Genomic DNA, 72,089 nt, shown 5'->3' with positions numbered 1-72,089 from the left:
ATCTCATTATATGAAATATCTTTGCCTAATCCACCTCTCCTTTCTCTTACTACCATGACATTTCCCTTTTATCCATTGACTCCATTTTTACAATATATTATATCTTCAAATTCAGCTTTCTCCTGTACTTCATCTAAACAACCTCCTTCCACCTGTTCTATTAAAGGAGAAGTTTCTTATGAGTATTACAAGTATCATTTTTCTATGCAGGAATACAAGCAGTTCATCAAAATTAAGTCCCTCATATTTTACCCTTCTCCTCTACTTTCTATGCTTCACCTGAGTCCTATACTTGAAGATAAAACTTTCTGTTTAGCTCTGGCCATTTTAACAGGAATATTTGAAATTCCCCTGGTTCATGGAAAGTACATCCTTTTCCCTGGAAAAGGAAATTCAGTTTTGCTTAGTAGTTGATTCTCTGTTGCATTGTGAGCTCTTTTACATTCCAGAATATTATATTCCAAGCCCTATGAACCCTTAATGTAGTTGCTGCTAAGTACTGTATGTTCTTGATTGCAGACCCACGATATTTGAATTGTGTCCTTCTGGCTGCTTCCACATGGGAGTTATGGTACTTGGCTATAATATTACTGGGAGTTATTTTTGGATCTCTTTCTGGGAGAGATCAGTGGATTCTCTCAATTTCTATTTTGTCCTTTGCTTCTAGGCTATCTGGGCAGTTTTCATGTAGGAATTCTTTTAAAATGAGGTCAAGGATCTTTTACTGATCATGACTTTCAGGTACCCTAATAATTTTTAAATTATCTTTCCTGAATTTGTTTTCCAGATCAGCTGTGTGTACAATGACATGTTTCACATTTTCTTCTAATTTTTCATTCTTTTTGTGTTGAAGTATTGTGTCTTGACTTCTCATAAAGTCAATAGCTTCCTTTAGCTCCATTCTAGATCTGAAGGATTTGTTTTCCTCAGAGACCTCTTTTATCTCTTTTTCCATACCACCAATTCTTCTTTTTAAAGCAGTCTTCCTGAATAACTTTTTGAATCTTGATTTATTCTAGTGTTTAGCATGTCATTTTCTTCAGCATTTTTTTTGGATCTCTTTGAGTAAGTTGCTGACTTCTTTTTCATATTTTTCCTGCATGGCTCTCACTACTTTCCCAATTTTTCTTCTATCTCCCTTATTTGATTTTCAAAATCTTTTTTGAGCTCTGTCATAGCCTGAATTCAATTTCCATTTTTCTTGCAGTCTTTAGATGTATGAGCCTGTACTTCCTTATTTTCTGATTGAGTATTTTGATCTTTCTTGGAATCATAGACAATGTATTTCTTAATGATATTCCTCTTTTTTTCTCTCTTTACTCATTTTTCCATTCTGTGCCTGGTTTTGGGGTGCTTCCTGAGCTTTAGAGTATTATTGGGATATCCCCCCCCCCAATAAGGATCGTAGTGTGTGAATCTCTGTCTTCTCTCCAGGTCTGTCAATGACCACAAGTGCACACCTCTGCCATGGGGCTGAGGTGGGGGGAGGGGACCCTGCTGTTCTATTGGAGGCCTAGACCTTGATCAGGATCTGAATGTGGTCAGAGCCTCAGAACCCTGCTCCAGGTACAGGGGACAGACCTCATTCTCTCTCCACTCCCCTACCTTTGGTAGATTGCTCACTCAAAGTGCCTGGGGGTTCCTGCTTACCAGCTCCACCTGCTTCCATTTCCTGGATCTGCTGTCACCACCACTGCTTGCTGAGTGACCTGAGGGCTGGGCTTCAGGCTCTCACTTTGGCAAAGGTTCACCCCCTCACTGATCTTCAAAGCTGTTCCCAGTGCTCCCTGGGGTGTAGGTCAAGAAACTGTCCCCACTGCCTGGGCCTTGGCTCCCAGGTACCCTGGGGCTGCCTCCAGGAGACTGAAGTCCCTTCACTCTGGTGGGCGGCCCCTCTATCGCCGTGGAGTGGAGCTTTTCCATTATTTTCCAGGTTACATTGGTCTGGAAAACTACCTCACTGGATGGCTCTGTGGGTTCTGTCTCTCAAAAATTTAGTTAGAGTCAATATTTTATTAGTTTTGAAATATTACAGAGAGAGAACCCCTAAGAGAGGCTGTTCTCCTGTCACCATCCTGACTCCACCCTCATTTCTAAAATATACAGAGAACTGAGTCAAATTTTTAAAAAGACAAGACATTCCCTAATAGACAAATGGTCAAAGGATATGCAAAGACAATTTACAGATGAATAAATCAAAGTGAGCCATAGGTATGTGAAAACTTGCTCTCAATCTCTACTGGTTAGAGAAATGCAAATTAAAACATCTCTGAGGTACCTCTTATCACCTTTCAGACTGGCCAATATGATCAGAAAGAGCAATAATCAATGTTGGAATGGATGTAGGAAATCTGGGACAGTAATACATTTTTGGTGGAGCTGTGAACTCATCCAGCCTTTCTGGAGAGCAATTTGGAAACATGCCTAAAGGGCAACAAAAATGTGAATACACTTTGATTCAGCAATAGTAATACTACTGCGTATATACTCTGAAGAGATTGTGAAAAAGAGTAAAAATATCACTTGTACAAAAATATTAATGGCAGCTCTGTTTGCGGTGGCAAAGACTTGGAGATTAAGTGAATGTGCTTCAAATGCAGAATGCATTAATAAACTTTGGTTTATGTATGTGATGGAACACTATTGTTCTATTAGAAACCAGGAAGGATGGGAATTCAGGGAAGTCTAGAAGGATTTGCATGAACTGATACTAAGTGAGATGACCAGAACCTGAAGAATATTGTCCAGCCACCCTAACACTAACATTTGGACTTGCTCATTTCATCAGTGCAACAATCAGGCACAATTTTGGGGTATCTGTGATGGAGAATACCATTTGAATCCAAAGAAAGAATTGTGGAGTTTGAACAAAGACGAAAGACCATTACCATTAATAAAAAAACCTTTATCTTATTTTGTAATTTTGGTATCTCATATACTTTATGTCTTTTCCTTAAGGATATTATTTCTCTCTCATCACATTCAACTTAGATCTATGTATACCATGGAAACAATGTAAAGACTAACAGACTGCCTTCTGTGGGGGTGGGGAGATGGAAGCAAGATCAGGGGGAAAATTGTAAAATTCAAAATATATAAAATCTTTCTTAAGATAAAAAAGTAACATCAAAAGAGATTCTGAGATCAAAAACTTAGAGAACCCTAGGGAACAAGAATCCAGTTAGAAAAGCATATATGGGGTGGCTAGGTGGCATAGTGGATAAAGCACCAGACTTGGAGTCAGGAGTATCTGGCTTGAAATCCGGTGTCAGACACTTAATAATTACCTAGTTGTGTGACCTTGGGCAAGCCACTTAACCCCATTTCCCTTGCAAAAAAAATAAAAAAAAATAAGAGCATGTATAGCAAGAAATGAAAACTAATAAAGATTAACATAAGTTCTATAAAAATAATACTACTACCTTCAACTATTTTTCATTTTTTTAAAATCACTTTCATGTTTTCACTCACTGATTTATTTTTTTTTCATTAGATTCGTATCTGCATGAATATGACAGGGGAGGATCCTTGAAACAGGTAAACCAATTAGTAGGCTATGCAACAGTCCAGGTAAGAGGTAATGAGGGTATGAGCAAATGGGATGATCATGAATAAATGAAAATGGACTGTCCATGGAATGAATATTGAAGTAGAAATGAACAATGTGCACTGAATGAGATTCCTTTGTCTTTCATAAGAAAGTAAAACAAAACAAAACAAAACAAAAGAATAAAAAAAAAAAAACATTGCCCCAGTTGAAGGTCATCCTTCAATAGTTGGTCATGTTCAAACATGATGTTCATACAGAAAAATTTTGTTCGTCCTGCAAGACAAATTTTGTGAAAAATTTCTCCTCCTCCAATGAAGCATGCATAAACCAGGTTACTTGAAAATCAGGGGAAATGTTTATTGGTTGATGCATTCTTGTATAGCAAGAATGAATTTATATGATCATTAGCATAGAAATTAAAGGTAACTAAGAGCTCATTTTGTTTAATCTTCTTGGTTTTATATGAGAAAAGCCAAACATGATGTAAATGATTTTCTCAATAATCCCTAAACTAAAATTCTATTTCAATGAATCAGTGTGTTCATGAGGTAATGTATACTTCTCAATGGCCATATTTATAGAGCACAAAATAAAAACTTAGATTATTTAGCAATATAAATGTGAATTGTTTCTCTCTGCTGAGAAATTAATGTACCAAAGAAAAATTAATGAATTCATTTTGTCAGAAATGTTACTAGTAGTCAATGTGCTTCTTTAAATTTTTATAAGGCTATATACATATATATAATTATATATGTTCATATAATTTATATGAATACAGATACATATGCATATAATATATAGATATAGTCATAGATATAAATCTCTTTATATCAAGAAATCACATATCACAGCCACAACTATACAACTTATAAAATTTTATGTGTATATATACATAAATATATATGTATATATGCATAAATCCCACATATATTTCAATGTTTTCTGCATGTATATGTATACATATGAAGTCCAGGTATGTATACATGCACATATTACAAGAGCACACACGTGATATTCATATACAGTGTATTTACACAAGTGTAAGCACATACCCAATACATGTACACAATACACACATACACATCTGGGTTTATATACACACATATGCCCGTAACACAAAGATGCACATACACATATACATGCAAACATATGTACAATCCAATTCATGTATGCTCCTATATTTACATGTAAATGTCTGTCTGTATGTGCAGTTAACATGTGTGTTCATGTGTGTATAGGTTTCTTTAATAGAAGTCTGCCTATATTAATGCATGCATGAAAGCATGCAAGTGTGTATAAAATACACTCTAGTTTCAGAGACAAATGAACCAGCAAATTTTATCAGCTTATAACTGTATATATTTTCTGGGTTCTACATATTATTTAAGTTATAATTTGCTAATTCTTAAGAGAGGTATCTGGCTCTGAAACTATCAACTTCTTTGTTTCTATCATAATTTCTTTTATCCTCCAAGAAGATATCCAACAAAAGTTTCTATTATCCCAAATTTAAATTAGTCAAAATATCTTTATAAATGACTAAGCAAACTAGGTTTTTTAAAGAACCTTGACAAATTGCTAAACAGATGGTTTCATTTTCTATATTATTTTTCTTCAAAATCCTCCACCCTTTTAAATCTGTGCTATAATTAAACATTAATTTCTTAACTTTAAACATTTCTTTTATTATTCTAAGAAAATGACTCTCTGCATTTTGAAATATGAAATAATTCTTCCCTACCACAGAGGACAGTGCTTAAAATTAAATAGGAATTTGAATAAATTGCTTACAATTTAAAAAACAATATATCCTAGTGATGCTTTACTACTAAAGTGTTTAATTAAAAGAAACCCAGGACTTATCTTCTAAATGGAGTATGCAATTTTCTTTCAACCCCCATTTATAAAATGAATATTACCAATCAGGAAGTATTTACTCTATTAATCTTTGTGATGGGCAGGGGGAAATAGAAGTCATAAATGAAACATTGATTTCCTTCAAGGTACTTATATTCTTTTATTGTTATTCAGTCATTTCAGTTATGTCTGATTCTTTCTGACCCTATTTGGTGCTTTCTTAGCAAAGATACTGGAGAGGTTTCCTATTTACTTTTTCAGCTCATTTTCATATAAGGTACTAAGGTAAAGATGATTAAGTGACTTGTTCAGGCTCATATCCCTAATAAGTGTCTGACTTTACACTCAGTAAGATGACTCTTCCTGACTTCAGACCTAGCACTCTATCCATTGAAGTTTTTCTTACATTTTTATGTATGTATACCTATTTCAATAACTGAAGGGATAATAATTTCATTTGGATGGCTACTGTCTCTACTCATAATAATAAATTAAAATAAAAAGTTAAAAAAATCTGAAACAGGAGTCAATTCACCAATCAACACACATTTATTAAGTGCCTACTCTTTGCCAGGAACTGTCACAGGTTATAGACATATAGAACAAAATCTTTTTTAAAATCTTCTTCTCAAAAAGCTTTTACCTTATTAGATGAGATATTAAATATAAAGTAGTTAAATAATATATAGTTATGAAGGAAGTTTCTGGTAGTTGAGAATATATAGAAACACTTCATAGACAAGATGGTTCTTGAACTCAGTTTTGAAAGATATGAGATATTCTAAGAGGCAAAGATAAAACAAAACAAGAGTAACACACAAACACACACACACACACACACACACACACACACAACAAACACAAATAAAAGCGGAACACCAACATTTTCTGGACCAGGGAGTATAGAAAAGAAGGTAATATAAATTGGACCAGAAAAGTATATTGGGAAAAGATTTGGAGAGGTTTTAAATGCTAAACTGATGAATTTATATTTAATCCTAGAGATAAAAGAAAACTAGGGTATTTTGAGTAGAGGAATAACATAGATTTGCTCTTAATCAAAAAAAACTTTGGAAGCTGTGGAAATGATGTATTAGAATCAAAAGATTTTAGTCTTAGAGTTTACTTTTATCATAAAATACCCACATGATGTTGAAAAAAATACTTTCAAGATTGGCAAAATCTATCTATACTCTATTCTCACACATATGAATGAATTAATTAATGAAACATATGCTAAGTATTTACCATGTGCAAAAGAGTTTGGACTAAAGGTTGGGGATAAAATTATTTTTTAAAAAAGTAAGGCAATATTTGTTCTTTTAAAGCTCATATTCTAGTGGGAGAAATAAAAAAAAGTTTCAGATGTAAGTCAAATATCAAGACTCTTTGATGCTTAGGGATCAGTGAAAAATAAGATGCTGATTCTTTAAATCCTCTTATTTAATGTCATTTCTCCTGATAAGATTATATCAGTTCCTGATGTTGAATCATATAACAATGCTAAATATTTTGATAGTATTTTCTATTTATTTAGTAACTTTGTCTTCAAAAGTAATAGTTTCCAGGTTGTATTTCCATAGGGTTTCCTGAGGGAACTGAATATTTGCTATTAGATTTAGGATTCTGGGGTAGCTCCATCAGACTCTGGGGATGGAGAAAATGTTGCTTCTTGTCTCTTTTAAAGATTTGAATATACCCACATGCAAACATACATTCATATTTACATACATATTTACAAAAAATGAAAAAATGAATTACATACTGAAGTGAGTCAGTGACATTTTCTTAGATTTCCTCTCTTGCTTCCTGGAGGACTTGGTAAAGTCAAGGATTGGAAAGTCTCAAGTATACACAGGAATTCCAATAATTTCTTTTGGAATTTCCTCATTGTTAGAACAGCTTGAGTAGGAGCTAGGAGATAGGATAGAGTGTGTCCTAATGAAACTGAGAATATTGAATGGATGAAGTAAATTCTTATAGGTATAAATTCCTTCAAATCTGGTAGGATGCTTCACCTTTAGTGCACAAGGGAATAAGCTCATATCAATTTTGTGTCAGTTCCTGTTATTTCCAACAAACTGTACTTCTCAAACCTTCCTTGTCTTGTCTCTGCTATTGTTATATAAATTGCCAGTCACTAGCTCTTTTTTTAAAAAATTTGATATCACCCACAGTGCTAGAATTTGAAAAACTAGAGGTTGCATTAAAAACAGAAGAAATATCTAGAGACACAAGTCAAATAATAATGGTAATAATAATACTGATATTAATAATTTTATAATAATTATTTTTTCTTGGAGATCACAAGACTAGGAATGCTACCCGGCCATTGTATTCCTAGATAGTTCAGTATCAGTCAAAGAAATAGTAAGTAGGGAAAGTTTATGAACCTGACCAGAATCAAATATACTTCCTTTATAATAGAAACATAATTATTTTTACTATTATTTTTATGTCCACTGTGAAAAAAAGTGATAGGTAATGCTATTTATGGGATTCATTTGTTCCCACAGATGCCATATGTTTTGAAATTATAAAACCACGTGTACTTTTTATTGACTATTGAATTCAACAAATATTTGAACATCATCTTTCTTTGCATGCTTTAAAAAACTTTTAGAAATAGTAATTCATTACTTTTTTTCCCTGAAGCTATCACCTACACAATATCTTAAAATGTAATAGTATTGCATCACATTCATATGAAATAACTTCAGCCATTCCCCAATTGATTGACATCCATTCAGGTAATAATTCTTTGCCATCATGAAAACAATATATATATATATATATATATATATATATATATATATATATATATATATATATATAAAGATAAAAGGAAATGTTTTTCTCCTTTTTAAAAATCACTTTAGAATGTGGGTCTAATATTGATAATGATGGTTCAAGTTGAGCAGTGTATAACTCTAACAAAACTGCATTAAAAGATTTTTTTCATAGAATGTCTACAGTATTCATAACAACATTAAAAATTTTTTATCACATTTATTGATTGGTGGGAAGTGTTGTCTCAGAATTGTTTTACTTCTCCTTTCTATAATTTGTACTGATTTACAGAATTTTCTTTTTTTTAGGTTTGTTTTTTAGGTTTTTTGGTAAGGCAAATGGGGTTAAGTAGCTTGCCCAAGGCCACACAGCTAGGTAATTAGTAAGTGTCTGAAAGTGGATTTGAACCCAGATACTCCTTACTCCAGGGCCGGTGCTTTATCCACTGAGCCACCTAGCTGCCCCATTTACAAAATTTTCAAATGCATATTTATAGTTTTATTTTTTGCTCTAAAAATAATTTCATCCATTTATTGCCTACTATTCTTATAAGTACACAAATACCCTATGAATAAGTAACCAATGGGGGCAGAGTCAAGCTCTCCTCCAGAACACTCCAAATAGCTTAAAAATAAAATTCTAGAATGGTGGAAACCAGAGAAAGACTGAATGAAGCAATTTGCCAACCCAAGACAACTTGGAAGATAAATCCAAAGGGACTGTTCCACCTGGGTTCAAAAGGCCTCTCTGGAGTGAACCAGTTCCAACTTTCCACAAACAGTCCACGGGGCACCTAGATCCATAGAAGCAGGAGCCATTTGCAGACCACTCAACCCAGAGACTGTCAAGGACAACTTAAAAGGTCAGTGAGAAAACTCTGTCACATTAGAGAGAACACAGTGGGAACCAGAAGCAGGCCTGCAAAGCCACCTAACAGCTGATTCCAGAGTACAAAGGTTAAGGGAGTCAGAGGATATTGTCCAGGTCTCTTAGCTATCACTGGGACAGGACTGTACTGCTCTGCCCAAAGTTAAATCGAATCTCAGATGTAAGTCTGAGGCCCAGTACTGATATAATGGAGCAGGGATGCTCCTCACAGCTCCAGGGCAGGGTGGGGGGGGGGGAGGGTTGTGGTCATCCACAGACCAGAACACAGGCCAGGAGCTTCTCATAAGATCTTGAAGAAATTAAGGTCCCTGCAGAGGTGTCCCAAAACCCCTAAAAAATTGGGAAGTGCATTAAAATCAGATCATGGCCTGTTGAAATAAGCAAACAACAGAAGAAAAAAAATATGATCATAGAAAATTACTTTGGTCCCATGAAGAATCAAAATACAAACTCAGAGGATGACAAAGTCAAAGCTTCTGAATGCAAAATCTCCAAGAAAAATAGGAATTGGCCTCAGGTTATGGTAGAACTCATAAAAGATTTTGAAATTCAAGTAAGGGAGGTAAAGGACAAATTGGAAAGAGAAATAAGAGTGATGAAGCAAAAGCATGAAAACCAAGTTATCAGCTTGTTGAAGGAGATTAAAAAATACTGAAGAATATAATATGCTAAAATAAGTTTAGGTCAACTAGAAAAGACAATGCAAAAGGTCAATGTAGAGAAGAATACCTTAAGAAACACAACTGATCAGATAAAAAATCCCTCTGAAGAAAAAAAAACCCTTCAAATGTAGAATGGAGCTATGGGAAGCTGATGATTTTGTCATCAAACAAATAAAACAAAACCAAAAGAATGAAAAATTAGAAGAAATTGTGAAAAATCACATTGCAAAAACCAATTGACCTGGAAAACAAATTTAAGAGAGACAATTTTTAATTGAAATTTTATTTTTCTAGTTACATGTTATGAAAATTTATCGATTCATTCACATGTATATACATATTATTAAGTTGCATGATTTCCTTCCACCCTTCCTTCTGCCCATAGCAGTGAACAATCAGGTGAATATTATTCATACACATTACTGTGTAAAATTTTATAGATTAGTCATTTTTCGTTTGAAGATAGGATTAAGGAAAAAGAAATCTATGAAAAAGGGTATGACTTGAAACTTTATAAATTTGATGCAATTCTCTATATATTTTACAAATGAGACTTATTTTTGAGCATTGGTTTTATTGTTGCAAAAACTGTGTAATTTAATATGGTCAGAATCAATCATTTTGTAATTTATAATTTCTTCTTTGGTTATAAATTTCTCATCTTTCCATAAATCTGACAGATTATTTCTTAATCTGTTCATTGGTCTATGGTATCACACTGTATTATCTATATCCTATACTCATTTTATCCTTATTCTGGTATAGAGTGTGAAATGTGGGTCTATGCCTAGTTTTTAACATACAATTTTCCAGTATTCCCAACAATTTTTTTTTATCAAATAATGAATTCTTATCCCATAAGTCAATGTCTGAATTTGTCAAACAGGAGACTACTGTACTCATTTACTATTGTTTCTTGTGAGCCTATCCTAATTCGTTGATCCATTACTCTATTACTTAACCAGTAGCAGGAAGTTTTGATAATAGACACTTTATAGATCTGGTAGAGCTAGGCCACCTTCTTTTACATTTTTTTTAATCAGTGTCCTTGCTATTATTGACCTTTTGTTGCTCCAGATGAATTTTGTTACTATTTTTTCTAGTTCAGTAAAGTAGTCATTTTGTAGTTTTATTGCTATGACCCTGAATGAGAAATTTAATTTGGGTAGAATTGTCATTTTTATTATTTTAGTTTGATCTATTTTTATATGAGCAATTGACATTTTTTCCAATTACTTAGAACTGACTTTATTTGGGTGAGAAATGTTTTGTAACTGTATTCATATAGTTTCTGGGTTTGCCTTGGCTGGTAGATTCTCAAGTATTTAATGTTATCTACAGTTATTTTAAATGGAATTTCTCTTTCTATCTGTTGCTCTTGGGCTTTGTTGTTCATATATAAAAATGCTGATGATTTATGCTGATTTATTTTATATTATACTATTTTGCTGAATTTGGTAATTGTTTCAATAGTTTTTTTAGATGTTTTTCTTGAGTTTTCTAAATATACCCTCATATCATCTGTAAAGAATGAAAGCTTTGCTTCTTCATTGCCAATTTTGTTTGCTTCAATTCTTTTTTCTACTATTATTGCTGAAGTTAATATTTCTAATACTTTATTGAACAGTACTTTTGATAATGGGAATCCTGGTTTTTACCCCTGATCTTATTGGCAATGACATTGACACTGGATCACACAGCAGAAGATGTCCTTATCAGAGAAAGTGCTAAACCTAATGGGTAAGACAGGATTAAATTAGATCAAAAGAAACTGAGGTACCTAAGAGTAAATAAGACAATTGTTCATCTGGACTTTTTGTCTCAAACATAGTGTTGTCATCTTTTTCACAAGAAATATAAGAATATACCAAACCCATAGACTCTAAATTCAGTCTCTTAAAATATATTCTATCCTTGGGGCAGTTAGGTTGTACAATGGATAGAGCACTGGCCCTGGAATCAGGAGGACCTGAGCTCAGATTTGACCTCAGACACTTAATAATTGCCTAGCTATGTGACTTTGGGCAAGTCAACTCCATTGCCTTAAATAAATAAAATTTAAAATATGTATATTCAAACTTTAACTATCCTAAGACAAATACAGTTCTCAAGAATTACAAATGTTGTATCTTCTCTAATAGGACTGTATACAATTTGATGTACTTGAATAGCTTTTGGGTTTTGTTTTTCCCCAATAACAATTATTTTTTTATGCATCTTTTGAAGCTTGTATTCTCTGTTCATTTCTGGTTTTTGTTATCAGGAAATTTTAGAAGTCCTCTATTTTGTTAAACATCCATCTTTTTTCCCTGACAGAATATGCTGAATTATTCAGTATAGTAAATTCTTGGTTACAATCCAAATCCTTAGCCCTCAAATACATGGTATTCTAGGTACTCTAGAACTTCAGTGTTGAAGCTAATGAGTGCTGTGTGAGCCTTATTGTGTTTCCTTTGTATTTAAACTTCTTTTTTTTGCTGCTTGCAGTATTTTCTCCTTTATTTGAGAATTTTGGAATTTGTCTATAATAGCTCTTGGAGTTTTTATTCTGATGTCTGTTTCTGGAGGAGTTCTATGCATTCTTTCAATGGCTATTTTGTCTTCTTGCTCTAGTAGATTTGGAAAGTTTTACCTGACAATTACCTGAAAGATGTTTTCCAGGTTTTTATTTTGATGTAGGCTTTTTGGTAGTCCACTAATTCATAAATCATCTTTTCTGGATTTATTTCCAGGTGATTTGTTTTCCTAAAAAAAAGTATTTTATATTTTATTCTATCTTTTCAGTCTTTTTACTTTGTTTGATGGAAATGTAAAGTCTCGTAGGTTCATTGGTTTCTATATGTCCAGTTCTAATTTTTGATGGTTTTATTTTCTGTCATTAGCTTTTGCAGCTCCTTTTCTAATCAGCTAATTTTACTCTTTGCTAATTTATCTTCCTTTTCCAGTTGATTATTTTTACTTCTAAAGAAGTTGATGTCTTTGATCAATTTTTCATAATTTTCCAGCATGACTCATTTCTATTTTCCATTTTTCTTCTTCCTCTCTTCTTTGGTTTTTAAAATTCTTTTTAAGCTCTACTATGAGTTTTAGGATTTGAGCCCAATTCATAGACTCTTTTGAGACTTGCCTTGTAGGTAATTTTTCACTGTTTTCTTCTTCTGAGATGGCATTGTTAACATCTTACTTGCACAGCAGTTTTCTTTAGTGAATACTCTGCTATATATCTTCTTCATCTTTATTGTTTGAGCTCTGCTGCTGAGGAATAGAAAGGATAGATCCAAGTGTTTTAGGCTAGATCTGGGGTCTGATCTTTGTCTTGTCATTGGGCAAGCTATTTCCTACACAGTCCAAGCCTTGCCTTTGCAGAGGATTATTTCCTCCTTTAGGTCCACTGCGCCACCTGGTCATCCCCTCAATTTTTTCTGATCAAATATTAGAGAATGAGTAATAAATTTTATCCTAAATAGATTCTCATTATCCATGAATGGATAATTCTCTTTAAATAATTCTTTAGGTTTGCAAAATACTTCCCTCACAACATCCCTGTGGATAACTCCATTTTCCCCATAAAGAAAATAAATTTTTTAGCAGTTAGGTAACTTTTCCAAGCTGACACCTAAAATGATTCAGAATAGGAACATGTACAGTGCTATGCTGCTTCTTCTCATTTTTTTTCTTTTGTAGCCATGAAGCTAAATTAGCTTTAGCCAAAGGTCTAAGGGATGGAGAGTATCTTTATTCAATTTTGAAGCCACAAAACTGCATAATAGGTCATTTATGTGTCTGATATAATTATTTTCTCCTGTTGTTAATGCCAACAGCACCAGACATGATCAAGTTCTTAACTTCTCTGGGATTTAGTGTCTTCATCTCTAACTCAAGGGGAGTGGAAGAGGTGACCTTTAACATCCTTCTCAGTTGTAAATATATAAATCAATTATAGTGGTAAAGGAGATGATGTTTATACATCAAAACATGGAATTAAATTATCCTGAATTATGTATAAAGAAAATAGGAGAGCTACATACATTTTCAGATATATTTCTGCAAATTTAGGCATAAAACTTTACCCAAATCTTTAAAATGTGGATTATGCTAAATTAACTGTCAATTTAATTCAATTCAGCAAGCATCTATTTTGTGCTTACTAAGTTTAAGATGTGAGAAACAATTCCAAAAACAAGCATGAAACAGTCCCAATCCTCAGGAACCTAAGTTCTATTGGAAAATTGACATGACTGTAAATGGTAAATGAGAAAGAGTGTTAAATGGATCAAAGAGAAATCAGATAAAATTGTTTTAGGAATGTTTTAGATGGAAACAAGTTTCTAAGAAATGGGAAAGGAGAGGCATGTCTAGAAGACCTGAAGAAAGTGAAAGGCTGAATCTTTGATAACGAAAGTCAGAAATGAATAGGCATTTCAGGTATATGATAATGTCTGGAATAATTCATAGAAATAGGAAATGACAGACATATTTCAGGAAACATCCAATAATTCTACCTGGCTAGATCATAAGGAAAGTCATATAAATCAAGTTGTAAAGACAATGAAGTTCCAAGAACTGTTGAAGATACACTTTATTAAAGATGCAATTAGGGCAGCTAGAGGATGCAGTGGATAGAGCACTGGCCCTGGAGTCAGGAGAACTTGAGTTAAAATTTGACTTCAGATACTTAATAATTGCCTAGCTGTGTGATCTTGGGCAAACCGCTTAACCCCACTGCCTTGTCAAAAAAAAAAAAAAAAAACTAAAAAAAAAACGATGCAATTGGGAGAGACTAAAGTACTTTTATCAGAAAACTAGCAAGGTCAAACCTGAACTATATGAAGATGATGAGCATCAGAGGGAGTGACTCTATTTTACCCTTATAATTGCTTGTGAAGGCTGTGGGAAGTGACTTAACATACCTTCCGAGGTGTCTAAACTTTGTTCCTTCTATATTTAATTTTCTTTTGCTAGGCAATGGGGTTAAGTGGCTTCTCCAAGGTCACATAGCTAGGTAATTATTAAGTGTTTGAGGCCGGATTTGAACTCAGGTACTCCTACTCTATGCACTGAGCCACCTAGCTGCCCCTACTTTGTTCCTTCTTTGTGGATTTGCTGAAGCAATAACTAAAATAACTCAAGCAAAGTTATAAGGGAAATGATCAAGGCAAAGAGCATCATTAGAATCTAAAATCAAATTTTTCCTTTGTTTTTTCAAAAAGAAACCAATAATAAGCTTAAATTCAGGTGATAAGTTAAAAAATAATTAAAAAATTCAAAGCAATGAAAGAATTATAAAATTAAGTAAGAGATACTATTCATTAACTTTATGTGTTGGGATTTTGTCAATTAAATTTGTCAGAGTATGTTTGGTTATGATTCTTGTGCTTCATTATTGAAAAAGCTGAAAATGATATCACTGTATCTGGTGCAAATTACAGTGTGTTTGACTGTGGCTGATCAGTCCAATATAAGTTCAGAATTCTCTACCACAGGTCAGGCACAAATGGTCCATGTGAACACTAGGGGTGGGTATTCTAAACTTAAGAATGTCCCATTTCCTTTGAACTGCTTCAATTCTGCCCTTCTGATGTACGGCATGCTGGGTGTTCCTGTGCTAGTGGCTCCCATGCTGCAAATCAATTCCAAAGTTCTTAAAAGAGACCTTCATGGTGACCCAGTATCATATCTTCTGATCCCCTTGTGAGTGCTTGCCCTGTGTGAGTAGCCCATAGAATAGAGTGCAAGGTAATTTAGCTTGAGAAAGGAATTCAGTAAGGTAACTTCTCCTGCCAGATGATCTTCAGAATCTTCCTAAGAAAATTTAAATGAAAGCAATTCAATTTACTGACATGGCACTAGTAGACTCTCCATGTTTTACAGGCACAAAGAAATGAGGTCAGCCTGCAAGTTCTGTAGACCTTCAATTTATTACTTAGTCTAATGCTTGTTCTCCACCCCACATTTTCTTTTGGAGACTCAGAAATACTGAACTAGCTCTGACAATTCATGTGTCAACCTCATTGTCCATGAAAAGAACATTGCCAAGGTAAGAGAACTTGTCCATAATACTCAAAATTTCTCCATTTGCTGTAAACAATGGTTACATATATGGTTGGTATAGTGCTGATTGATGGAGCACCTGTATTTTCTTGGATGCCCTGCCCCCACCTTGTAGATCTCAGCTGGAATATAATCAGCACCATGTTCTTTGCCACTTGAAAGGAGTCTAATAGTATTCAAAACCTCTTCTTCATCTAGAATATCTGCTAGAAACTGATTGACATTAACTTTACTTAAACGGTAAATGACTTTTGCATTGATTAATGAAGGTCTGTTAAGAATGCTTTGTGTTTTATTTTTGATGGAATTAAATGCTACCTTCTTAGAAATGGTTGAACTTTACTGATGGTAAACCCTGGGGAATTCTCATTTTTCATTTAGCTGCTTCAGTATTTTGCCATCATTTTCATCAAAGCAGTCTTGATATTTGCAAGCATTCTGACCCAGATGAGAAAATGTGGTCCTCTAAGATCCCTGAAAGTTGTCCACTGTTTTTCTACTCCACTACTGACAAGTGTAGTTTTTTTTCAGTTTACCCTCCAAGTAAGCATAAAAACTGTTCCCACTCAGAAGATACTCAAATCTCTTGAAGTTAATTCTTCTAATAGGTGAACTTCTAGGGAGGAGCCAAGATGGTCATGAAGCCAATATGTTCCCAGAGCTTTTCCTACCAAAGGTAAATGAAGCCTCTGCCTTGACATTAAAGTTACAGACCACATCAAGAAAAAGAGAAGATCCAAAGAAATTTTCAGTTGTCCACATCATGGAAGATCTTCAGTGAAGGTCTGTCTCTTTGTAGGAAAAGGGGAAGTAAAGCTAAACCAGGTTGGAGAGGGATAATGCAGTCCAGGTCCCAGGTCCCAACAGCTTCACAACAACATAGGTACCAGTAGCTAGCTAGCAGATCATCAAGGAGGGTCCCAACCCCCCAACAAAGTCTGAATTCTGGGAATACTGAGCTAAAGACAGGACTGGGTTTGGAACAAACCACTGCATAGGTAGAATTTGGACATAAAGGAGGAAATAAGTCTCTGTGAAGGCAAAGCCTAGATGGCATAAGCAACATATTGGTCAATGACAAGGCAAGGATCAGATCTCAGCCCCAGGATAAAAAGCTTGGATCTATATTCCTAATATTCCAAGAGTAGAGCTAATACAAAAAAAAGATGAGCAAAAAAAGTTCAAATAGTGCTTGCTATAGAAAATTACATTGTAGGTACAAATGGCATGTCAGAAGAAGAAATAAATGAAAAATTACTCACAGGGGAAATCTCATATGAGTCTATGATTCTTTCAAATCTGAAAGAAGAGCTTAAAAAAAGAATTTAAAAACCAAAGAAGAGAGGAAGAAAAAAATAGAAAATAGAAATGAGTCATGCAGGAAAATTCTGAAACATGGACCAAAGGCATCAAATTCTTTAAAAGTAAAAATAACTAGAGGCAGCTTGGAGGAGGAATGTATAGAGCACCAGCCCTGAAGTCAGGATTGCCAGGGGCCAAGAAGCCCCCATAAAAAGAGCAAATAAATTCCAGACATACCAGGAGCCAAGAAGCCCCCTGTCAGATAAGATAAAAGGAGCAAACAAAATTCCAGGCATACCAAGGGCCAAGATAAAGGAAAGTCACCCTCCATTATCAAGAACAAACTGACCACAGACTATCCCTTCTCTCAGGCCAAGGCATACCAACTCCACCCCTAAGCTAATCCCCTTGTTCCTTCTCTACAAAATATAAGCAGGTATTTTTCTCAAATAAACTCAGACCTTATCCACCATCCTTGGGTCTCACTCTCCTTATTCTCACCCATTCCATTTCAGGCTGGGTCCTCTTCGACACCCCACTTTTCTGCCCCGCGGGTCGGGGCACGTGGCGCCCATCGTGCGGCTCAAGGCACGGACTCTTGCCAGGCAGACCCCGTAAAGAAGAATCGTCGCGACCCCCTCTGATCGCAACCCCCTCTGATCGCTCCGGAGAACCCCACGAACAGGTAAGTGATGTCTGCCTCATTCTTTTCTCATGGGTTCCAAGCTGTCTAAAGAACAGGTCTTTATACGGGACCTTAAACTGGCACTTAAAGACAGGGGAGTTAAAGTAAAGAAAAAGGATCTTGTTAGATTCTTCCTTTTTATAGATGAAGTATGCCCGTGGTTTCTGGTAACAGGACCTGAGATCCACCCAGGCAAATGGCAGAAAGTAGGAAGAGATCTTAATCAGAAATTGAAAATAGAAGGACCCTATGCCATCCCTGTTTCAGCCCTTTCTTACTGGGGTCTTATAAGAGACATAGTGGAAAGCGCAACCAGGGACCCCACAAAAAAACAGCTTCTTTCAGTTGCAGAGTCCTGCCTTCGCCCTCTTTCGCGTACAGCCTCTATAAAGTCTTTGAAAGAAGAGGAAGCGAAACCCCTAAAACTCCAGCTAGATCTCCCTCAGCAGCTATTGAAATCCCCCCAAGCAAATCCCTCTATCCTCCTCTCCCTTCTGAGATAACACCAGCAGAGGAGCCCATAACCTGCCCAGTGTTTACAAGAAATAAGAATCTCCAGCCCAGTCCAGAGATGGACCCAGATTCAGAGCCTCTAGACCCAGGCAATGAGGCAGAACTTGAGGAAGAAGCTGCTAGATATAATAACCCAGACTGGCCCCTAGCCTCCGCTCCCCCTCCATACCTAACTGCCCCTGCCTTCCTGCCCCTGGGACCTAATATGATCACACTCAATAAGGCACAGGAGCAACTATCCGTGCAAGTAAAAGAACTCCGTGAGGTTTTAGATCTCCAAACGCAATATGCGTAGCTCTCCGGTGAGTTGTCTGCCCTACAGGATTCATTACAAAGGTCCCTTAAAATCGCCCTCTTAAAAAACCAGTTTAATTCAAAAACCAGAAGCGAAAGCAAAACAAAACAGAGACACTCTAAGGCAGGAGCTGCCATGAAATATAAAAAACAGATGGCATTCCCTGTCATGACAAGATCCCGCCGAGATGATAGTGACCCCGATGCAGGAGAGGCTGAGCCCCCCGAGTCTTCCCATAGCGAAGGAGAAGAGGAAGAGGAAAATAAGAACAGGGAAGATGAAAGGGAAGTGGCAGATAGTCTAGGGGAACAAAAATCACTAAATTATAGAAAAATCCACTTCAAAAGTTTGAAAGACTTACATACAGCTGTTAAGACCTATGGGCCTAATGCCCCCTTTACTCTCTCTGCACTAGAAGCCACCCCCCGTGGGGGACATCTTCTCCCCTCTGAGTGGCTCAGGGTCGTCCAGGCAGTACTTACACGAGGACAGTTCCTCACCTGGAAGGCTGATTTTTTTGATCGTTGTCAAACCATTGCTTCAACTACCTATAAAACTTCTAAGAGAGCTTATGAAAAACTCACAGGGCAGGGCAAGTACGCTAGTGAAACCCGGCAGTCCTGTCTCCCGATTGGATTGCTTGCTCAGGCAGCTAGTGCTGCCATTTCTGCCTGGCGGGCCCTTCACAACACTGGCTCCCCTTTTGCACCCCTCAATAAAATCGTCCAAGGAAACCAGGAGGAATTCTCAGAATATGTAAGCAGGCTCCTGGAAGCCACAGAGAGGACCCTAGGGCAGGAAGCAGCTGATGACCAGCTTGTTAGACGCTTAGCCTACGAGAATGCCAATGCCACTTGCCGCTCCATTTTACGGGGAAAATGGAGAGACAAAACCTTAGATGAAATGATAAGGCTCTGTAGAGACATAGACCCCCTTACGCAGGCAGTTCATTTAGCTGTTGGGGCAGCCTTTCAGCACTCTGACCAATCTAAGACCTGTTTTAGGTGTGGCCAGGAAGGCCACTTTGCCCGCCAATACCCAATTACCAACACCAACACAGGAGGTTCTTACCAAAGACCTAATCAACCACAGACCCTCTGCCCCAGATGTAGGAAAGGAAAGCACTGGGCTAACACCTGTCGATCCACCACCAACGCTGAAGGCCAACCCATTGTCCCGTTTCCGGAACGGCAAGAGGGGCCAGCCCCGGGCCCCTCAAACAACCCCCAACCCGCAAGCCTCGGGGAACAGCTTGCCCACCTACCATTACGCAGAGCCACCACAGGGAGCGCAGGGGTGGACTTGTGTTCCTCCTCCTGTACAATATTAAACCCTGAGGATGGTCCCAGTATGATCCCCACTGGTGTCTATGCCCCCCCCCCCCTCAGGGATTCCTTTGTCTTATAATTGGCCATGCCTCCTCCACCTTGGGTGACCTTATTGTCCACCCCTCCCTTATAGACAATGATTATACGGGAGAAATTAGAATAATGGCGTCCGCTCTTAATAACTCCATCACTATTCAGAAAGGACAACGCCTTACCCAAGCACTCCCGCTCCCCCTGCAAACCCAATATTCAACAGTAAGACAAAGGAGGGGAGCTTCCAACCCAGGGTCTTCAGATGTTTTTTGGGCTCAAACCATTTCACAGGAACGCCCTACACTTAAACTGGCCATTCAGGACCGGATCTTTTCTGGCATACTAGATTCTGGGGCAGACTCCACAGTCCTCTCCAAAGAAAGTTGGCCGCCCTCCTGGCCTCTTCAGCCCTCTATGACCCACCTACAAGGAATAGGACAATTTCAAAATGCCCTACAAAGTTCTCAATGGCTCCCCTGGAAAGATGAGGAAGGAAATGTAGGTACTGTTCGACCCTATGTAATCCCTGGCCTCCCTGTTAACCTCTGGGGAAGAGACATTCTCTCCCAAATGGGGGTCATTATGTTCAGCCCTAATTTTACAGTAACCAGCCAGATGCTTGCTCAAGGATTTCTCCCTGGACAAGGCCTTGGAAAAGAAAAGCAAGGTCAACAGCTCCCTTTGCAAATTACAGGAAAAACAGGGCGCTCGGGATTAGGGTTTGAAAACCATTTTTTATAAGGGCCACTGGTCCCCCTGCACTACAGGCGGAAAAAATATCATGGAAAGATGACCATCCCATCTGGATTGACCAGTGGCCCCTTCCTAAGGCTAAATTGGATGCAGCCTTTAGATTAGTGCAGGAACAATTAGATGCAGGACACATCGAACCTTCTGTGTCCCCCTGGAACACCCCCATTTTTGTCATCCGAAAACGCTCAGGTAAATGGCGACTTTTACATGACCTCAGAGCGGTTAATAAAACTATGATCCCCATGGGGGCAATGCAACCTGGTCTTCCCTCGCCTGTAGCCATCCCTGAAGGTTTTACCAAGGTAGTTATTGATCTCAAAGATTGTTTTTTCTCAATCCCTCTCCATCCTGCTGACTGTAAACGCTTTGCCTTTAGCCTGCCCATCACCAATTGCCATGGCCCATTCCCACGCTTTCAATGGAAAGTCTTACCCCAGGGCATGACCAATAGCCCTACACTCTGCCAAAAGTACGTAGCCCAGACTATTGACCCCTTTAGGATACAATATCCCTCACTCTATATCATCCATTATATGGATGATATCCTCCTTGCGGGACCTACGGAAAAAGAATTGGTAACTATCTCTCAGAAACTTATAGAGGCACTAGAAAAAAGAGGACTCCGGATCTCCCCGGAAAAAGTTCAGACCCGACACCCCCAGTTATTTCTTGGATTTGAACTTTTTACTAACAAAATCTTGACCCAGAAAGCCCATATTCGTATTGATCATTAGAATTCCCTCAATGATTTTCAGAAATTACTAGGAGACATCAATTTGCTCGGTCCCTATTTAAAACTAACAACAGGGGAATTAAAGCCATTATTTGACATCTTAAAGGGAGACCCAGAGCCCACCTCCCCACGCTCCTTGACACCAGAAGCCCGCTCAGCCCTGATGCTAGTCGAGCAAGCCATAAAAAACCAACACATAGGATATTATAGCCCTGAAAAGCCTCTCTGGCTTTTGCTCTTTCCCACAAATCTCTCTCCCACTGGCCTGCTTTGGCAAAATCATCCACTTTTCTGGATACACATGCCAGCCACCCCCACCAAAATTCTCCCATCATACCCACACCTCACCGCTGACCTCCTTAAAGGAGGAAGAGAAGCTGCAGTAAGACTCTTTGGCAAAGAACCTGACCGCATCATTTGCCCATACACAGCATCACAAATAAATTGGCTCCTATTGAACGATGATGACTGGGCTGTGAGCTGTATTTCATTCCCAGGAGTCATAGACAATCACTAACCCCCTGACAAACTTATTCAGTTCCTGCAAATAACACCTGTAGTCTTCCCCAAAATAACTAAAAGGACACCCCTCAAGGAGGCCCATCTCATCTTCACAGATGGCTCAGCATCTGGGAAAGCCGCAGTGAGTGTAAATGGGAAGATCACCTCCCTCACCTTCCCATACACCTCAGCACAACTTGTAGAGCTTGCTGTGATCATCTGGGCTTTTGAGGCAGTCCCTGATCCTTTAAATCTGTACACAGATAGTGCCTACATTGCCCACTCGGTACCCCTTTTAGAAACTGTCCCTTATATACGACCATCTACCAATGCCTCCCCTCTCTTTGCCAAGTTACAGTCGCTCATACTTTCCAGAAGTCAACCCTTTTTCATTGGTCATATTCGTGCCCATTCTGACCTCCCAGGTCCCCTGACAGAAGGGAATGCACAAGTGGACCAGGCAACTCAAGATCCATTTTTAGGAAAAGGAACAGGTTTCTGTGGGGTAGCTTATGAGCCTGTGTTGCTGTGTCCCCTAGAGGCTGCCATGCGGGCCCACAAGCTGCACCACCTAAACTCACAGACACTCAGGCTTAAATTTGGCATAACCAGGGAACAAGCAAGACAAATTGTCAAACAGTGCCCAGGGTGTCTTGTCCTGCTCCCAGAGCCACACCTCGGCGTCAATCCCCGGGGGTTGGTTCCTGGTGAAGTCTGGCAGATGGATGTCACCCACTATGCACCTTTTGGAAAGCTTAAGTACATCCATGTTTCTATCGACACCTTCAGTGGGTTTATTTTTGCCACCCCCCCAGAGCGGTGAAGCTACCCGCCATGTTATTAACCATGTTCTGGCCACCTTGGCTACACTCCCCAACCCTAAGATCATTAAAACAGACAATGGTCCCGGATATACAAGCGCCTCCTTCCGTAACTTCTGTCAGAGTTTAGGTATCAAACGTATTACAGGAATTCCTTATAACCCTCAAGGACAGGGCATTGTAGAAAGAGCCCACCAAACGCTCAAAAACATGATTACTAAATTACAGAAAGGGTCAGAGACACTCTACCCCAAGATTAATAATGCTAAAACCATTCTTAACCATGCCCTCTTTGTCCTCAATTTCCTCTCCCTTGATGCTAATGCCAAATCTGCAGCAGATCGCCTTTGGCATGCCACTACTGAACACAACTATGCACAGGCCATGTGGAGAGATCCCATCTCCAACAAATGGCAAGGACCTGACCCAGTACTTATCTGGGGTAAAGGACATGCCTGTATTTACGATTCATCAGCTCAAAATGCTAGATGGCTGCCCGAGCGTCTAGTAAAACTACATAATCCACCCAGGGAACCCCCTGAGAAATCTCCCTCTGTGCTCTCTTGTAGATAAGGGATCCAGCATGAAGGCCCTCGTCTTATGCCTGCTCTTACCGCTATCCTGCTCATACAGACTACTCAACTATACCTGGTCCGTTGAAGACTCCCGAGGCTCCCGTGTTTGGAGCACATCTAAAGTAGATTCAACCACCCCATGGCCCCCTCTATACCCCGACCTTTGTCAACTCTCGCAATACGATTCAGGATGGAGTGTGATGTGGGGCCCATATGCGGGACCCACTGGATGCCTCACTAAAGACCGAAGAGGAAAGCTTGCCAGCCTATCTTTCTATGTATGCCCCGGATATGCACGGACCCACCCACATTGCGGCCGACCGGAAGATTATTCCTGCAAACAGTGGGGTTGTGAAACAACAGGTACTGGGTACTGGATAAAACACTCAGAAACAGACTTTATAACAGTCGCCGCCAACTATAGCCTCACTCAGAATTCTTGCCAGACTAACAACCAATGGTGCAACCCCCTGGAAATTTAGTTTACTGCGAAAGGGAAAGAGGCGCACGGATGGGAAAAAGGATATACCTGGGGACTCCGATTATATAAGTCTAAATATAACCCTGGAACTATATTCACCATCAAACTCACCCAAACCATCCCCACACCCTCCCAACCGGTGGCCATTGGGCCTAATGCTAACATCTATAATACCAGACCCTTGGACCAACCTACTCCCAGCACCCCTGTCTCCCTTGACACCGTCCCTTATAGACCCACTCTCCAGGCTAGCAGTCCCTCTACTGCCCATATCATACTTACCCTCATTAATGCCTCTGTACAAGCTTTGACCCAGATACAGAATTCGTCATTGGAAGAATGCTGGATCTGCTATTCCTCTTCCCCTCCCTTCTATGAAGGTATTGCTCAATTCAGGAACATCACACACTCCAACAGAACAGATGATCTCAGATGGGGCACTGGGGAATCCCAAGGCCTCACTCTTGCAAAAATCTCCGGTCAGGGAAATTGTCTCCTTGGCCTGCAAATGCTCCCCCCTCTTCAGCTAGACACAGTATGTAACCAAAGTACCCTTATTAATACTTCCTATAGATATGCTGTAGCCCCTCCTAATACCTATCTTGCTTGCTCCTCAGGACTAACCACCTTTGTGGACACCAAACAATTCCTTGAGAAAAAGGACTATTGTGTCCTTGTCTCCCTTTTTCCTCACCTAACTGTCCACTACCCGGAGGAATTCCTCCAATTTTGAGAACATGGAAGGGGTACCCTTATCAGAGACAAAAAAGAACCCCTGACAGCAGTTACACTCGCAGTCCTGATTGGACTTGGGTTTGTTGGCTCTGGTACAGGTATTGCCTCCTTAGTTTCCTCCAATGCACAGTACACCCAGCTTAGCTCTGCTATTGATAAGGATCTCTCAGAACTTCAAGCAGGGTTAGAACACCTAAAAGATTCTGTTGCCTCTCTTGCTGAAGTAGCATTACAAAATAGATGCGGTCTTGATTTGTTATTTTTACAACAGGGGGGACTCTGCGCAGCACTAAAGGAAGAATGCTGTTTTTTTAAGGATAAACTTGGCCTGGTAGAAGACAGTCTGCAAAGGGTTAAGGATAGCCTGGAAAAAAGAAAAAGGGAGAGAGAGAAAGGTGAGGCATGGTATAAAAATTGGTTTTCCACATCCCCCTGGCTCTCTACTCTGCTCCCAAGCCTTCTAGGCCCATTAATTGGCTTCCTAATTCTAATTTCTTTTGGACCATGGGCCTTCAGGAGACTGACCAACTTTATCAAATCCCAAATTGACTCAGCCCTTGGAAAACCAGTTTCGGTCTTATATCACCAATTGAAAAGCCAAGGGTCCTGTGAGGACCCCCAAATGGAACCCATGAGGTTCGCTGCTCTTACACCTCGCCCACCTTGGTATGCGCGCATCTGCTCAAGGAAAGGCACCCCCTAAGGGCTGCAGTGATACCCAATGACGGGATTTAGTGCAACTCCATGACTTGGGAACATCAGATCCTACAGGAGATAACAAGGACCTTGCTAAGGCCCCCTCCTGGTCACGGATACCAAGCATGAAAACCAAGTTGCACAGCCTAAGACAGGGATCCTGCCCATAAATTTAAAATAAAAAGGGGGACATGCCAGGGGCCAAGAAGCCCCCATAAAAAGAGCAAATAAATTCCAGACATACCAGGAGCCAAGAAGCCCCCTGTCAGATAAGATAAAAGGAGCAAACAAAATTCCAGGCATACCAAGGGCCAAGATAAAGGAAAGTCACCCTCCATTATCAAGAACAAACTGACCACAGACTATCCCTTCTCTCAGGCCAAGGCATACCAACTCCACCCCTAAGCTAATCCCCTTGTTCCTTCTCTACAAAATATAAGCAGGTATTTTTCTCAAGTAAACTCAGATCTTATCCACCATCCTTGGGTCTCACTCTCCTTATTCTCACCCATTCCATTTCAGGCTGGGTCCTCCTCAACACCCCACTTTTCTGCCCCGCGGGTCGGGGCACAGGATGACCTGATTTCAAATCCAGCCTCAAACACTTAATAATTACCTAGCTGTGTGACCTTGGACAAGTCACTGAACCCCATTGCCTTGCAAAAACAGAAACAAAAAAAAGTAAAAATAACAAAATGGCAACAGAAATACAAAAGATAATTGAAGAAAATAAAACCCCAAGAATTAGAATTGAACAAATTGAAATCAATGAATCTATGAGACTACAAGATTCCATCAAACAAAATAAAAAGACTGAAAAAACTGAAGAAAATGCGAAGTACCTTTTTAGGAAAAACAAACAACCTGAAATATTGATCCAGGAGAGGTAATTCATGAATCATTGGACTACTAGAAAGTCTAGATCAAAAAAGTACCCAGGAAATATCACATGGGAAATTATCAGGAAAAACTGGCCGAATCTGCTAGAACAAGGAGATAACATGGCCATTGAAAGAATACACAGAACTGCTCCAGAAAGAGAACCCAGGATAAAAACTCCAAGAGCTGTTATAGACAAATTCCAGATCACTCAAATAGAGGAGAGAATTCTGCAAGCACCAAAAAAAGAAGTAATTTAAATACAAAGGAAACACAATTACATTCACATAGGACTTAGTCTCAACATTGAAGGACCAGAGGACATGGAATACCATATATTGGAGGGCAAAGGACCCAGGATTACAACCAAGAATTTACTACTCTACAAAATTCAGTATATACTGTTAGGGGGAAAGATAGATGTTAAGATAGAGGACTTACAAAATTTCCTGACAAAAAGTCCAGAATTGAACAGAGAATTCAATTGTCAAATACAAAACTCAAGAAGATGTATTTTTTTAGCAAGGCAATGGTGTTAAGTAACTTGCCCAATGCCACACAGCTAGGTGATTATTAAGTGTCTGAGGGCAGATTTGAACTCAGGTCCTCCTGACATCAGACCTGGTGCTCTCTCTATTCACTGTGCCACCTAGCCGCCCCAAGAAGATGTATTGTTAGAAAGATAAATGAAAAAAGGAATGATAAACAAAACCAACAAAACAAATGTTAATATAGACCGGCAAATTGTATACACCCTAAAAGGGAAGGTATAACACTTATAATTCTTGAGAATTTTACTTCTCATAGGATAACTTAATGGTCATTTATAATAGAAGAGACAGGACCTAGAGTATTTGGGTAAGGTTGGATTTTGTCTCTCCATTGAAGAGGTCCAAGTTGTTTGACACAAAAATTCCTGATGAAAAGTTTACTCTAAATTTAAGTGCCTCAGTGGGCTCACAAAACTTAGTACTTTCTCTGATGAAGCCATCATAAACTGGGTGGTCCTGTGTTCGTGGCTCCCATAAGTAGACATTAAGAGCATTCCAGTACTTAGAGCTCTTTGAGATCATTATAGATATTTAAATCATGGTTGGATTTAAGCCATACTTTACTAAAAAAGGGAGTTTAGTACCCTGGATGGAGGGGGCGGTATGTGAAAGAAATATACTTGGGAGGATGGGTACATATTGTTAATGAAATGATTTGGCTTTGGATGATATTTTGGCTAATGGGGATTGCGTGTCCTTGGAGGGTACTTAGCAAAGGTGTCAAGGTAAAAACTGCTTATAATTTAATGTAATTCAAGACTCTTCAAAAGTTTACTTCTAATGAGACAGAGGAGGGGAGGGTACTTAGTGACTGTGAGGTAATGCTGTTTATCAAATAATCAATCAGTAAATCTGTGATGGTATTTTGATAACACTGAGATTTTCAAGCAATTAATCAAACTGTGATTGATGATACCCAATTAAATAGTACTTGACAGACAAATAATACCAAGTGAAGAGGCAAAAAGATTTACAATACTAGAGAGAAAGAAGGGAAGATGGGAGCACTGCACAAATTCTATTCAATAGATTTCTCACAGAGAGGGAATAAAATCATTCACATTTGGGTTTAGCAATCTATCTTACTCAACAGAGAAAGAGGGATGTGAGAAGGTAAAGACAAGGGAAGAAGGGATTGAGAAAAGGGAAAACAAAAGCATAAGTGAAAAATAAACTGAAAGTTAAATTTTAAAAGAAAAGTTAATGGGGAAAGGGTGTAAAGATTTGATAAGGAGGAAGAGGAGGTAAGGCAAGAGAAAAATTTAAATGGGGAAAGATAGCACGAAGGGAAATACAGAATTAGTAATCTTAACTGTAATTGTGAATGGGATGAACTGTCCCATAAAAAGGAAGTGGATAGCAAAATAGATTAAAAATCATAATACTACAATATTCTGCCTACTAGAAACACATTTGAAGAAGAGAGATACACATAGGTAAAGGTTAAGGGTTGGAGCAAAATATATTATGATTTAGCTGAAGCAAAAAAAAAAATCAGGGATAGCAAGACTGATCTCAGACGAAGCAAAACAAAAATAGATCTCATTAAAAGGGATAAGGAAGGAAACTACATGATCTTAAAAGGCAGCATGGATAATGATGCTATATCATTAGTAAATATGTATGCACCTAGTCATATAGCATCCAAATTCATAGAGGAAAAAACTGATTGAATTACAAGGAGACATAGACAGCAAAACTTTAATAATGTGAGACCCCAACCTCCCTCTCTCAGAACTAGATAAATCAAAGTACAGAATAAACAAGACAGAAATTAAGAAAGTGAATGAAATCTTAGAAAACTTAGATAAGATAGACCATTGTAAAAAACTTAATGGAGATAGAAAATAATATACTTTTTTCTCTGCAGTACACAGCACATACACGAAAATTGACCATGTACTAGGGTATAAAACCTTATAATCAAATGCAGAAAGGCAGAAATAATAAATGCATACTTCTCCAACCATGATGCAAAAAAATTACAGGTAATAAAGGGTTCATGAAAGATAAACCAAAAGCTAATTGGGAACTAAATAATAATTTTAAATCATGAGTGGATAAAACAGCAAATCATAGAAGCAATCAATAATTATATTCAAGAAAATTAAAATAATGAGACAACATATCAAAATTTATTGAATACAGTGAAGGGAGTTTTGAGGGGAAGCTTTGCATCTCTAAATGCTTATAGGAATAAAAGAAACAAAGAAAGTATCAATGAATTGGGAATGCAATTAAAAATGCTAGAAAAAGACCAAATTACAAACCCCCAATTAATTAGCCCAATTAAATAGAAATTCTGAAAATCAAAGAAAAGATTAATAAAACTGAAAGCAAGAAAACCATTGATATATTTTATAAAACTAATAATTGGTTTTATGAAAAAACAAAATAGATAAATCTTTGGTTAATCTGACTAAAAATAAGATAATCAAATTACCAATATCAAAAATGAAAGAAGTGAACTAACCATCAATGAGGAGAAAATTAAAGCTGAACTCTATGCCAGTTAATTGGATAACCTTAATGAAATGGACGAATATTTTAAAAAATTCAAACTTCCCAGGTTAACAGAAGAGGAAGTAACATACTTAAATAATCCCATTTCAGAAAAAGAATTTGAGGAAACCATCAATAAATTCCTTAAGAAAAAGTCTTCATATCCAGATGGCTTTACAAATGAATTCTAGCAAACGTTTAAGGAACAATTAATTCCTATTATACATAAACTATTTAAAAATAGGAGAAGAAGGTGTTCTGCCAAATTCCTTTTATGACACCAACATGTTACTAATATCTAAATCTGGAAGAACCAAAATAGTAAAAGAAAATTCTAGATCAATCTCGCTAATGAACTTTGATGCAAATATCTTAAATAAAATTTAAGTAATGAGACTATAGCAAATTATTACTAGGTTAATACACCATGAGCATATAAGATTTATACCAGGGAGCAGGGATGGTTCAATATTATATCAGTAGCAAAATCAATGGAAAACATGTTTATCTCAATAGATGCTGAAAAACCTTTGATAAAATACAGTATCCATTCCTATTAAAAGCACTAGAAAGCTTATGAATAAATGGAATTTTCCTTAAAAATAATTAGAAGTATTTGTCTAAAACCATCAAACCCTGTATGATCAGACTCTAGAGAAACATGGAGTGAATTACAGGATTGATGCTGACCAAAGTAAGTAGAACCAAGAAAACAATGTACTCATTCACAACATCATGAGATGATCAATGCTGATGCATGTAGCTGCTCTCAGCTGTTCAGAGAGCTAGGAAAACTACATTAGATCAGAGGAAGAAAAAGAAAACAAAACACAACAAAATTTAAAAAAATTCTTCAGAATCTGATGAACACCACATGCACTTTTTAAAAAATATCTCATATTTGTTTCTTTCCCTTAATCCTACTTCCTCATACCCCAAATTACTAATATGTGAACATGTTTAACACAAATGTATACATATCATATTAACCTGATTGTTCACTGCTGAGGGGTGGGGAGAGGGTGATAGGACATTTTGTAACTTAAAAATATACATAGGTATATGGATGAATGTTGAAAACTTTCATAACATGTCTTTGGAACAATAAAATATCAATTAAAAAATTCTTGTCATACTCTGCATCACACATTGCCTTTGTCACTCACATCCTGACTGTCTCTTCTTAAGATCACATAGTCAATTAGATGCCAATGTTTCCTACAAGTTTTCATCCAAGATTTATTTAGGTAATGTAAGGTATTGTTGTGGGTCACAGAGAGGCCATTGCATGACTGGGAATGGCCTAGTGGTCCTCATGTCCAGGTACATCTTTGGCCTAATTTTCTGCGTCAGCTCTCTGACCCTTGAGCTGGGTCCGTTCCTCCTGTTTGGCAACTCCTGGAACATTGTGTGAGAGCACTAAGACTGAGAAAGTATACTTTCTGAGTTTCCTGATCATCTACTGTCCATGTGCATGGAAGTATTGTTTGATTGACTGTTTGGAGAATGTCATGTGTATGGGAGGAAACCAAGAATTAAAAAGTGTATTTAAACTCTTGTTTGCTGCTAAATAAATGGAGAACTTGCCAACTTTGTCTCCTGCTTCTTCAATGCTTGTCTGAGAACTTGATTTCAGCTGGACTGAATCAAAGGATAGGTTACAATAGTTGTGAGTAGCAGATCAGCTTGCTGGCACACAACAAATGGTGCTCAAGTGTGGGGATCGAAGGCTGAAACAAGCTGATTTTGGGACCATCTGATCAGAGTCCAGGAGAAGGACCAAGCAGAGCCATGAATCAAAGGACCAAGACTTTGGGGCCATCATACCAGTGAGGGGACAAAGCATTCAGGCAACATCCCAGAGTGAAGACTTTGGAGAGGTAACAGGGTAGCTGTTATTATGGGGCAGAAACTAGAAGTATCTGAAAGGGATAGTTATATCAGAATAATATATAAAATGATAAAAGGGTAAGGGTGATTTGTAATCCTTAAAAAGATTAGAGAATTCCTAGATGTAACAGAAAAAGTATCCCCTTGGTTACATGAAGAGGGGATTCTGGATCCAAACAGATGGAAAATTTGGGGGGAATAACTTTCAAAATATCAAAGAAACAAACCTAAAGTTCCTCTAACAGTTTTTACTATGTGCAATCTTATAAAAATCAGCTTGAGCACTCCCATTATTTTAAAGGAAAACAGGTCATTTGCTGTAGAAACACAGTCTACTCCCAACAGAAAATATTCTCTGTAGAGGGAGGAAAAATATAGAGGTGTGGGCTCAGCACCAAGGATGTATCGAGTACCAAGTATTTAACCTAATCTAAGGGAGTTAGAACAAAGAAGTGTGGAGAAAATTGAAAGTAAAATCAGGTATATCTTTCTCCTCCATGTACAAAAGAAAAAGAAACAAATAAGTATCATCAAAAAAAGGCTTAGAATTACTCCTACATCACCATCTAGTGGAACAACTTCACCATTACAAAAGGCTATTGAAAAAGTCAGGGAAAAAGATGAAAATTTGAGGGATCTAAAAGCAGAGTTTCTATTATATCCTGTTGTTGAGGAGCTGGATCTTTTTAATCCAGGAAACCTTAGGCAAAGACATGAGCCAGTAGACATAAAGGCAGTCAGAGACTTGAAGAAGGCTGTGGGGGAGTATAGAGTAAGGTCACCTTCTGTTCAGTTACAACTGGATAATCTTACATTCTCCGTATTAACACCCATTGATTGGAATCAGATAGTTATGGCATTTTTGTAACCCGGACAGTCTGTCTTTTGTATTATGGAGTTTGTAGAACAGTGTAGAATAGATCAATTAAATTATGGGGTAGAAACATATGAAAAATTGCTACCTGTGTGAAGAATGCTTGGGGACATATCCCAATACAAAATGAAAAGGAACAACTATTTGCACTTATCAGACAAAGAAATGATGAGGCTTTTATAGGTTTCTTTGCACGGGTGCAGGAAGCAAAATAAATGTATTAATAAAATGATTAGTATGGGCTAATGCAAATGCTGATTGTCTGAAAGTAATGATTAGCTTAAGAAGAGGTGCCACCATTGAAGAAATGATTCAAAGATGTGACAGAGTAGAGTCTCAGATGTATCATGCAGAATTGACAGCAGAGACATTTGCTAATAATCAAATGAGAGATAAAGAGAAATACATTTTCTTTACTTGTGAAAAACCTAGACATTTAAAGAAAGATTTTCAGTATGTCAAAATGGTCAGGGCTCATTGTCCAAAAACTCCATGCCCAAAGTGTAAAAGGATAGGGCACTGGGCATTACAATGTAAACAGGGAAATTTAAACAGGGAGGGGGCCCTATCCCAGGGGCCCCTCAAAAGAATCCTGGGATATGACAGTTCAGGAGCAGCAATGGAAGACCTGGAAAAATCAGTGTGCAGCTTTGGCAGCCAGCTGACCCATACAAAAATATTGAGGGTCAAAAGGGATGGACACCGCCACATGCTTGTACTAAGGTGCCTATTCACCCTTTACAATTAATGGATAAGGAGTTTGCAGTCATTGTGGGCTCCACCAAATCTGGAGTATATTAACATCAAACCTTTGGTAAGGCATGTGAAGGGGAAAATTTTCTCTATTGCAATAGTAAATGCTAATGATGATGATAGTTACATAAATGAGAACCAATGTATTACTCAGTTGCTTATTTTTTCAGGATCTTGTGTAACTCAGAAGGAAATGGAATCGATAAAAAAATTGAGAAACAATGAAGAAACTATGTTTACTACTACAATTTCTTTAGAAAAACCTCTTTGTGCTATTTAAGTAGAAGGAATTGCTTTCCTAGGTTTGATTGACCCTGGGGCTCCCCATACAGAGTTGACCACAAACTTGGCCTAAACAAGCTTCCTATACTAGCCTAATAAATATTGGGGGTTGACAGGAAACAGAAATTTCTTGTCAAACCTTGAAATGGAGAAAAGAAGATAAGGCAGGGACTGTCACTCCTTTCATAGTTGAAGGGAATCCCTATAATATTATGGGGAAGAGACATATTGTGTCAATAAGGGGCAAAAATTAGCATGCATTTTTGACTGGGGCTGCTGTTGAGTTGGGAATGGTTAATATAGTGATTGTTTAATTATAATGGAAGAATCCACAAGCTATATGGGTGGAACATTAGCCCCTTACAGAAGAAAAGATTTTGGCTTTAAAAGATATAGTTAAGGAACAATTAGAACAAGGGCATGTTGGAAAGAGTCACAGCCTATGGAATTCCCCTGTGTTTGCAATAAAAAAGAAATCAGGAAAATGGAGATTGCTAACAGATTTGAGAAAGATCAATGAGGCTATGAAAGGCATGGCTGTTTTACAACCAGGATTGTCTTCTCCCAACATGATTCCCAGAGAGCAACCATTGTGGGTAATTTACATTAAAGATCATTTTTATTCTATTTCCATTTACCCACAAGACTATGAGAAATTTGCATTTTTCCATTAACACCATGAACTTTGGAGCTCCTTATGATCGGTATCATTGGAAGATGTTACCACAGGGAATGAAAAATAGTCCAAATATATGTCAGTATTTTGTTCATGAAGCATTAAAAGCAGTTAGGAATAAATATAAAGATGTATATTTTTTACACTATATGGATAACTTCTTGGCATCTCATGAAAGCAATGAAATATTGGGAAAAAATGCTACAAGATACCATAGCTGATCTGGAAGGATATGGGTTGGTTATAGCTCCAGACAAAATACAAAAGCACCCTCCTTTTCAGGTAGTTTCCACCACCATAAAAATAAAGCTTCTGGCATTAAATGATGTTCAGAAACTGATAAGTGATATAGAGTGGATATGACCCTTAGGTTGGGATTTCTAAAGATCTTATGAAAACCCTATATGAAATGCTAAAAGGGGACAAGAATTTATTATCATAAAGAGAATGAACTGCAGAGGTCAAGTATACTATTCATACTATTATGAAATTGATACATGACAAACATAGTATTACAGTTCTTCATGTACAGGGCCTTGAGATAAGTATTGTGGACACCTTAGAGTGTCCTACTGGAATTATACATCAAGGACAAGGCATTGTGAATGGGTATACTTAAGTGTGCAGGGAAAGAATGTGTCCATTACATACTTACAAATGCTTGAAGTTTTAATCAAAAAAACTAGAAATAGAGTGATAGGGAGGTTTAGAAAATAACCTTCAAAGATTTATGTTCCCTTAAGCTTCAAGGTTATAGATGAAAGTATCAGACACTTGGAAGAATGGCAAACTTTGATGAATATGCCAATAACATCTAAATCACCATTAGCGATTAGCAAATTTTTCTCTTTGTGACCATGAACTGTGTAATGGATAGTGGAAAAGGAACTGTGAATGACATAAATGTTTTTATAGATGGATCAAAGAATAACACAGCTTCCCTTTATATTCCAGATAGAAATATAAGGGATCTATTTATTACTCCATTTCAATTCACCCAACAAAATGAGTAGTAATACAGCAGTAATACATGTTGTGAAACTTGTTGAATTCTTCAATATCTTTACAGATAGTAAATAAGTTTGGGGTGTTTTACAACTTCTAGAAATTTCCCAAATCAAGGACACCAATAACCAGAGTATTATTCAATTATTCAGAGAATTACAACTCTTGCTGAGACAGCACACTTATTTTCTATATTGCTTACATGTTAGGTCTCTCTGATGCTACAGGCCCTATAGTTGAAGGAAATGTTATTGCTGATACTATATTAACCTTTCGTATTTTTGAAGCTACTAAGATTCATTTGGGATTACCAAAGAACAGGCCAGAAAGGTTGTGCTACAATGTACTCATTGCAAACCTTTTCTCCTGAAAACCACAAAAGATTCAATGAATCCTAAGGCAATAGGTCCTAATTCTCTTTAGTAGATGGATGTTACTGATGTACTTGAGTTTGGCAGACTGAAGGATGTTCATGTCTGTGTTGATACTTATTCTAGTTTTTTCTGGATGACTCCACTAACAGAAGAAGCCTTTGAACATGTAAGGCCTCATATATTGCATTGCTTTTCTCTTGGTGGCCTTCTAGGAATTCTGAAGACTGATGATAGACTAGCTAATCTGGCTCAATCATTTAAAAACTTTTGTGTGAAATTTGCTATTGCACATATTACTGGAATTCCTTACAATCCTCAAGGGCAAGTGGTGGTTGAAAGAATGAACCAGATGCTAAAAATAGTGCTTCAAAAACAAAAAGGGGAATATGTGACATGCCCCCAATTGACTGAATTATGCAATTTACACTATAAATTTTTTGAAATTTGATTCTAATTGACTTACTCCGGCTATGAAATTTTGGGTAATTGAATGGCGCAATCGAAATAAGCAGGTAGTTCAAGAGAGTCAGTATGAGTCCCTATGAAGGAAAAAGGTACGTGGAAGGATAGGAAAGGGAAGTGGAAAGGAAATGACAGGGTGATAATCTGAGGGCCAGGGTATGTGTCTCTAGAGAAAATGGGAAAATCTGGGTTCCTGAAAGGAATGTTTGCATTACCACTGAAAGAGGGAACCAACATGAGAAGAAAGAAACCCACAATATTGAAGAGACTGGAGAAGGAGACGTAAGAACAGACTTTTGGAAGTGAATTAACTGATGCTTTTATTGCTAAATTTGGTGTCAACTGTTTATGAACAAGAGATGAATGGGACTAATGGAACTCAATATTGTATTTATTTAGTGCAATCTCCTTGGGCTAGGGTAGCAACTTAGGGGAAAGACCTTTTCTGGGACAAGAAAATTTAGATTTCATCTATTAATGAAGCCTGTGCTTGTAATTATATCTTTATATAAGAGTAGCTTAAAATTGAACTTTATAGAATTACTTAAGAATGCATTCAATTTTGATTATTAATTGGCATTTTCAAAATCCTAATTAATTTATATGAAGTACCTCAAGAAAATTTTATTGATTCTAAAAGTTATTTTTTCTTTACTGGTCTTAATTGATTCATTCAAAATATAAAAAAATATGTGTATATGTGTAATAAAACATCAATGGGACATTTTCACATCTCTCTACTGGCCTGGAGAGGTAGGAAAATTGTTTCTACACTCTGACATCTGGTAGCAACCAGAGTATCAATCTCAACTTGGTAATTTTTACACAAAAGTGTTTTTTTCTCTTTGTTTATACGTGTGTGTGTGTGTGTGTGTATGTGTGTGTGTGTGTGTACAATTCAGATCTGAAATAATTTTATTGCTGTTTGTTATTAAGCAAAACAAGATCTCCTTCCTGATCATGTTGAGCAAGATATTATTAACTGGTTTGATAAACCCCCAAGTCCCACAACTACCTATCACCTTCTTGTATATAGTGTCTCAGTGATGGCAATGTTTATATTATCATAGTGCCTCTCATACATACAGTATCTTCCCTCTTTCAGCTGCCTCAGAAACAAAAAGGGCGATTGTAAGGGACTGTTGAGGATCACAGAGAGGTCATTGTGTGACTGGGAATAGCCTAGCCGTCCTCTTGCCCAGGTACACCGTTCGTCTAATTTTCTGGGTCAGCTTCCTGAATCTTCTATCTGTTCCTCATGTTTGGCAACTCCTGGAACATTGTATGAGAGCACTAAGCTTGGGAAAGTATACTTTCTGAGTTTACTGATCATCTACTGTCCATGAGCATGAAAGTATTGTTTGATTGGCTGTTTGGAGAATGTCATGTGTAAGGGAGGAAACTAAGAATTAAAAAGTGTATTTAAACTCTTGTTTGCTGCTAAATAAATGGAAAACTTGCCATCTTTGTCTCCTGCTTCTTCAATGCTTGCCTGAGAACTTGACTTCAGCTAGACTGAGTTAAGCAATAGGTTACAAAAGTTGCAAGTAATAGATTAGCCACCTGGAACACAAGGTAAACAGAAGAAAGTGTTTGTGATAAGAAGTTCACAAGAGGCTCAAGTCTTCAGTGGTAGGTAACTATTTCTGTTGCTGTTTTCAACTCTATTCCTCCCAAGATCTCCCTTCCATATCTGGTAAGTCTACTTTTAGCATTAAGTCACCCACAATTGTGAGTTTATACTCTGCTGGTACACTGATGAAAAGTGTCTCCAGGTCTTCATAAAATTTCTCTTTAATTTCTTCAGTGTTCATCATGATGGGAGAAGAAGCACTGATGATGTTGGCAAGAAGTTTCCTGGAAGTGAAAATCTCATTGTCCTGAACCTGTCTTTCATTACTTTTGATAGCCATTCATGAATGATGACTAGATAAGTTTTTTTATTTGAGATTTTTGCAAAGCAATGGGGTTAAGTGGCTTGCCCAAGGCCACACAGCTAGGTAATTATTAAGTGTCTGAGGTCAGATTTGAACCCAGGTTCTCCTGACTCCAGGGCCGGTGCTTTATACACTGCGCCACCTAGCCATCCCCTAGATAAGTTTTGATTGCAAAACCTACCCCAGCTTCACAGTGTTCCCTTTCACTGTGGCTATGCCAGCAAAACATGTATCCAATTTTGAATTTAGCAAGATGGCCTTCATTTTCCAGCCTTGTTTCACTGAAGGCTGCTATTTGGATATACCTATTGAGATCTCTCACAACAATAGCTGTTTGTCTTTCAGGTCTGTTCGATTTTGTATTGACTATGAATGTGCATACATTCCATGAACTGAGGCCAAGTGGAATCTTCTTTGAAGAAGTTTCGAAGATGTTTTTGGTGTCTTGATCACTCTATGGGATCTCCACCTACTGTGGCAATCAGGTTAGGTGAGGTTAAGTAAGCAGAAAATTTTGAAGGCATCTTTTCTAGCCCCTTCCTCACATCAGGAAGTAAGCAGTATAGTCCTTAAAAGGGCTCCTCAGTCAACCATGGGATTGCCGAATCTCAATATTGTATTCACTGAGGAAACAACCCTATGACCTGGGCCACCTGTGTTTTTAAGATTGTGACAGTTTCCAGTCTATGCAAAAGCATATGTCTTTTTTGATACCTTTTATGACTCTTCTGATACTGAAGATCAGATAGATTTTCTTCCTGAAGTCTAAAATATCATCTCAGTCAATCTATGTTCATGAATTATTTCAAGATCAATCTTCTGAAAAAAGCATCTCAAAATAAGTTATCATGTTTCTATCTTGTGCAAAACAGTATGGACAATGGAATTCTTTTACTGGCTATGGAATCAGAGGACCCAAGTTTTAGTATAGCTCAGTTGTTTACTATTTGTTTACTTTCAGACAAGTTTCTTAACTATGAATCCTCATGTATTTATCTTTAAATTGCAGTATTTGGACTAGATTTTCTTTGGGTTTCAGTCCAGTATCTTTAAATCTATAAATCTAAAATATTATTCTGAGGGAGGAACAAACAAAAATACAATACAATTCTCATCTTCATAAAAGTTACACTCTAGGGAGGAAAATAGTCGGGAAAACAATTTGGACAGAAAAGAGAGTGCAGCACTTCTGGACAAGATGGCAGAGAAAAACCAGGCACCATTTTAAGCTCTCCTGGCTTTCCTCCAGAACTAAGATGAACCAAGTCTCTTAACAGATTTTGGATCTACAGATACTCTGGGATCCACAGAACCCAGCGAAGAACTGAGGGAAACATCTCACAACAAAGTCTGCCATGGGGGAGCATGGGCATGCTGGGGACAGAGTGCAGAGACCCAGCACATGAGTGGCAGGGTGAAGCCGAGGGACTAATCTGAAGAACTAATCTGAGAACAGTAATTGAAGCATTTGTTGTGTGCACAGTGGGCAGATAGAAGAGTTCCAGCAGGGTGTCTCAAACATCTGTCCAGCCAATTTGGCTGGTCTAGAAGACTCAGACCATGAGACTCCATGTTTTCAGCAGAGTCCCTGTGTTTCCAGCCGATGTCCCCCCCAGCCCCCAACACACACACTTCCTGTGGGGGGGGGGGGTGATGTACTCCAGAAAAAAAGTCAGAAACAACCCAAGTCTTAGCACCTTCCCCCAAGGTCTGGGTGTGGGCATTAGATCTCCTTGAGTTGATTGATGATAGAAATATACATGCAAAATTAGTTAACTTTCTAACCTGATGGTGTAACTCAGATTGTGCCAGGATAGTATAGACCCTGCCTAGGGCTTGGGGATTAGGCTATTAGCCCACAACACAGATAATCCAGAGAAGGCATTCCTTACTGGCCAACCCATTGACTAACCCCCTGGTGTCCCTAATCCTAGTAAACAAGGCCTCTAGGGAACCCAAAACCAAAGGTCTGTGAACCAGTCCATCCCCCAGCACAAGAACCTAGGGAAAGGGCCCAAAATGAAGAAAGGGCATGCAAAATTGGATCCAATGAATGCTACCTGGAAGTTAAGGATACCAACTCAGAGAGGGATCATGCATCAGAGTAGAAAATTAATTGATTTCTAGCCCAGAAAGAGTTTTACAAAGACATCAGAAAGGAGTTTAATAATCAAATAGAAAAACTGGGAAAAGAAATGCTAGAGGAAATTAACACTTTAACAGCAAGAAAATGAATCCTTTGAAAACACAATTAGGCAAATAAGAAAAGATAAAAATCTCCTTCAAAAATAGAATTGACTAATTAGAAAAAAAGCTGCAAAAAATAAATGAAGAGAACTCTTTTCTAAAACAGAATGGAATCTGGAGAGACAACTTAGGAATCATTGGACTACTTGAAAACCATGAAAAAACAAAATCATGGACTCCATACCTCAGAATATTGTGAAGGAGAACTGCCCTGAGATCCTAGAACTGGAGGGGAAATAGTCATTGAAAGTTTACATCCATTTGCTCCAGAAAGGGATTCCAAAATTAAAACACCAAGGAATATTGTGACCAAACTCCAGTACTATCAGATCAAGGAGAAAATACTTTAATCAGTTCAGAAAGAAATAATTAAAATAACAAAGAGTCACAGTCAGGATAATATAGGACCTGGCTGCATGATCAAAGGGCTTGGAATATGATATTCTGGTGAGCATGGGAACTTGGAATGCAGCCAAGAATTCTCTGTCCAATAAATTGAGCCTTCTCTTTCAGGAGAAAAGATAGACATTTAAAGAAATAGACTTCCAACTTTTCCTAATGAAAAGACCAGAGTAAAATAGAGAATTTGGTCTTCAAACAGGAAACTCAAATGTGATAGACACTCACAACATGTCCATGACTCTGATATCTCCTTATAATGGGAGGACAGTAAAGAGATGGGAGGAAGGGGAAGATTGAATGGGGTAAATTATATCACAAGGACCTATTCCAACAAAGGAGAAAAAGGGAGGAGGTGAGAACCTCCTGAATCTTTCTCTCATCAGATTTGGCTCAGAGAGAGAGTACCACATGCACTCAGTTGAGTTTAGAAACTTATATTACCTTTCAAGTATTTAGGGGAAGAGGAACTGATAGAAAGAAGGGAAATAATGAGTACAGGGAAAGAAGAAAGAAAAAGGAGAGGGGTTGGTTAGAAAAGCATAAACACACTGAAGAAAGGTATTCAGAAGCAACAAACAGGGGGCTAGGGATAAAGTGAAAACAATAGGGGAAAATACAAATGGAGAAAAGAGAGCTTAGAGGGCAATACAGAGTTAATAATTATAACTCTGAATGTGAACAGGAAGAACTCTCCCATAAAATGTAAATAGATATCAGAGTGGAGTAAAAATCAGAATCCTATGATATGCTACTTTCAAGAAACAAATCTGAAGCAGAAAGATACATACAGAGTAAAGGTAAAACACTGGAGAAGAATACAATATGCTTCATTTGAAGTTAAAGAAGGGGGGTAGTGTTAATCCTTGTCTCAAAAAAAGGAGCTGCAAAATAGATCTCATTAAAAGAGATAAAGAAGAAAACCATAACCTCCTAAAAGTTAATATAATATTCACCAGTTGTCTAATAAGACAACTTGTCAGCATAATTGACTACATCATTGACAAACCTTACTGAAATCATAAGATTATCTCAAGAGATGCTGAGAAAAGTTTAAAAAAAATAGCACCCATTCTTTCTAAAAGCACTAGAGAAGCATGGCTAGGTGGCACAGTGGATAAAGCACAGGCCCTGGAGTCAGGAGTACCTGAGTTCAAATCTGATCTCAGACACTTAATCATTAGCTAGCTACGCAGACTTGGGCAAGCGACTTAACCCCATTTGCCTAGCAAAAACCAAAATAAATAAATAAATAAATAAAAACACTAGAGAGCATAGGAATAAATGGATTGCTCCTTAAAATGATATGCAGTAACTATCTGAAATCATCAACAAACATGATATGCAAATGGGGATAAGCTAGAAGTTTTCCCAATATGCTCAGGGGTGAAACAAGGATATCTGTTGTCACCACTACTCTTCAATATTATATTAGTACTGTTAGCTTTATCAATAAGAAAAGAAAAAGAAATTGAAGGAATTAGAATTGGGAATGATGAAACAAAACTTTCACTCTTTGCAGATGATATCATGGTATACCAAGAGAACCCATACTAATCATCTAAAATAACTCTTGGAAACAATTAACATCTTTAGCAGAATTGCAGAATATAAAATAAACACATATAAATTACTAACAAGATAAAACAACAAGAGTTAGAAAGAAAAATTCAATTTAAAATACCTGCAGATACAATAAAAAGTTTGGGAGTCTACCTATCAAAGCAGACTCAGAAACTCTATTAAAATGACTATAAAACACTTTGCATACAAATAAAATCAGAAGTAAATAAATGGGCAAATATCAGTTGTACATGTATCCATCAAGTTAATATAATAGGAATGACAATTCTACCTAAATTAAATTAGTTAGTGTCATAACAATCAAACTTCCAAAATAATTACCTTAGTGCATTAGGAAAATTAGTAACTAAATTAATATGGAGAAAAAATAAAAGTCAAGAATATCAAGACAGCTTAGCCTTACCAAAGCTAAAATTAAATTATAAAGCACCAGACATCAAAACTGTCTGGTACTGGTTAAAAAGTAGAGTGGTAGATCCATGGAATAGATAAGGTGAAAAAATAATAGCAGGAAATGATTTTAGTAATCTACTGTTTGCTAATCTCAAAGAATTCAGTGGCTGTGGGGGGGGGAGGTGGAGCAAAGATGGCAACAGGAGAAAAGCCTCTCTTAGGTGTTCTCTCTCAAAACTTATAAAATAAGGACTCAAAATTTTCAAGAGACAGAACCCATAGAGGGATCCAGTGAGGCAATTCTCCAGTACAAGGTAACCTGGAAAATAGCAGAAAAGCTCCACTCCACAGGGTTAAAGGAGTGGCCCACTAGAACAAAGGAACTTCAGCCTGCCACAGGCAGCCCCAGGGTGCCTGGGAGCCTCTGATCCTGGCAGCTGGACAAGTTTCCTGAGCTACACCCCAGGGAACACAAGGCACAACTTGGAAGATTAAAAGGGGGGGGAGCCACTGCCAGAGCTAGCACATGAAGCTCAGCCATCAGGGCACTCAGCTAGCAGCTTGGCCTGTGCAGCCCAGATCCAGGAACCAGAAGCAGGCAGAGCCAATAAGCAGCAGGCCCCAGGCAATGGAGCCTTGAGTACTCAGTTTAGGGAGAGGAGAGGAGAGAGACTTCTGAGGTCTGTCCTCTCTCCCTGGAACAGGACTCTAGGATTATGACCACATTCAAATCCTGATCACAGTCTAGGCCTCCCCCCCCCCCACCTCAGCCCCATGGCAGAGGAGTGTGCTTGGGATCATTCACAGATCAGTAGGGAAGACGGAGCCTCACACACTGAGATCCTTGTGGGGGGGGGTGTCCCAATGATACTCAAAAGCTAAGGAAGCACCCTAAAATCAGGTGTAGGCTGGGGAAATGAGTAAGCAGAGAAAAAAGAGGAACACAATTGAGAAATACATTGTCTATGATCCCAAGAAAGATCAAAATAGTCAGTCTGAAGATGAGGAAGTATAAGCTCCTGCATCTAAAGACTGCAAGAAAAATGGAAATTGGGCTCAGACTATGACAGAGCTCAAAAAAGATTTTGAAAATCAAGTGAGGGAGATAGAAGAAAAATTGGGAAAAGAAATGAGAGAGATGCAGGAAAAACATGAAAAGGAAGTCAGCAACTTAGTCAAGGAAATTGAAAAAAATGCTGAAGAAAATAACATGTTAAAAAAACCAGCATAAGTCAAATGGATATAACAGTTCAAAAAGTTATTGAGGAGAAGAATGCTTTAAAAAGCAGAATTGGCCTGCTGGAAAAAGAAAACAAACGCTTCAGATGTAGAATGGAACTGAGGGAATATGCTGACTTTATGAGAAATCAAGACAGAATACTTCAAAACCAAAAGAATGAAAAATTAGAAGAAAATGTAAAACATCTCATTGAAAAAACAGCTGATCTGAAAAACAGATTCAAGAAAGATAATTTTAAAATTATTGGGATACCTGAAAGTCATGATTAGTGACATTGACATCATTTTTAAAGAACTCCTACAGGAAAATTGCCCAATTATTCAATAAGCAGAAGGCAAAATAGAAATTTAGAGGATACACCAATTTCCCCCAGAAAAAGATAAGGAAAAAAAACCCAGTAATATTATAGCCAAGCTCCAGAACTCCCAAATCAAAGAGAAAAGATTACAAGCAGCCATAAAGACAAAATTCAAACATTGTGGGGCTGCAGTCAGGATCACACAGGAATAGGCAGCAACTACATTAATGGCTCATGGGGCATGGAATATAATATTACAGAAGGCATAAAAGATCAGAATGCAGCTGAGAATCAACTACCCAGCAAAAGTAAAAAAAAGATGGATTTTGAATTAACCAGGGGAATTTCAAATGTTCTTGTTTAAATTATCTGAGCTGAACAGAAAGTTTGATCTTCAAATACAGGATTCAAGTGAAGCATAGAAAGTGGAGGAGAAGGGTAAAATATGAGGGACTTAATGATGATGAACTATATGTATTCCTACATAGAAAAATGATTCTGATGATATTCATGATAAACTTCTCATGTAATAGAGCAGGTAGAAGGAGGTTTTATAGATGAAGCACTGAAGAGTGCTGAATTTGAACATATATTGTAAAAATGGAATCAATGGCTAAAAAGGAAATGTAATGGAAGTAAGAGAAAAGAGTTGTGGAATAGGCAAAGACATTTCATATAAGAAGATTTTTTAATTACAATGAGCTATTGCAATGATATAGAAGGCGGGGAAGATGAGGTGGATATGAGGGAAACTTCACTCTCATCAGAGGTGGCTCAGAGATGAAACAGCACGTATATACTCAATGGGGTATAGACATATGGAATAAGGAAAGAAGGGGGAGCAGGGGAAGAGGAGGGGGTATGTGAATGATAGAGCAGAGCATGGACCATAAGGGAGAGTAGTCAGATATAGCACATTTTATTTTTTACTTCTTTCAAGGGGCTGGGATTGGATGACCTGTCCGGGACCACGGGGCTGGATAGTTGCTGGGCCTTAGGGGTGATATGTGGGCTTGGGATTTCTTGGCTCCAGGGCTAGTGATTTGTCTGTTGGGCCACTCAGCTACCCCATAGCACATTTAAGAAAAGGGGCAGAGTGAAAGGAGGGAGAAAATATATAGTATATGGTAGTGGGGAAGTAGTAATTAAGGGAGTTGCAATCAGTAATGGCAACAGTGCAAAAATATGGAAGTAGCTTTTGTGATGGACTTATCATAAAGAATGTGACCCACCTGTGGCAGAGTTGGAGGTGTTGGAACACATACTGAAGCACATATTATTATTAATATTATTATTCTTATTATCATCATTATTATTGTTATTGTTATTTTGAGAGGAGGGTTGCAGGGCAAATGGGGTTGGGTGGCTTGCCCAGGGCTGCAAAGTTGGGTGTTTGTTGGGTGTCTGAGGCTGGATTTGGAACTGGGTGCTCCTGGCTGCAGTGCCACACTACCTAGCTGCTGCTGCTGCTGCTACTACTACTACTACTACTACTACTACTACTACTATTACTATTATATTTTGGGTTTTTTGGTTTTCTGCAGGGAAATGGGGTTGGGCTGTTGCTCACAGTCACAAAACTGGGTGATTGTTGGGTGTCTGGGACCGGATTTGGATTTGGGTACTCTGGCTCCAGATTCGGTGCTCCTTCCGCTACACCATCTGGCTGCCCCTTTTATTATTATTATTATTATTATTATTATTATTATTATTATTATTATTGTTGTTGTTGTTGTTGTTGCTGTTGCTGTTATTATTGTTATTGTTATTATTATTATTTTCCTCTCCTTTTCTTTATTGCTCATGAGAGTCTATATTTTGGGGGGGAAGGTGTATTATGTTTACTCTTAAACAAGAATATTCTAGCATTGTATACAAAATACATCATTTGTACAAAACACTAAAAATAAATAAATATGAAGTAAAAAAAAAGAATTCAGCTTCTGGGATAAGAATTTACCCCAATAAAAACTGTTGGGAAAACTGGAAAATAGTATGGCAGAAATTAGGATTTGACCATCATCTCTCACCCTATAACCAAGATAAGGTCAAAATGGATGTAGAATTTAGACATAAAAACCAATATCAAAAGCAAATTAGGAGGGGCAGCTAGGTGGTATAGTGAATAGAGCACAAGTCCTGGAGTCAGGAGGTTCTGAATTCAAACCTGGCTTCAGACACTTAATAAATATCTAGCTGTGTGACCTTGGGCAAGTCACTTAATCCCATTGCCTTAAATATTTTTTTAAAAAAGTAAATTAGAAAGGAAAGGAATAGTTTATCTGTGAGATCTATGGAAAGGGGAGCAATTTATGACCAAGGAAGAGACAGAGAAGAACTCTATAAATAATAAACTGGATAATTTTGGTTATATTAGAGTAAAAAAGGTTTTGTATAGATCGGTGGAATAGATTAAGTACAATAGCAGGAAATGATTATTGTAATCTGCTGTTTGATAAACCCCAAGAGTTTAACTATTGGGATAAATACTCTCTCTTGGATAAAAACTGTTGGGAAAATTGGAAGTTAGTATGGAAGAAGCTTAGATTAGACCAACAATTCACAACCTATGTCAATATAAGATCAAAATGCATACAAGATTTAGACATAAAACATTATTATAAGAAAACTTGAAGGACAAGGAGTAGTTTACCTGTCATATCTATTGAAAGGGAAGCAGTTCATGACCAAGGAAGAGATGGATAATATCATTAAAAACAAACCAGATAATTTACAAAGTGTTTGCACAGTTAAAACCACTGTAACTAAGATTAAAAGAAATGTAGTAAATTGGGAAACAATTTTTACAACTAGTATTTCTGACAAAGGACTCATTTCTAAAATATACAGTGAACTGAATCAAATTTTCAAAAAAATGAAGTCATTTCCCAATTGACCAGTGGTCATAGGATATTCAAACGCAATTTACAGCTGAGGAAATCAAAGAAATCCATAGTCATATGAAAAATTGTTACAAACAGTTACTTATTAGAGAAATGCAAATTAAAGCATCTCTGAGATGCCACCTCACACCTCTCAGACTGGCCAATATGACCAGAAAGGACAATGATCAATGTTGGAATGGATGCGTGAAATCTGGGACACTAATACATTGTTGGTGGAGCTGTGAACTCATCCGACCTTTATGGAGAGTAATTTGGGATTATGCTCAAAGGGCAACAAAAATGTGCATTCCCTTTGATCCAGCAGTAACACTGCTGGGTATATACACTAAAGAGATGATGAAAAAGGGTAGAAAGATCCCTTTTACCAAAATACTCATAGCAGCCTTGTTTGTGGTGACAAAGGATTGGAAATTAAGTAAAGGTCCTTCAATTGGGGAATGACTTAACAAACTGTGTTATATGTATGTGATGGAACACTATCATTCTATTAGAAATCAGGAAAGCCTTGAAGGATTTGCATGAACTGATGCTGAGTGAGATGAGGAGGACCAGAAAAACATTGTACACTAACAGCAACATGGCAGTGTTGACCAAACTTGATGGACTTGTTCATTCCATCACTGAAACAATCGGGGACAATTCTGGGGTTTCTGAAATGGAGAATACCATCTGTATCTAGACAAAGAATCATGGAGTTTGAAAAAAGACTAAAGATTATTACCTTAAATTTAGGGGAAAACCCATTATATTACTATGTAATTATGCTATCTCTAATTCTTTAGTTTTCTTTCTTAAGGATATGATTTCTCTCTTATTAATTCAACTTAATGTATACCATGGAAGCATTGTGAAGACTAAGTAACTGCCTTCTATGGGAGTGGGGGGGTAGAGGGAAGGAAGATTGGGGGGGGAAGTTGTAAAACTCAAAGTAAATAAAATTTAAAAAAATTTTAAAAGTTTTGCAAAAATAAAACCACTGAAACCAAGATTGGGAAACAATTTTCACAAGTAATGCTTTTGACAAAGGTCTCATTTATAAAATATATAAAGAACTGACTCAAATTTATTTAAAAAAAAGTCATTCCCTAATTTACAGATGCGCAAAATGTATACAAATGAAAATTTCAGACGAGTAAATCAAAGCTATCTATGGTTACATGAAAAATTGCTCTAAATTGTCATTGAATAGAGAAATGCAAATTAAAGCATCTCTGAGATACCACCTCACACCTCTCAGATTGGTCAATTTGACCAGAAAGGATAATAATCAATACTGGAGGGAAATCTGGGACACTTATGCATTGTTGATGGAGCTGTGAACTGATCCTATGTTTTGGAGAGCAATCTGGAATTATGCCCCCAAAAATGTACATATCCTATGATCCAATAAAATCTCTACTGAGTCTATATCCTGAAAAGATCATGAAAAAGGTTAAAAACACAACATGTATAAAATATTCATAGCAGCTGTTTATAGTGACAATGATTTGGAAATTGAGTAAATGTCCATGCAATGGAGAACACCTGAACAAATTGCATTATATGTATGTGATGAAACACTATTTTTCCAGAAGAAATTAGGAGGGACAGCATTTCATAATAGCCTGGAAAAATTTGCATTAATGGATACTCAGTAAGATGAGCAGAACCAGAAGAACATTACATACCTTAACAACAAAATAGAGTGATGATCAACCTTGATGGATTTGTTCACTTCATTAGTGTAATAATCAGGGGCAATTTTAGGGTATCTGTGGTAGAGGATACCATTGGTATCCTGAGAAGTAACTGTGAAGTTTAAATGAAGACCATCTATTATCTTCACTTTTAAAAAATGGTTGTCATATATTACATAATTTTGCTATCTCTAATGTTTCCTTTCTTCCTTGTAGATCTTCTTTTTCCTCTCAACACATTCCTTATGATGTGTGCATACCATGAAAACAAATGTAGATATTATAATAGATTGCCTTCCATGGGCGGGGGAAAGAAAAATTGTGGAATTTAAAATCTTGCAAAAAATGATTGGTAGAAACTATCATTTAATGTAATTTGGAAACAAATAAAATATTTATATAATTATAGAAAAATAAATGAAAACAGAGTGCTTGGATTTAGCATCAGGAAGATCTGATTTTAAATCCGACTTTATTCAGATACTATGTGAGTGATGGGCAAGTCATTTAACCCCTTCCACCTTGGTTTCTTCAACAATTAGCTGAGGATAATAGCACCTCTTCTCAGGACTGTTTCAGTGCTAAACATCATAAAGGATCTTCAGTGATGGTCTCCTTCTTTGGGGAAAGAGGGGAAGTAAAATCCAGGAGGCAGGAGAACTGGAAAGTCAACAAGAGGCTTTTAGCCACAACACAATCAAGTTCTGACAACTGGGCAACAGCAGAAGTTCCAGCATCTGGATAGTAAGCCAGCAGGGCAGACCCCAACCCCAGACCAAATCTGAATCCTGAGACCACCATGGTAGAAGACAGGACTGGGTCAGGAGCAAACCACTGCTAAATCAGAACCTGGACATAAAGGAGGAAACAAACTTCTGCAAAGGCAAGACTTGCATTGCATAGGCAACATCTTGATCAATAATAAGCCAGGGATAAGACCCCAGACCCAGCCAAAAAAAGCTAGGATCTATACTCCCTATACCCCAGGAGCAGAGTTAAAACATCAAAGATGAGCAGAAAAGCTAAAAGAGTGCTCTAGAGGGGCAGCTAGGTGGCATAGTGGATAGAGCACTGGCCCTGGAGTCAGGAGTACCTGAGTTCAAATATGGCCTCAGACATTTAATAATTACCTAGCTGTGTGGCCTTGGGCAAGCCACTTAACCCCATTTGCCTTGCAAAATCCTTAAAAAATTGTGCTCATCACGGAAAAGTACTTCACAGACAAAGATGGCAGCAATGCCTTGTCTGAAGAATAAATCAGTGAAAAATCACTCACAGGGAAAGCATCAAAACAAACTATTAATTGGATTCAAATACAAAAGTTCATTGAACAGTTTGAAAAATGAATTTAAAAACCAAAGAACAGAGGAAGAAGGAAATGGAAAAACGAAATGAGAGTCATGCAGAAAAGTGAAAAATTTACCAGAAAATTCAACACCTTTAAAACAGAAACACAAAGGTATTTGAAGAAACCTTAAAAATTAGAATTGAGAAACCAATGAATCTATGAGACTACAAAATTCCATCAAACACAATTAAAAGATTGAAAAAAATTGAAGAAAATGTAAAGTACCTTTTCAGGGAAACAAATGACCTGGAAGATGGATCCAGGAGAGAAAATTTATGAATCATCAGATTACCAGAAAGTCTAGATTAAATAAAAAAGAAACTGAAGAATATCATGCAGGAAATTATAAGGGGAAATGGTCCAAATTTGCTAGAATAAGAAAACAATATAACCACTGAAAAAAAATTGACAGAACCCCTCCAGAAAGAGATCCTGGGATAAAACCTCCAAAGGCTGTTATAGTCAAATTCTAGAGCTCTCAAATAAAGGGGAGAATGTTGCAAGCAGCAAAAAAAAAAAAAAAAAAAAAAAATTCAAATACAAAGGAAACACAATCAGACTCACACCGGACTATTAGCCTCAACACTGAAGTATTGGAAGACCTGAAATACCAAATATCAGAGGGCAAAGGACCTGGAAAGACAACCCAGAATGTGCTACCCTCCAAAATTCAGCACATACTGTCAGGGGAAAAAAAATGAATGTACAATGAAATAGAGGACCTCTAGAATTTCCTGACACACAGACCAGAATAAAACAGAGAATTCATTAACCAAATACAGGATTCAAGAGTTGCATAAAAAGGTAAATGAGAAGGGGAAGGAAAAAACAAAACAAAAAAATGTTGGTCAAGACCATCAAATTGTATACAACCCTAACAGAGAAGATAAAACACTTGTAATTCGTAGGAGTTTTACTTCTCTTAGGATAATTAAAGAGTTGAATATAATTGAAGAGATTGAACTTAAAGGATCTGGGTATAGTTGAGTCTTGACTCTCTATTGAAGAAGTCCAAGATGACTTCACTATGTTTGAGACATAAAGACCTGATGAAAAGCAGTGGAGTTAACTTTAAATTTAAGTGTATCATTATCCTTTGACCCACTTTACTTCTTCTGTACTGACAAAAGCTTAGCACTTTTTCTAATGAAGACATCTTAAACTGGGAGGTCCTGAGTCAATGTCTCCCATAACTTACAATCATTTGTAAAGCTCTCAGGTGAAACATTCAGAACCACCCAGGACTTAGAGTCCTTTAAGATTCTCGTAGTTTGGGGCAGCTAGGTGGCATAGTGAATGGATCACCGGCCCTGGAATCAGGAGTACCTGAGTTCAAATCCATCCTCAGACACTTAATAATTGCCTAGCTGTGTGACCTTCAGCACATCACTTAAACCCATTGTATTAAATAAATAAAATTTTTTATAAAATATTCTTATAGTTGATTAGATCAAGGTTTGACTTAATCCTTACTTCACTTAACAAGGGATAAGTACCCTGCATGGGAAGGTGGGGAAAAGGGGGAGAGAAAATAGGCCTGAGGGAAAGGGCATAAATAATTAAAGAAATGACTTGACTTTGAATGATACTTTGGCTCATGAATAAGACTGTGTGTCCTTGAAGGGTACTTGAAAAGTGGGAAAGGTAAAAAATTGTTATAAATATAATTGGATGTAATTTGAGACAATGCTGCTTATCAAGCAATTTGTGATGATATTTTGAGAATAAATTAAACCTATCAAGCTATCAAATAATCAAACTGTGATTGATAATAGTTGACTATTATTTTCTGACCATGTACTAGAGTGATAAATAACATTAGGTGAAAAGGCACAAAGGTTTATAATTTTAGAGGGAAATAAGGGAGATTGTGAACTCTGAGTAAATTCTACTCAATAGATTTGCCCCAAAGAGGTAATTTTTATCCATTTCAACATGGCTTTAAAAATTGATCCTAATCTACAGGGAAATGGTGGAGATAAGGGGGAAAGGGACTGAAAGGGACTGAAAAAGAGAAGGCGAAGTTAAAAGTGAAAATAAATTGAAGGTTAAATTTTAAAAGAAATTCAAATGAGAAAGGGGAAAAATTGTATTCTTAACTGTAAATATGAATGGGATAAACTGTCCCATAAAATGGAAGTGGGTAGTAGTTTGAATTAAAAACCAGAATCCTACAATATGTTGTTTATAAGAAACACATTTGAAGCAAAAAGAAACACACAGTATAAAGGTAAATGGTTGAAGCAAAATATATTGTGCCTCAGCTGAAGTAAAAAAAAAAAAAATCAGGGGTAGCGATTCTGATCTCAGATAAAGTACAAGTGAAAATTGATCTCATTAAAAGGGATAAGGAAGGAAAGTGCATCTTCAATACACCATTGATAATGAAGCTAAGCTATAACATTATTAAAGATGTATGCACTTAGTGACATAGCATCCAAATTTCTAGAGAAAAAGCTGAGGGAAATTCAAGAAGATATAGTCATCAAAACTTTAATTATGAGGGATCTCCACATCCCTCCCTCAGAACTAGAGAAATCTAAACACAAAAATAAACAATAATTTGAATTAGAAAACATAGATATCATATAACGCTGGAGAAAACCTAAGGGGGATAGAAAAAAATTTACCTTTGTTCAGCAGTACATGGCACCTATAACAAAACTGACCATGTACTAGGGCACAAAACCCTTTTAATCAAATGCAGAAAGACAGAATAATACATACACACTTCTCAGACCATAATGTAATAAAAATTACATGTAATAAAGGGACACAGAAAGATAAATCAAGAACTAATTGGAAATTAAGTAGGTTCATCTTAAACAATGGATGGATTGGACAGCAAATAATGGGAATAATCAAAAATATATCCAAGAAAATGATTTTAATGAGAAAATATACCGATATTTATGGGATGTACCAAAAGTAGTTTTGAGGGGATACTTTATATCTCTAAGTGCCCATATAAATGAAATAGAGAAAGGAGAGATCAATGAATTGGGTGTGCAACTGAATAAGCTAAAAAACAAACAATTTAAAGATCCCCAATTAAATACCAAATTAGAAATTCTGAAAATCAAGGAACAGATTTATAAAATTTAAAGCAAGAAATCTATTGATCTCATAAATAAAACTAAGAGTTGGTTTTATGAAAAAGCCAATTAAATAGACAAACATTATTAATAAGATTAACAAAAAGAAAGAAGTTAACCAAATTACCAGTATAACAAATGAAAAGGGTGAATTAATCACCAATGGGGAGGAAATCAAAGTAAATAACAGAAGAACAAGAATCTGATCATAAAAAAAAATTACTTTGGTAGTATAGAGCATCACAATACACATTCTCAGAAAATTAAAGCCTCCAAGAAAAATGGGAATTGGTCTCAGACTATGGAAGAACTCAAGAAAGATTTTTAAAATGAAGAAAGGGATGTAGAGGAAAAATGGGAAAAGAAATGAACATGATGAAGGAAAACCATGAAAACCAAGTCACTAGCTCCATGAAGAAGGTACAAAAAATACCAAATAAAATGATATATTAAAAATCAGTTTAGGTCAAATGGAAAAAGCAGTAAAATATATCAATGGAGAGAAGAATACCTTAAAAAGCAGAATTGGTCACATGGAAAGGAGATAGGAAAGCTCTCCGGAAAAAAAAATAACTCAAATGTAGAATGAAGATTAGGGAAGCTGATGACTTTGTGAAAAATCAAGAAATAATAAAATAAAACCAAAAGAATGAACAACTGGAAGAAAATGTGATATGTCTCAATGGAAAAACAACTGGCCTGGAAAATAGTTCCAGGAGAGATAATTTAAAAATAATTGAGCCACCTGAAAGCCATGATCAGCAAAAGAACTTAATCTTCATTTTTTTAAAGAAATTTTCCATGAAAATTATTCTCATCTACTAGAAGCAGAGGGTAAAATAGAAATTGAGAGAATCCAGCAATCAGCTCCTGAAAGAGATCCTCCCTCCCACCAAAAAAACCTCTCAGGAATATTATAGCCAAATTCCAGAATTCTCAAGTATAAGAGAAAATATTCCAAGAAACAATTTAAATATCTTGTCACCATAGTCAATATTACACAGGATTTAGAAGCATCTACATTAAGGATTTGTAGGGCTTGGAATATAACATTCCAGAAGGCAAAACAGTTAGAATCTGTTAGAAACAACTGAAAACAACTGAGAATCAACTACCCAGCAAAGCTGAAAGTCCTCTTACAGCGGAAAAGATGAGCATTCAACAAAATAGAGACTTTTTTTAACCAGGGATAAAACGAAGGATACTTTTAATAATTTTTTTTTCATGACAGAAAATTCAGATCTTCTTGGTACTTTCTCCAAAAATTCCCACTTCATCAGTACCCTCTGTCTTGGAACATTCACACTGAAAGAGAGATAGAGATCCCCTCCCAGCATCTTCATTTAAGGGTATTCATTATTTACTCTTCCATCACCTTTAGACATCTCTATCAAGCTCCTGCAGAAGTAACTTCCTTTCTATTCTGGTCTTTTTTTGTGTCTGTTTTCTTCCCCAATTAGACTGTAAGCTCCTTGAGGGCAAATTCTGTCTTTTTTGTATCTGTATTTCTAGCCTTTAGCACATTCTGTCAAAAATAAGTACATAATAAATATATATATATATATATTGGCTATTGTTTATTGACCGATATTATTTGATAAGTTAAGTTGAATGTGTTATTGTGATTGTTTAAAGGCTTCTATGAAGCAGTAATCCACCAGAGAATAACATTAAATGTAGCATAACCTTGGCTTATTCCCATGACTGATCAATGGTAAAATCTTTGTTGATTTTACTTCCAAATCCATCTCTTGAATCTTTCCACTTGTCTATTTCTACTAGTATCTTAGTTCTGAACCTCTTTATATCTCACCTGAATTATGGAGCAATCAATTTATTTAGTAAGTAATAATGTATAAGGCAATGTATTAGATACAGGGAAACAAGAGCAAAAATGAAACAGTCCTCATTCTCAAGGAACTCACATTCTATTGATGGAGACACCATGTGAATAACTAGGTACATAGAAGATAGAAACCAAGGAGATAGAATGGAATCTGAAAGGGGAAGAGACTAAGAGATAGGAGAGAGAACAGACAGGGAGAGACCTCCCAATGTTGGGACTTGAGCTGAATCTTGAAGGAAGTCATGGAAACAGTGGATGTGATCTGACAAAGCATATCACCATAAGGGACAGTCAAAGCAAAGAGATAAACCAAAGATGAACAAGGAACAGCCAATAAGCTAATGTGGCTAGATCACAGACTACACAGAATATTAGAAAAAGTAGAAAGGTGCCTGGTTATGAACAGTTTTAAATGCCAAAGAAAGGAGTTTATGTATGACCATGGAGGTAACAAGAATCACTGTAGCTAATTGAACAGGCTGAGCTGTTAAGCCTATATCCCAAACACATTTTTCAGAAAGGGAAAGGATCAATTTGTACAAAAACATTTATAACAGTTCTTTTTGTAGTCATCAAGAACTGGAAATGAAGAAGATGCCCATCAATTGGGGGATGATTAAGTAAGCTATATGATTATGATGGAATATTATTGTGTTAAAAGAAATGACAATCTGTGGGCACACAGGCTATTCTAATAGCCATGACACAAATCATTTCCAAGTAAACCACCACCTGGACAGTCTCAGAAGCTGGCACGCCCCCTGAGAGATAGGATGCACAGGAGTCCTTGAGATCTGGACATTCTGCTCCACAGACCAAGGGCACTAGGCACAGCTGTGTTTTATCACCTCCTCCCTATAACATACCCCACTTGTGCATCCCCCCCCAATTACCTCATTATTCCTTGTTCTACCCCGGAAGACTTAACAGTATATCTGTAATAGCTAAGCAGTAATAAAATTGAGCTGGAAGCATAAGGCAGTAGTGGCTTGATTCCTTATTCTCAGGTCCCCTCCACGAGAGAGGTCACTGCTGTGGGCCCCAAGGTCAAGCAAGCTACAACAATCCAGATGATTTCAAAGACACCTGGACAGACCTACATGAACTGATGCAAAGAAAAGTAAGCAGAACCAAAAGAATGTTGTATACAGTGACAGTAATATTGTAAAATGGTCAATTTTGAATGAGTTAGCCTCAACAATACAATTATCCAAGATAATCCCAAAGGACTCATAATAAAACATGCTATTCACTTTTAGACAAAAATATTGTCTGAGTACTACTGAAGCATTTTTTCACCTTTCTTTTCTTCCTCCCTTCTGCCCTTCCTTTCTTCTTCCATCTTTCTTCCTTCCCTTCCTTCCTTTCTTCCATTCATTCTTTTTTTATTCAAATTTCCTTGTACAAAATGATTAATATGGAAATATTTTTCATGATTGCACATGTATAACCTTTATCTAACTGGTTATCATCACAGGGAGGGATAGATTTTGAAACTGAAAACTTTTTTTAAGAAACATTATATTTATTTTGAGTTTTACAATTTCTCCCTCCCATTCTTGCTTCCCTCCCCATCCCCCCAGACAGAAGGCATTCAGTTAGTATTTGCATTGGTTTCATGTTATACATTGATCTCAAATGAATGTGATGACAGAGAAATAATATCCTTAAGGAAGGAAAAAAAAAGTATGAGATAGTAAAATTACATAATAATATAATGCTTTTTTTTTCTAATTTGACTGTAATAGTTTTTGGTCTTTGTTCAAAGTCCATAATTCTTTCTCTGGATACAGATGGTATTCTCCATTGCAGATAGCTCAAAATTGTCCCTGGTTGTTGCACTGAAGGGATGAGCAAGTCCATCAGGGTTAATCATCATCCCCATGTTGCTGTTAGGGTGTACAATATTTTTCTGGTTCTGCTCATCCCACTCAGCATCAGTTCATACAAATCTATCCAAGATTCCTTGAATTCCCATACCTCCTGGTTTCTAATAGAATAATAATGTTCCATCACATACATATACTACAGTTAAGCCATTCCCCAATTGAAGGACATTCACCTAATTTCCAATGTTCTGCCACCACAAAGAGGCCTGCTATAAATATTTTTGTACAAGTGATATTTTTACCATTTTTCATCATCTCTTCAGGGAATAGACCCAGTAGTGGTATTTCTGGGTCAAAGGGTATGTACATTTTTGTTGCCCTTTGGGCATAATCCCAAATTGCTCTCCAGAAAGGTTGGATGAGTTCAGAACTGCACCAACAATGTATCAGTGTCCAAGATTTCCCCACATCCTTTCAAACATTGATCATTTTCCTTTTTGGTCATATTGGGCAGTCTGAGAGGTGTGAGGTGGCATCTCAGAGATGCTTTAGTTTGGATTTCTCTAATAAGTAATGGATTGGAACAATTTTTCATATGACTATGGATTTCATTGTTTTCCTCAGCTGTAAATTGCCTTTACATATCTTTTGGTCATTTGTAAAATGGGGAGTGGCTTACTTTTTTGAAAATTTGACTCAGTTCTCTGTATATTTTAGAAATGAGTCCTTTGTCAGAAATACTAGTTGTAAAAATTGTTTCCACTTTACTACATTTCTTTTGATCTTGGTTACAGAGGTTTTCTTGTCAAAATTATCTAGTTATTTTTGAATGAAGTTCTTTCTCTATCACTTCCTTGTTCATACACTGTTTCACTTTCCATAGATCTGACAGGTAAACTATTCCTTGTTCTTCTAGTTTCCTTGTAATATTGTTTTTTATGTCTAAATCCTGTATCCATTTTGATCTTATCTTGGTATAGGGTATGAAGTGTTGGTCTAACCTTTCTTCCATACTAACTTCCAATTTTCCCAACAGTTTTTATTGAAGAGAGAGTTTTTATTCCAATAGCTGGACTCTGGATTTATCAAACAGTAAATTACTATAATCATTTCCTCCTATTGTATTTAGTCTATTCCAGTGATCCACGACTCTATTCTTAGCCAATACCAATCAGTTTTGAGGAACAATGCTTTTTAATATAATTTTATATCTGGTATGGTGGCTAAGCCACCTTCTTTTGCACTTTTTTTCATTGAGTCTCTGGAAATTCTTGACAATGTATTTCTCCATATAAATTTACTTACAACTTTTTCTAACTCATTAATTTTTTGGAATTTTGATTTGTAGGAGAGTAAACAAGTAGTTTAGTTTTGGTAGAATTGTCATTTTTATTATATTATCTTGACCAATCCATGAAGAGTTGATGTTTGGCCAAGTATTTAAATCTGATTTTATTTGCACGAGAATAGCTTTGCAATTGTTTTCAAAAAGTTTTTGAGTCTGCCTTGGCAGGTAGACTCCCAGTTATTTTATTTTATCTGAGGTTACTTTGAATAGGATTTCACTTTCTAGCTCTTTCTGCTGTATCTTGCTAGTCATATATAGATATCTTGAGGATTTATGAGGGTTTATTTTATATCCTGCTACTTTGCTAAAGTTGTTAATTATTTCTAGTAGTTTTTTAGATGATTTTTGGGGATTCTCTAGGTATACCATCATGTCATCTGCAGAGTGAGAGTTTTGTCTCCTTCCCTATGCTAATGCCTTCATTTTCTTTTTCTTCTCTTATTGCTGAGGCTAACATTTCTAATACAATATTGAATAGTAATGGTGATAATGGACCTCCTTGTTTCACCCCTGATCTTACTGGGGATGCATCTTGCCTATCCCCATTGCATATGCAGCTTGTTGATGGTTTCAGGTAGATACTGCTTATTATTTTAAGGAACAAACCATCCATTGCTACACTCTCTAGTGTTTTTATTAGGAATGGGTGCAGTATTTTGTCAAAATATATTTCAGCATCTAATGATATGATCATATGATTTCTGATAGGCATGTTATCGATAAAATTAATTATACTAAACTAACAGTCTTCCTAATATTGAACTGACCCTGCATTACTGGGATTAATCCTACTTCATTGTAATGTATTATGCAAGTAATAATGTTGTACTCATTTTGCTAAGATTTTATTTAAGATTTTTGAATCTATATTCATCAGGGAGATAGGTCTATAATTTTCTTTCTCTTTTAACTCTTCCTGGTTTAGGTATTAACATAATAATGGTGTCATAGAAAGAGTTAGGTAGAGTTCTGTCTACACCTATTTTTTCCATCGAGTTTATATAGAATTGGAACCAATTGTTCCTGAAATGTTTGATAGAATTTGTTTGTGCATCCATTTGGTCCTGGAGATTTTTTATTAGGATGTTTAATAATGACTTGTTGATTTTCTTTTCCTGAGATAGGTTTATTTAGGTTTTTAATTTCCTCTTCATTTAATCTGGGCATCTTATATTTTTGTAAATATTCATCCATTTCACTTAGATTGTCAAATTTATTGGTATACAGTTAGGCAGAATTATTGTGAATTATTAATTTAATTTATTCTTCATTAGTGGTGAGTTCACCTTTTTCATTTATAATACTAGCAATTTGGTTTTCTGTTTTTTTAATCAAATTGAACAGAGGTTCATCAATTTTATTGTTTTTTTCATAAAATCATCTCTTTGTTTTATTTATTAGTTCAATAGTTTTCTTGCTTTTTCTTTTTTAAATTTCTCCTTTAATTTTTAGAATTTCTTATGGTATTTAATTGGGGGTTTTAATTTGTTCCTTCTCTGTTTTTTCAGTTTCATATTTAGTTCATTGATTTCTTCTTTCTCTAATTTATTCATGTAAGCATTTAAAGATACAATATATCTCTTGACAGTCACATTGAGTGAATCCCATAGGTTTTGGTATGTTGCAATATTATTGTCATTATCTAGGATGAAATAGTTAATTCTTTCTATAATTTTTTGCTTGATCCACTCATCTTTAAAATGAGATTATTTAGTTTCCAATTATTTTTCAGTCTATAATTCCCTGGCCCAGTATTGCATATGATTTTCATTGCATTATGATCTGAAAAATATGTCTTCATTATTTATGCCATTTTGCATTTGATCATAATGGTTTTTTTTTGTCCTGGTACATGGTCAAGTTTTGTGTAAGTGCCATAAAAAAGTATATTCCTTTCTATCCCCATTCAGTTTCCTCCATAGGTCTATCATGCCTAGGTTTTCTAACAATCTATTTACCTCCTTAACTTTCTTCTTGTTTATTTTATGATCTGATTTATCTGAATCTGAGAGTGGGAAGTTGAGTTCTCCCACTAGTAGAGTTTTCCTGTCCATGTCTTTCTGTAGCTCTTTCAACTTCCCCTCTAAGAATTTGGATGCTGTCCCATTGAATTTATATGTATTTAGTATTGAAATTACTTTATTTTCTATGATATCTTTTAGGAAGATATAGTTTCCTTCCTTATATCTTTTAATGCTGTCCATTTTTGTAGCTGCTTTGTCTGAGATAAGGATTGCTACCCCTGATTTTTTTCAGTTCAGTTGAAGAAAAATATATTTTGCTCCAACCTTTTACCTTTACTCTATATGTATCTCTCTGCTTCAAATGAGTTTCGCATATGCAGCATATTGTAGGATTCTGGTTTTAATCCATTGTACTATTTGCTTACATTTTAAGGAGAGTTCATTCCATTTACATTCAAAATTATAATTACTAACTATTGACCTCCATGCTATCTTCCTTCTGTTTGTATTTTTCCCCTTTTTTCCTTATATCCATATTCCCCGTGTTTGTTTCTTAATACTGCCACCTTCATTGTGTTTGCCCTCTTATATTAACCCACCTCCCCTTTTTTCACCTTTCCCTTTTCCCCTTCTTCCCTTCCTTGTGTTAGTTCCCCTTTTTCTCCCTGGATCCATCCCCCTCCCCTTTTCCCCTTATAATGAATGAAAGGTAAGATAAGTTTCTTAACTTGATTGTGTCTGTTAATTTTTTTTTTTTTGCAAGGCAATGGGTTTAAGTGGCTTGCCCAAGGTCACACAGCTAGGTAATTATTAATTGTCTGGGGTTGGATTTGAACTCAGGTACTCCTGACTCCAGAGTCAGTGCTCTGTTCACTGAGCCACCTAGCTGCCCCATATCTAAGTTAATTTCTAGCCAACTATGATGAGATGAAGATTCAGGTGGTTCTCACATCCTCTCTTCTTCCCCTCAGTTACAATAGGTCTTTTGATATAATGTTATTTACCCCATTCAGTCTCCCTCTAACCTCCCTTCTCCTTACTTACCCCCCCCTTTTTAAGGGGGTACTGTTTTTAAATCATTCTGAGTTACAAAAAAGTTATGAGTGTCCATCACTTCTGGCTATGTATATTCTCTCTAATAGAGTTAAAATTTCCAAGAGTTGTGAGACTCTTTCTCCCAAGTGGGTATATAGACAATTTCATCCTATTGTATAGCATTTTTTAACCTTTTCATGTGTCTCTTGAGCCTCCTGTTTGATGTCCAAATTGTCTATTTAGTTCTGGTCTTTCATCACGAAATCTTGGAAGCTTCCCATTTCATTAAATGTCCATCTTTTTCTCTGGAAGAGAAGGCTCAGCTTTGCAGGGGAGTTGATTCTTGACTGCATTCAAGACCCCTTGCTCTTCAAAATATCTCATTCCAGGCTCTTCAATCCCTTAATGTTGCTGTGGCCATATCATGTGTAATCTTTACTTTGCCTCCTTGGTATTTGTTTTTTTTTTTTCTTTCTGGCTGCTTGCAGGATTTTTTCTTTTATCTGATCATCCTGGAATTTGGCCACAACATTCCTTGGTGTTTTTATTTTAAGGTCTCTTTCCAGAGAGCATTGATTTATTCTTTCAATAACTATTTTGCCCTCTGGTTCCATGATATCAGGGCAATTTTCCTTCATTCAATCTTGTACTATTAAGTCCAGGCTTTTTTGTTCTCTTCAGTGTTCTCATAAAAACCAATAATTCTCAGGTTCTCCCTTCTCAATCTGTTCTCTCATAAGGTATTTTACATTATTTTTTATTCCTTTGATCTTTTGGTTTTGTTTAACACTTGTTGTCTCCTGAAGTCATTAGTTTTGGCCAATTCAATTCTTTTTTTTAGTGGAGAAGATTTGTCTTCAATTATCTTTTGCAACTTCTTTTCCATTAGTCCATTCTATTTTTGAAGGACTTTTCTATTTGCCCAAATGTAGTTTTGAGAGAATCATTTCCTTTTTGCATTTTCCCAATTGAGAATTTGAGAGAATCATTTTAATTTTGCATTTGCCCAATTGAGGATTTGAAAGAATCATTTTATTTTTGCATTTGCCCAATTAAAGATCTGAGAAAGTTATTCTCATTTTGTATTGGTCCAATTGTTTTTTCGAAGAATTTGTTTTCTTGTTTCAAGATGTTAATTTTCTCTCACAATGTGTTAAATTTCTCTTGGATTTCTTTTCAGAGTTTTTCCAATTGATTTTTAAATTATTTCCTGATTTCTTCAAGGAAGTCTTTCTGGGCTGGAGACCAATTTATATTCTCCTCAGCAGTACTATATATCTCTGGTTTAGTATCTGTCTCTTGTATTTCTCCATGGGCCACCCCCTTTCCTCTGGCCTTTTCCATCTTGTATTGGGGGGGGCAGGGAGCTGGCTCTCAGAGATTTGCTTTTGAACATACTAGAGGTTTTGTTCACTTGGCTTAGTAATTCCAAGGGCCAGTCAGTAGGGGTCGCTGGTTGATTTCTCTGGAGTGAGGTCCTCAGCATCAGGGTCAGAGTTGACCTTGAACACTGGGCTGGGCCCTGGGGGAGGGAGTTAATCTCTTTTTTGTGGAGTGAACTCTGAGGCACTGAGAGGGTGGTGGTGGTGGTGGGGAGGGGGTGTTTATTGTTTGTTCTGAGCAAAGGGCTCTGCTGAAAGTATGGAGCTCGGTGCCCTGACCTAGCTGCTTGTTCTCCAGGCGTGCTCTGAGACTCTGTGCTATAACTCACCTTCCGGCAGCTCTTCTTTCCCTGACCAAAGACTCTGTAGCTAAAGCTGGATCTTGCACCCACCACTCACCAAAGTCTCCATGGCTGAGGCTGACCCTCTAGCCTCCCCCAATTGCTGTCTCTGCACTGATCCTCTACTCTGGTATCCTGGTTCATGGACAGTCCCCTGAGACAGACCTTCTTGGTAGGTGTTCTTCTCCTAACTTCTCTTTCTGGGTTTTGTTGTTCAAATTTCTATTAAGAGTTTCTCTCATGTTATTTCTGAGGGTAAAGAGAGAGCACCTATCACAGTGCCTGTCTTCTCTCTGCCATATTTGCAGGAAGTAAATAGGGGACTTTCAAACTTTCCTTTTGAAATGATCAGAGTTGAATAGAAAATTTGATCTTCAAGTAGAGGACTCAGGTAAAGCACAGAAAGGGTAGAATGGAAGGCCAAATTGTAAGTGTTTTAATAAGGTTGAATTGTTTGTAAAGATGATTCTGATAACTCATATGAACCTTCCCACACAGGAAGGAGCTAAATATAAAAGTATATTATAAAGCTGTAGTCAATGGGCCAAAAAAGAATGGAGTGAGGGAAAGGGAAAGGAGATGTAGAATGGGCTAAGATATTTCACACAAAATAGTCAAGAAAAGGCTTTTGCAATGGAGTAGAATGCAGGGAGGTGACAGGGAATGGGTGAATCTTCATTCTCTTCAGAAGTGGTTCAGAGAGGAAATGATATACACACAATAGGGTTTAAAAATCTATCTTGCCCATGAGGAAAAAGGAGAGGAAGGGATTTGGAGAAAGGGAGGGAAAGAGTAGTCAGATGCAACATACTTTTGAGGTGGAACAGGGTGAAATGAGAGAGAATAAAATAAATAGGAGTTGGGAGGAATAGAAGATAATACAGTTAGGAATAGCAACTGTGGGAGGAAAATATTGAAGCAACTTCTCTGATGGACTTATGAAAAAAGAATGTGATCCATCCCAAAAGTAGAGTTGACAGTATCTGAATACAGATTGAAGAACACTTTTTTCCTTTTTCTCTTACTTTACTTTTCTTGAGATTCCCTATCTTTATGGCAGAAGGGGGAATTATGTTTATTTTTACATCAAGACTCTTGTAATAATATGGAAATAGATAAATTTTAAAAAATAATAAAAATGAAACATGATAAGACTTAATATAGCTATAAAGTGAAATGTACTGTGTGCAACATCATAGCAATAATACATGATGATTAGAATTCAAATACAACTATTCTCAGCAATACAATGATACAAGAAAATTCTAAAGCTCTTATGATGAAAAATACTATCCATCCCTACAGAAAGAATACATATTGAAACATACCTTTCAAAAACTTAAAAAAAAAATTTCTTGAAAGTTTTTTGGTTGTTTGTTTTCTTTGGCAACATGATTATTATGGAAATGTTTTGTATGACTATACATTCATGATCTATATCAAATTGATTGCCTTCTCAATGAAGGAGGTAGATGGGATGAAGGGAGAGAATTTGGAATTCAGAGTTTTAAATACAAACATTAAAACTGTTTTTACATGTAACTGTGGACAAATAAGATGCAAAATAAGTAATACAAAACAAAGAAAAAATAAGATTAAGCTTCAGATGATTCAGATTTTCCATCAGTAAACCCATTTAGATAAGCTAGAACTCACATCTCTTTAATGAATAGTTAAAATTGAAGTTTAAAGGTGGTCTATGATCCTTAGCACCCAGTTCCTCTTTTTTTGCCAATGTCAACCAGAACCTAAAACCATTCTGTTCTTTGGTTCCATGTGATTTTATGGCCTCAAATTTTCTCACTAAGTGACCACACTATTGATTATCAATACATCTGGACTCTACTTGGATGGTCCTAGGAAAACAGACCCACCTTGCTCCTGGATAAATATAGGAAACTGTTAAAGTATGGTTTATGGTAAAGATCATAAAGCCTATTCTGCCTATAGAGATACCAAGCCATTAACTTTAATTCATCCTGCTTTTCTCTTCAATGTATCATGTAAAACATTGTCTTAATTGGAAATATACTGTTACAGCAGAAAGAAACTGCTTTCTCCTGATAGTGGTAAAATCTCCTTTTATGAACTCCTATAGCCCCTTCTTTGTACCATTTTCCTCTTAGGTACTTAACACTCTTCTTCCTTACATCTCTGTGTTTCATATCATTCTTTTCTGCTGTTTCAGTTCTATTTTTGTAAATAAGCTTTATTCACAATTATAATTATCATTTAGCATCATTACTATAAATGCAAACATATACACAAAAGTAACTAATATGGGGCAGCTAGGTGGTGCAATGGATAGAGCACTGGCCCTGGAGTCAGGAGTACCTGAGTTCAAATCTGACCTCAGGCATTTAATTACCTAGCTGTGTGGTCTTGGGCAAGCCACTTAACCCCATTGTCTTGCAAAAAACTTTTAAAAAGTAACTAATATTTATCATTTTAAGAACTATAATTCAAAAATGTATTTTTACCTCATATATAAGAGTATTTTGCTAAACATGAAGATGTCCATCAATTCATATTTTATTATCCTGTGTGTTCATGTTCTCCCATAAATTGACCATACACAAAGCTTTGATATTAAGAGACTAAGAATACTAGGGCCATGGAACAGATACCCTCCATTCATAAAACAGAATCAGCATCTTTTATCATTTATTCATTAATTCTTCCACATGGAGGAAAGGACTATATTCTCTTCATCTTTATACTTCAAATAATACTTAAAGTATAAGTATATAAACTATTTTTTACCTGTCACACTCTGAAAAAAATGAAGTCTTATTCTTCTGTAAAATGAAAAGAGTTAATCTAGATCAACCCAATGTGTTTTTTTCATAGTATAGTCTAGGAACCTAGGAACTAATAAAAATATTTTTTATTAAATAATTTGAATGGTGATATTTAAATTCTTTATCTCCAAATCATAATTTTCTGTCAAGGAGACATAGAAGGAAATTTCAACTTTTGACAACCTGGCAAAATTATGGGAAGGAGTTGATGTTAAGAGATCAGAGAGAAAAATTAACACATTTTGTATAGTAAAAGAAATTATCTTTCTGGGATAACTTAAAATTCTAACTTCTATGTTTGTAGAAAGCAACTGAGGTATTTTCTAAGGAAAGATACAAATTTGTGGAATGGATTTTATTTTCATTTTTGTACTTTATGATATCTAATCAATTGGGTACACCTGCATTTAGGTATCATTTTTAATTTTTATTGTTTTGAAAATATCTTGTCCATCAACAATTTTAGAATGTTTGTTTTTGCTAAGGAAATCATGAAACAAGTCATTATATGTGAAAAATAATGTAAAATGAATATTGGAGACAGATGACTCTTCAGTTAATGAAAGACCAATATTGCATGCTCTGTTAATGGCTCTATGCTAATAATGCTACATAAGCATTTTTGCAATTGTTCTTCATGCACTACTAGTATATGCCGATTATGAATCTACTGACTAATGGAATTGTAAAATCTTCTTAATATTTATAGTAGATAAAAAATGGACCAACTCATAGTTAAGATTCTAACCTCATAGGAGAACTTATCCAGAGCTTCAATAAGGCTCCTATAAGATTTTGTTTAATATTCATGACAAACAAAATTGAATTTTTGTTTAAACACAAAACTTAAACATGCCTAAGTTCATCACTTAATTATCTCTAATCCTCCCCCACCCACCCACCCACTGCTTTGCTGCGGGGTCTGGGTCTCCTTCTTACTTTGAATCTACAATTATCTCTTATTGCTGCAGGACTCTGAAGACCTATTCACAAAAGATAACTCTAGCATTAGTTAGTTGATCCTCCTGACTTCCCAAAGGGTTCTGTTGCTTCTCAGATATTAATTTCCCTTTCCTCTGAAGAAAGCAGTATTTTTCAATCAGAATTACCTTTAAAAAAGATGATCTGATAGGAAAAACTGCAAAGTTGCAAAGTTGAGTAGATAAATTTTTGCCTGCCTGGGGGCAATCTGTTTCCTCCTAGGAATCAGAAAGTCTTCAGAAGAATGCTGTTCCTGTTCAGTCATTTGAGTCACGTCTGACTTGTTATGGCTCCATTTGTGGTTTTCTTGGCAAAGATTCTGGAATGGTTTGCCATTTCCTTCTCCAAATAATTTTGTAGATGAGGAAACTGATGCCAGCAGTGTTGTAACTTCTCCAAGGTCATACAAGAGTAAGGGCGGACTATCCTCTCCCATATTTAAAATGTAAGGGGCAGGTCTGTTCTGCCCCCAAAATTTCATTTGTAGCATGGCATTCCCTCTTAGAGAATACTAAGATAGCAGAGAAAGCAGGGTTCATATCAAGATTTCACGGGGATTAACTGAGTTGTTTGAGGGAATTTACTCACAAAAAGTCAGTTACTCCTGGGTAGTGGTAGGACAAAGTAACATAGTGGATACTTGCAACAGCCTCATATCAAGTTAAGTAATATATAGAAACTGAACAAAAAAGGTGCAATACGAGGATGGCCCAAGGTAATGTAAGTTTTTCACTTGGAATAGTTGGAACTTCTTGTGCTGTTTACATTTACTCAAAGTATAGGCCACCTATACACAAATAGGTCACATTCCTAGTAAGTCTCTGAGCCCAGATTTGAATTCAAGGTTTTCTGTCTTCAGGGATAACACTCTATCTACACCATTACTGTTCTGATCTTTCAGAAATATAACATTGTAGAATTACTTCCAAAATAAGACAAAGATCACAATGTGAGTTGCTTTTCTATTGGGGATGGGAGGTGTGGAAATTGTATTGTATTTCACAATTCTTCTAACATTCAAAACATTTTTCTACCTTGTGAGCAAGCTATTCTGTCCCTTGTAACAAAATGTTAGCCATTTAAATCATTTAGTCATTTAAATGCTTACTTTGTATAATTGAAAAACAGAAGATTAGAGAATCAATGAATTCACACACTTTTATTAAATCATTACTAAATGATAGATTTACTGTTAAGGGTACCATGAAAGACCCTTGCCTTCAATAAAATGCTAATCTAGCCAAGGGAAGAAGTGGGTTTGTGTGTATGGAAAGAGATAGAAACAGACAGAGACAAAGACAGAGAGAAAGAGAGTCAGAGACAGAAAGACATCTAGATATAGCAGGAGACAAGAAAGTTGTTTGTTCTGCAAGCAGATACTTCTAAAGGTTCTGAAGCATGAGATTAAAGTGTCTTTGTACTTTTTTTAGGATTTAGTTATCTTTACTGTAAAATAAGGATTTTGAACTATATAGCATCTAAGAATTTTTTTATAAATTTTATAATGTACTCATGAAACAAAACTGCTAATATAGAGATAACACGATACTTGGCAGCATTAGAAGCTAAAATAATTTCTACAGGCTTAAATAATACATTTAACTTAGATGAATGAAAATTTATATATTTTGGTTGGAAAAATCAAGTTCAAAAGTAAAAGACAGAGGACAAATTAATAGAAAGCAAGATGTCTGAAAAATGTCTAGAGTTTTAGTGAATTGCAAATACAATTTAAAGTAACAGCAATTTAATAATCAGTTCTACACTTAGTTAATAGAGTAGTTATATCAAGCAATAGATACAGTGCTGGCCTGGGAGTTCAAATACAATTTCATACCCTTACTAGTTGTGTGATGCTGAGCAAACCACTAAACCTCTGTCTCAGTTCCCTCAATTGTAAAAAGGGGATAATAACAACACCTACATAAATGGTTGCTGTGAGGAATCAAATGAGATAACTTCATAGTATTTAGTACAATTCCAGGACACCGTATAAATGCTTATTATTTTGTCCCATTCTACTATTCTTCATTACAAAATATACAGGTACAATGAAAAGGCATTGTACTAAGTATATGCATTCAAAGACAAAAATAGTTTGACAATGTTAGTCAGCAATCATTTATTAAGGTTCTTCTATGAGGTAGGCATTCCACTGAGACCTGAGCATGTAAAAGCAAAAGACATACCCTGTCTTCAAGAAATATATTCTCTAACAGAAGAGCAACATGAAAATAGTAATGTTAACATAATATAGGCTAAATTTCAGAAGAAAAGCACTAGTTTTAAAGGATATTGGGAAATGCTTTTGGTAAGTGAAATTTTAGCTGGAAGTTGATTAGGATTCTGACTTTCTGAGTGATAAAAGGAATCGATTCCAAAGAAGTTAGCAAAAATAGCAAATTAATCAGGAGTCAGAGAGTGGGAAGAGTAAAGGAAAGTGACTAAATTTTTTAAGCTGCATAATTAGAAGTATCTAGTACTCTTAAAAAAGAAAAAAATAAAGTTTGGGGAAGAGATAGGTTATTCATTTCAATTTTAAACATATCAAGTTTGAAATATTAATAGAGTAAAAAAGTAAAGATATCCAGTGTATAACTGGCAAAATGATATTTGAATTTCAATGAAGAGAAATAAGTAGTATTGAGTTGAAATATCATTATTCAAAATATAGAATTATGATTTCACTTGCAGTTGATATTTCAGGACAATAAACAGGAAAGTTGTAGAAGTTAATGGATAAAAGAGTTTGCAGATAGAGATTTTTCAAGAATGACAGAATTCTACAAAGAGTGAAATAGGCAATTATATTTAGTAGTTGAGAAATTATTAGTAATTTCAGAGAAAGTAGTTTTAGTAATTATGGCAGAATTAGATGATAAATTTTAAACTATCATTAAGTTTTTGTAGATTAAAAAAGGATAACATAAAAAACAACTACAATAGTATATAAAATGGAGAAGATAGATAGTGAGAGGTCAAGTAAAGTTGTTGTTGTTTCTTAAGGATGGGTAAGAGCTGGATATTTTTAAAAGTATTAAGAAAAATAACGTATGAATAAGAGTAAATTAAAGATAAGAATTATAATTTATTGGTGAAATTTTTTGTTATTACTCTTGCTTTGACTTTTAATAAATGCTTGTAATATGCTTCTAATTAAGAGTTAATTGCCTTCAGTAGGTTATTAAATGTGGAACATATCAGTGAGGGGGCAGGGTCTTCGTTCAATAAAGGGCATAAAAAAATAAGATGGTTACCCCTCAGAGTGTTATTTGAAATAGTCACCACTGCCTTTGAGAAATCACATTATCCCAGTTTGAGTTTAGTAATCATCATCATAAAGAGAAGAGAAGAGAAGAGAGAGAGAGAGAGAGAGAGAGAGAGAGAGAGAGAGAGAGGAAGAGATGAGAAGAAAAAAAGGAGAAAAGAGGAAATTACTGTCTCAATTTATGAAAAGATTTATGAAAAAAGACTGCTGATTACTTATTAATTATATTGTAGCAGATCTTGTTGATCATGTATGTATTAAGTTAGTCTCTGAGATACCTTCCAATGCTGCCATTAAATGAAGCAAGATGGACAGAAAGTGGCATAAAGGAATAATCAAGTACCAGCGATTAAGAAGGAAAATGTGGTTTTACTTGGTTTACATCAAGAACTAATACATATAGATGCATATGTATTTTGAACATTTTCCCAGTCATATGAATATCATGTCTACTATTTCCTATTTATTTATTACTTTAAAATTGAAAGGAAATCTATCTTGTGTACTCAATTTCACTAACTTTTTTTCTTTAAAAATAACAAACTCTGAATTCTTCATTAAATGACATGAAAAATGAGGTTATATAGACTCCTGGGTACATGAGGTAACACTCCATCTTTGAAATAAAATAATAGTGTGATCAAATGCTAATAAGAGGGGAATTTAAAGAAAGGCTACACCACATTTCCTATCAAATGTTTCAGGAATTCATTTATTTCTTGTCTATAAAAGGAGCTGGTATCCATTACATGATTCATTTCTTTGAGCACTGAAGATTATAGGGGAAACAATCAGTATGATTTCTGAAAAAAACACACTTAAATCTAAGTGAAAATCTTTTTGAATTCATACCACAGTTTTATTTTATGAAAAAACACTCTCTAGTAAAGTTATTAAAATGACAGCATATATCTGATTCACCCTGCTTTTCATCGTTTTTCTTTAACAATTGATATTTAGTAATATTCATTGATCTAATAATAGCTTCCTTTTAAAGAGCACTGCTTTACATTATTTATATAGACAAAAGTCAATACTTCAAAGTAGTCATAGAATAAATAAACTGAGTAATATAAAATATCTACTGTAGTACAGTACTTTCTCACTATACAATGGAGAAGACTGAAGTCAGAGAGGACCTGTCACTCAACTAGTTAGATTGAAATTTCTGGTCCCCTGAATCCTAACCTAGGGCTCAAGATGTTTCCTTTTTCTTTTCAACCACTGCAGACTTTAGTGCAAACAATTGTTTCTATGACATATTCCTTCGTTGTAAAAAACAATCAATATTCCAACAATATACAGTATACTGTACCTCCACAAACTACCATAAAAAACGTTTTGAAGAGAAGCCCTCATACAATAGATATAAATCAATATAGATTCGATTTTAGTTTTGATGGAGAAGAAAATAGATTTGGATATATCACAGAAGTAGAAAGGTCATTTAGTATGTTTGGTAGAAGGCAGTTATCTTATCGACCTGTGAATCATTTTGAAGGATCAAGTCCTTCACTGGATTTATTCTTACCTAAGATAAGAGATGTTCTTGTCTAAGAAAGTATAATATAGTGGATTGAACAATGGAATTGCAAGCATGAAGACCTTTTTTTAAAATCTCTTCCAACTTATTTATTAGTTATATGACTTAGAACAAACATATACCATTTTGGCACAGTTAAGTTGTACAGGGCCAATCAATCAAATGGCACTTTGGATAATGTACTGGGTCTGGAGTCAAGAAGATGAGTCTTCTTGAGTTTAAATCTGGTTTCAGACATTTACAGCATGACACTAGGTAAGTCATTTTACCCGGTTTGCCTTAATTTTTCATTTGCAAAATGACCTAGAGATTTACATGGCAAACCTTTGACATCTTTGACAAAAAAAGAAAACAAAACAATAAAAAAACACTAATAGGATCACAATGAGAAGAAATTCTTTTGCCTTTCTTCATATTCCCAACTTTTAGCTCATTGTCTGGCATAGAGTAAGCATTTAATAAATGCTCATTGTTGATTGTCAAAGCATGCAGGTAGTTAATTTGCATTTAAAATTTGCAATTCCTTACTTTAGTCAGATGCCAAATCTGAAAGAACTTAGACTTCATATCCAATATAACTAGGGAAATTGGTTGTTTGGCATAGTCCTCAGCATTTTTAAAAAAAAATTTGAATGTCATTTTGCTAAGTTAATTTATTCACTCTTTACTATTATTCTTTTACTATTAAAGGCTCTGTATTTACCAAACCTACATTTCAAAACCAAAAAGTCATAATGTGGATTCCTTAGGTAGTTAAAGCTTAAGAATAATAATATAGGTTTAGAAAATTCTCTATCAGTGAAAACCATGAATAATTTAAACTGATTAAAGTAAGTCAAAAGAAAGCATATTGACCAAAACATGACTGCAACATAACTGTATATTTCCAGTCTATAACTTTGCAATTCTAGGACTGTAGCCTAAATAGCAGTGATATGGCACCCAAGTGTCTAGGCCAGGAGGCCATCACTGAGAGGAGGAAACCCCAAAATATCAGCAAATCCAAATTAACATATTTTAAAACTCCAATTTCTTTTGTCTGATTTCTTTAATTACCCCAGGAGTTTTGAGGGAGTTTTGGCAGAGATCCAAATATATTTTCTGATGGCTGTCCCAGATTACCCCTTG

The sequence above is a fragment of the Macrotis lagotis genome, chromosome 6 (assembly GCF_037893015.1).
Source record: "Macrotis lagotis isolate mMagLag1 chromosome 6, bilby.v1.9.chrom.fasta, whole genome shotgun sequence".
In the NCBI taxonomy this organism is placed as follows: Eukaryota; Metazoa; Chordata; class Mammalia; order Peramelemorphia; family Peramelidae; genus Macrotis; species Macrotis lagotis.
The sequence above is the reverse complement of the archived record's forward strand: the minus strand, read 5'-3'. Positions refer to the sequence as shown.